At 45.1% G+C, this 71,443-nt stretch overlaps 1 protein-coding gene and 1 non-coding gene across 5 annotated transcripts; both read right to left on the reverse strand.

The window, feature by feature from the left end:
- Positions 1-18,312: 18,312 nt before the first annotated feature.
- PAX6 (paired box 6) lies at positions 18,313-35,410 on the reverse strand. Of its 4 annotated transcripts, none has more exons than XM_023508191.1 (11): positions 35,332-35,410; positions 34,905-34,965; positions 31,300-31,430; positions 30,148-30,363; positions 29,263-29,428; positions 23,448-23,606; positions 22,871-22,953; positions 22,498-22,648; positions 22,281-22,396; positions 19,048-19,198; positions 18,313-18,398 (listed from the first exon to the last, which is right to left on the reverse strand). In XM_023508191.1, exons 2-11 carry the CDS (start codon positions 34,912-34,914, stop codon positions 18,313-18,315), a joined length of 1,269 nt encoding a protein of 422 aa, XP_023363959.1. In that variant the 5' UTR covers positions 34,915-34,965; positions 35,332-35,410. The 4 variants fall into 4 exon arrangements, with proteins under 4 accessions (XP_023363959.1, XP_012658896.1, XP_023363978.1 ...); XM_012803442.1 differs by lacking the exon at positions 35,332-35,410 and adding an exon at positions 30,458-30,499 and having other exon boundaries at positions 34,905-34,914; XM_023508210.1 differs by lacking the exon at positions 35,332-35,410 and having other exon boundaries at positions 30,349-30,363; positions 34,905-34,914.
- A 23,574-nt stretch (positions 35,411-58,984) lies between these two features.
- On the reverse strand, positions 58,985-59,093 carry LOC111724538. The gene has a single exon (XR_002772825.1). It is a non-coding gene; the product is annotated as a U6 spliceosomal RNA (small nuclear RNA).
- Between the last annotated feature and the right edge of the window lie 12,350 nt (positions 59,094-71,443).

A 71,443-nucleotide genomic window follows, 5' to 3' on the forward strand; every position in this document is an offset into this window, starting at 1 on the left:
TCTTAGAATTTATTCCATAAACTGTGTGTCATACAGACCTGTGCCAGTCCCTAAGTTGGGTGGTGGATCTGCTGCAGTTCTAAAATACTCTAGGATTTAGGGATCAACTTTCAGCACACACACACATTTATCTAAGAGTGTACTACGGAGGAGATTTCAGGGTCTAGTAAGGAGCAAACAATAGTTTAAATTCTAGTAGACAAAAACAAAGAGTGTTACCTTTTGCTACCTCCAGAGCAATTTCTATAACATGTGCTTTAGAAGAAAAAAGGGAATCAAAAGGAACTCTGATGTAATTAGTAGTTTGGATTTATTTCTAAAAGTCTTTTTTTTTCAAGCTCAACATTCAGCTCTTTAAAGTTCCTTAAATATCTTAGTATTCTTAAACCACCTGAGCAGTAGTACACAAAATATGCTCCTTTAATGTTTCTCCACGTATCTTGGGCAAAGCAGGTTTAAGGATCCTATCAAAACAACAGTCTGTTCCCAGAAAAATACCAGTCTTCTTCCATTTACTGTGATATCAGCAGGCCCTACATCTCAAGACTCTCTCAGCTCGGCGCTGCTGAAGCTTCATTCAAAGTCTGTACACTCTGGACTTTGTATGGTCCTGCCTGTGTTGTATGTTTCAGAGCCATCCAGACAAGCCTTGGGTTAAGTAAGCAGCAGGTGGAGACCAGCAAAAAGACCAGAGTGAGAAACCTAGCTGCACAGTTAAGGAAAGACGAGTGGCAAACAGTCAGGTGGGGAGATATATAAAGAGTCACTTGGACTGTGTTGCACAGAGATGATAGTAGCCTATGTCACTTATCCATCCCATTCCTTTGTCCCAAAGAAAAGGTTATAGATGGAGGGGGAATGGGGCGGGGGTGGGGGGAGACATCTTTCAGCATTTTTACTATTCAAGTTTAAGTAACAACTTATATTGTATTATTCATCTTTTACCTAAATGAGTTTTTTTCGGTCCTGCTCCTGTTAGAGCATTAACAGGAATAAAAGGTATAAAAGAACAAGGGAGAAACCAAAAGTAAAGAAAAAGATACAGCCTTTAGTTTGTATAGAAAGTGAAACCATTTTAAGCAACATTCTCCAAGAATAATTTGTTCTATGTCTATATATGAAATAAGAAAGGATAAATAACATGACCCTCCCCCCCCATCTTTAAATGTCTGAGAGTTTAGGAACCTTGGGACTGAAGCATGTTGATGTTTAATTTACTAGGTAGTCCAAAAGATTCCTATTCGCATTTTAAGAGAATTGAACTTGCCAAACCATCCCCCATAAACAGTACTGCTAGAGTTTCTCCTTTGTGGACATTTCACACAAGGCTCAACCATTACTCCCCACAGGAGGAGGGGAAGGGGGACTGAGAGACACTCTGGGTTACCTGGTAGGGATTACCTGGTGGCTAGAGTGTTTCTTCTAAATCAGAAGAAAGCAAGATCTAGAAGAGCCAAATATACACTACCATATGCAAAATTCTGTCTTGACTACTCTTGTTTGCCACAACTGTTGTTTTCTATCATTGAAAATGTCCATGCATGACTTTGTAGGAATATGGGTAAAGATGACCATGGTTCATAGAAAGAGATTTACATCACTTCCTTGCTACCCCTTGCCTTTAAGAATTAAGTCCGAGTCACTTAGCACAGTTTACAAGCCCTACGAGATCTGATACATGCTTGCCAAGCCATTCCCCTGCTCGTTGACTGCCCCAGAAAAGCTGACTTTCTCTTCAAACATGCCAAGCTTATTGCCACCTCCAGGCTTTTCCATCTTGTTACCTTTGCCTAGAACTTCTTTCTCTACGTCTTTTAAGTCTCTTCTCTAAGTTTAAGCCTTAGCTCAGATGTACTCTCCAGAATGAACTTTCCCAATTAAAGTAGGTCCCCCAGCCAATGTCGTATCATCCTGTTTTCCTTAAAAGCGCATCATCTGAATGCTTTGTTTGTTCTCCTCTGTGTTGTCATTCTCTCCTCCAGCTATGTAAATGTCTATGCATTGTCCCCTCTAAGGTTGTGAGTTCCACAAAAGCAAGGATCTTGCCTGTCCTGTTCACTGTGTTGTCTCTAGTGCTTAGAAAAGTTCTACCACATTGAGCAGTCAGAGTGTCAACTTTGAAGCCAGGCTGCCTGAGTTCAAAGTCCATTCAAATACACTGGTGTTTCCATGTCACTTCTGCTCTTCTTCCATTATTTCAGAGATGATCACATGGTCCACAACTAGCTACAAGGGAAGTTTGGAAATGAAGTCTTTTTTGAGAATGGCCTTGTGTTCAAGGAAAATGAGGGTATCAATGTTGGAGTATAAGTATTAATCACTGCCAAGCTCACAACCCTTTAGAACCCAAATGTCCTCACACAGCCTTCTTCCCTTATACACTTACCTCCTCTCCAGGGACAAATGAGGAATCCTACTGGCTAGAAACCAAAAAAATTCCCTACCCTGGCAGCAGAAGATTTAAGCCAAGTTTGTCACACCCAGACCTGCTCTCTGGAAGAAACTCCCTTGTCCATTATCTTCTCTGTCCCTTTCATCCATGGCTACATGAAATTATTATTGAAGAGTATGCGCCTTGGTGGCTGCAAGTTAGGAACCTAGGTTGATTGTACCGGCTGAAAATAATAGGTTTTTGGTTTCTTTGGCAATATAATTCTCTTGAAACTTTACAAGGTTCCCAATCTATTTGCTTCCCTTCAGTTCCACATGCAAGGAGTCACAGCCAAAGAGTGTACCTAGACGTAGTACTGGAATTCAGTTGCAAGCAACAGATAACACAGTATGTCATGGAGAAGGAAAGTTTGTAACAGAAAAGTGGGAGTTAGTGAAATAATTGGACAAGCCTGGACTTTGTCGCCAAGCTGTCCCCCAGCAAAGCTGCTGCCATAGAAAGGTGAGGAATTAGGAGACTAGCACTGCAGCTATTAACTAAAGGCACAGACCGCTGGGGCCACAATCTTGGGGTGAGTCCCACTGCCACCACTGCAACTGCTTCTTGATCCCTGTGAAGCAAGCAACTGGATACTGGCAAAATGGTCTGGCCTCTGAACTGCCATGAAACTGTTGACTAGTCACTGGAATCCCAGTGCAAAAAAAAAAAAAAAATTGTCTCTGCAGTAATTCTTGCCAATTGCAATAGTTAAAGCGTCAGGATGTTAGCTCTTGTTCCTCTTCCACCTTCTAAATGTGGCACAAATGGGATAAGCCTAATTCACACCTTTCTAGCTCCTAACATGCAGGAAGGCACACCAGGAGACAAAATGAATGCTGGGTGCATCCTCCCTTCATCCACCATGACTTTATTCCTATTCTTTGCCCTATCTATTCTACCCTTATCCCTCTCCTTCATTTTATTAGTAGCTACCTTGAAACCAGCTAAAGTAACGGACTTGAATGGGAAAACAACACCCTAAATCTAACGTTTTTCTCTGAGCTGGTGCCCATTTTCTGGTCAGCCTCATAACAGAGGTATTTAATAAAGGCTTTGGGGCCCAGACATCTCCTGCAAAAATTGTCTGCCTTAGTGTGCAGGTGCAGAAACAGATGGGTACAGGCAGTCCCCAGATTACAAATAAGAAGGTTCCAAAGGTTTGTTCTCAAGTTCAAGTTGTATGTAAGTTGGAAGAGGTACATTTACCTATTACCTGTAATAGTCTCCATATGTAAGTACAAGTCATACACTGTAATAGCCTCCATTCATAAGTGAGAGTTGTATGTAAATAGGATGTCTGAAACTTGAGGACTGCCCATATTTCCTACCCAACAAGACCCCAAATTACCAAATCCTTAGTCAGTCCAGATTGTGGGCCACAGGCAGAAAACCTCCTTTAACAGAGCTGTAGTCCCTTCTATCTCTTTCTTGCAAAGTCTAGCCTGAGTTCATCTCTCTTTTATAAACCACTTTTCTAAGCAATCAACACACTAGTATTCTGAATTTTTCCAGCATTTCACATAGAGCCACACGATTAGGAGGCATAAGGTTGCCTTCCAGGTTGTCACAGGCATAACAAGGATCAGGAGCTTTCCAGTCTGCAATATTTAATCTTACTTCCCATTTTCTGACCACTAAGCCAACACATATTTAGATCATAAAACTTGAGTGCTCCATTTGTCAGGTACCAAACTCTATATAAACAAGATATAATTTAGGCTGTTGTTACAGAGACCCAAAGATACAGTGGCTTAAATAATCTGAAAGCTCATATATCTCTCACGTAAAAGCCCAGTTGGGTGACCCTGGGCTCTTGTAGGGCCATATGGAATCAGGAGAGCTGACTCATTTTGTCATCTTGCTGTCCCTGCCTCAGCACATACCTTCCATTTCGTGGTCCAGATGGTTGTTTGAGAACCTACCCTCAAGTCCACTCCTCCTCAGGGAGGAAGGGAAAAGGGTTCATCCCTAACATTCACAGAGCCTAGAATGCAAATGAAGAGCCTCAAGATTATGATATGCCTAAAGATTTTTAAATTATCAGGCCAGCAAACCATTAAATATGTTTTATCTTCTTTCCTTCACAAATACACCTTCCTAGAAATCCAAGTTTAAATTTAGAATCGGGGTTCTACTGCAGAACATGGAAAAATAGGAAGAACTGGCCTACATTCCGCCTCCTTTCTCTTCCCACTCTGCCTCCTTCCCACAGTGGAAGGCCACTCACACAGCTACTGGACACCCAGCTTGCACACATAAACTCTGTCCACACTCCCCACAAACAGCCATCTCTTGGCTACTCCTGCACATGGACAACCAGTCCACCCTTGGGGAAAGAACCTGGGGAAGAGAACTGTGCAGGCTTTGTAGCCATTTGGACAGGGAATTCTGAGATCCTAAGTATATTCTGTAAGGAAGGGCACAGGATCTAGATGCATGTCCCCTTAGCCCTGTAATTCCTCACCACATAGGGAGGGGCATGGCTCAAAGGAGGGCCTAATCGCCATACTAAGGGAAAGAGCAAGGAGATGGCATTCCTCCACCTTATCAAACTCACACTAAGGTTAACCATAGCACTTCTCAAGATGAAGTGACCAAAACTTACTCAGCCTCATTTATTGGCAAGGGAAGCTAGGAAATGTGGCTTTTGTTCTGTCAGGCTGCGTGCCCCACTAGTATTCGGAAATTCTTCTACTCACTGAAAGGAGAATAGATACTGGGGGTAAACTAGCAATCTGTGCCACAGACACATGCCTTTTCACAAATCACACTTTTGTTTAGACAAGTGAGTTCTTCACAATCTGCTTTCAGAGAGGTGAACTTGGAGGCAAGACAATACTGTCAGTTATAATTGACGGTCAAAATAACTGCACACCTGAGCTTTTTTTAATGGGCAGCCAATATGGAATGTTGCAGCCCTGAAATTTTGTCTAATTTTCAGATAAGTCAGGAAGAACCCAGTGAATCTTTTTAATTCAAAGGATACAGTATGATTATGATATTCGATAAAGCAATTTTAATCTTAAGCCCTGAGAATGACTTGGACCTTAAACAAAAACTTAAACCTAAAACCTGACCATGCTGAGCAGAATGTTTTCTGGAAATATTCACCCACTACTAAATGTATACTTGCCAAGCCAAAAAAGAATAAAAATTGGGTTTTCACTGGCCTTTTCATATATGAGAATAATGCAGAATTCACCAAAATGTGCACAGGCAGATGCATCTTCCACTTTGCAAAATTGTAACCAAATATATAATATTATACTGTATTATGTAATAATTATAGAGTAATATACATGGAACAGCATAAAAATATGTAATAGCATATAACATTGATTTTTTTTTTACAAGTTGAAACAACACTCCAAATCTTATGAAGAACTAATAGCAATACTGTGATGATAAATATATCAAACCTTCTTCATCTGTCTCCTCCCCCTATACTTCTTCCTGTGCCCCTGAAAGGAGATCTGTCTTTCCACAAAGGAAAGAGAGCTCTCTCTCTGTTAATCCATAAAGCTAGAGGACTCTGCACACATTGCTTTTGTTCCCACGCTCTGGGCTAGCAGGAGCATCAGGTGTGCATTTCCTCAGTCAAAACCAATCACAGGCCCCACGCAGTAAGCTGTGATTCACATACCGAACAAATACTTCTGGCTTTGTAGCATGCTGCTAATTGTCCCCCAATATCCCATTTACTCCTTCCCCTATAGTAATAGACTTGTTAACCAAGTCTTTGGAACACTTCCTAGCCTCCCCTACAGCCAGGTGTGGCCATGTCTAAGTTCTGGACATGAGTGGAAGTGATGTTGCCAACTTCTGGGTCTTGATTTCTTGATCCCTTTCTTCTTCCCAGTAGCTGAGAGCTAGTAAGAGCATCTGCCTTGGAGTCAGAAGTGGAACCTCTTGTTGAGAATGGCAGACCAGTCCTTTCAGCTGAGAATCACCTCCTTCCATATTGTAATGTGGTAGACACATAAACTTCTGTCCTTTGGAAGCCATTTTCTGGAAGGGGCAGGAGTATGTCTGTATTACAGCTACTCGGCCCATAGTCTAGTTCTTTCCCTCCCATTCAGAGAAGTGCGTACCACAGAATGTGGCTACAGGAATTGCAAATCATCCTGCAAGGGAGGCTATCATACAGCTGAAAGTCTGGAATAGAATAGGATGGCACGTCTTTTGTTCATTTGTTTCCTTCCCATTGTATAAAGGGGGTAAATGCTTTTAAGACTCAAGTGCGAGAGCTTCATCTTGTGACATTTCCTTTATTATCAATAGTTAATTTGGCTGGCGTGAAGCTGGAATGAAGACACATGCAAAGGATGGTTTTTAAAAATAAGATGGACCCCAAATTGCCTCCTTCTTGCAGCTGTACATTGTCCACACGTACATACAGACACGCACACGGGCCCAGAAGCCAGGCGTCTGACATGCCCCCTCTTCACTCCTGCCTTCCTTAGCATGAGGGAAATGATTTAGACTTTCTCAGTCTCAGAAGCAGAGACTATGATTAGAGTTTCTTTTCTATTTCTGTATAGAGCTTCATTAGAAAGAAATACATAATAAATACTCAGATGCTGGATAGACTTGAGACCTGGTAGCTAAGTTCCAGGATTCATTTATAACTCTGTGTAGTTCATTATATTTGTAATTCATTTCCTGGCCCTAATAAATTCATTTATACTTATTTTATTTATTTATTTTATTTTCCTGTATGTATTTTTGTGAACCACCACAAATTCTTTTTTGGAGCAAGAAGAGGTACGAATAAGCATAATACTTGATACTTCACAGAACTTGTGTACATCTCATTTGATCCTGACAACAGGCTTGTGAGGGGAGGATTATTCCCCCGTGATACATGAGGACACAGGGGCTTAGACAGGTGAATTGATTCATCTGAGGTCACACTAAGAGTGAGTGACAGAGGCAGGTATCATATTGTCACTCTGCACCTCCATGTCCAGTGCCCCTGTCAACAAGCCCAGGCTACCTGTGTTAAGGGACCAGTGTAGAGCTGATATGTTCTAAGGTGTTTCCAAGCTTTCATTCAAATTTTCCATGGCTTTTTTTTTTTAACAAAAAAAAAATATACTAGAAGTTTTCTGAAGTGACTATTTCTATGATCCTGAGCAATAGAAAGTATGACTTTTCAGGAAATGTCAGAAATTTTTAAGTGAATTAAAACAAATCCTGTACTCCTCTGCTAAGGGTTAGCATGTATAATAATTGTTTTCAGAAAACCAAATAGTGCCTGGTGGTTTGGCCTTGGCAAAATATGAAAAATATAAATTGATTAAACTTACTTTAATGGGTATTTACCTACAATTTGTCTCAAATCCAGGTGTAATCTAGATTCATTATCTTGCCCCTTCTGTCTGGGAACTGTGAATGCTGAGCACAGGTCTGGCAGGCTAGGAGAAAAGGAATTAGGAGGGGAACTATTGAGCCAGGAAATGCAATTCTGCGTGTCTATAGGATCAGTTTAGTCACTGACTCAGAAAGAGCAAAATATAGATAGTGGCCAAGCCCAAAAAAGAGACAGAGAGGTGTGGGGGATAGGGTAGAATCTCAAAGTCTGGTTCTCCTGAGTACCCCCACGGACCCTCAGCAGGTCACTTCTGCTGCTGCTTTCTTACTGGGACCCCGGTCTCCTATGGGCCTCCAGCTACCTTTTGGCAGGAAGCCCCCTAATCGGCCAGAGTGTTTTGCTAGCCTTGCTTTCCCTCCCCACAGGAGAAAGGGGAACCATTAATCCAGTAGGATTCCCAGGTCTGTGCAAGAAATTTGGGAGTGGCCACACCTTTCCCAGATCCCTTTGCCTACATAGAAATTATCATTTTAGACAATGCATTTGGGGGTGGGAGAAGCAGGCAGGCAACCGGCCAGATATTCCTCTGCTGCACCAGCAACACAGGCTCTTCCTCCCAGAATCTCAGAACAGAAAATCAGGTGGAAAAAAAAAAATTCCGCTAGAAGATGTGAGATAATGGTTTTGATTTTGGCCCTTTCCCCAGATCCCCAAGTATAAGATAAGAAAGATGAATGCCTTGATTAGGTTTATACCATTGAAATTAAAATGATTGTCTTAGAGTCTGATTTTTATTTAAACCATTCCTCAGTGAAACCTCAGTGTTTACAAGTTTATATACCCCACAGCCTTGCAGTTTTAGTCTAAAGGAGGTCACCACACTATACAAAGTATCTTGCAGCATGTTTTTTCAGAAGACAGATCTGGGGTACAGCAGCATCTGACCATTTACATGTCAAGTGTGTAAATGCTTTGGAAGCCTCAAAGGAAAAATCCCTGACACACCTGGCAAGCCTGGAACCTGATCTCTCCTTCTTCCTCGCTACTTCACATCGCACTGACATGGTGCACAGGGGGAGGCTCAGAAAGAAAGAAAAAACAAATCCCACTGCTTGAGAATTTAGGCTGCATAGTAAGTTCAAGCAGGAATCAACAAAAGCAGGCAAAATCACATATAGATTCACGTATTTCCAAGAGCTATCCTTGGGCTTTTTCAAAGGCCACATAAAGGAATATACAGCTAGCTTTATAATGTAGCATTTGGTAAAAAGCGGTTAATTATATCACCCAAAATTGTGATGCTCAGAAGTTGCACACAAATGATATTTGACTTTACTTCAAAGCCATCCAACCTGAAAGATTTCCAAGCATGTCACATGTCACATTTAGCTACTTTTGCTATGAAGGGCATTCAGCCAACTGGCTCATGTTCATTGCCTAGAAAAGCAGAGGAAGAGAAATCCTTAGCCAGTCAACAAGCAAATAGGTAACCTCCCAAAATAAATTGTATTATACTAGTTCTGAATAAACTACATAAGTTTACTTATTTAGATTATCAGAGCATTATAAACCTTCAGCTAAATGTAGCCTATAATCTTGAAGATATACTTATTTGTTCTACTGTTAAGCAAATCCCCATTCTACATGTCAGAATCCAATTCATTACTTAAGACCTTGCTCAGATCCCATCTCCATGAACCCTTTTCCTGTTTCCCTTACCTCACCATGATTTCTTTCTTTCTTCCTTCCAACTCCTGAATTCAAGCAATCCTCCTGCCTAAGCCTCCCAGGAGTGCTAGCATTACAGGCATGAACCACCATGCCCAGCTTCCCCCACCATGATTTCTGATTTGTCTCTGCCTTTCTTGTAAACACAACTGAGAGTGTTCACCATGAGAGTTACCTGTGTGCTTATCTTATAGGTGCTACTGAATTGTAAGGTACCAGGAAATGGAAGGTGCTCTGTTCACATAGTTGATTCCCCAAACAGCCCAGTCACCATCTATGACATCATCTGTGAGGTACCACCCAAAAGTTGACACACACACACGCATTTCTGTATGGTAATTTCTTTCAAGTTTCAGATAACTTTCAGATCATACATATATATTCATTTTTCCTTTGCTCATTAGCAATAACTATAAAATCTTAAACATTAAAATTCTAACGTATAATTCGAGCCCTCTTCCTGCTTCCTCCATGGATACTGATGGCATTAACCATACAAAGACATTTGTAACCACAGACTTGAGAGTCATGCCTGCCTTTTAGATTCCTGAGCTTTCATGCTTTCACTTCTGCCTGCAGTCCTTTGGGGAACAAACTAGACTATAAAGAAATGAAAATTGTTTAAAACAAGAAAACAAATATGTCTTTATTTGTGCATTTTTACCCTTCAAAAAATAGACATTTAATTCCTTAATAAGTGATAGGCTGGATGAATAGATGTGTATGAGTGTTACTTTGTGAATATTACAGTACTTTACCTTCTTAACATTTCTGACATCTCCTGTTGGTTGTGCATCTGTATAATAATGTCTTTCATTCTGGGCACATTTGTATTAAAAAAGTACAGGCACACTGAAATCAAAATATAGTCTCACAAATTATTTTAAATGTTTTAGGATATTTTGATCATTTGCACATAGCTTATGTTTACATGACAACAAGCAAGCCTTTTATCAGAAAAGAAACTAGCTGGAACATACGCCTGTGGACTACAACATTTACCAAAAAAAATTCTACTCTTCTTTAATCCTTTTTGAATTTTTCCATATTGATGAGGGTTTTCCAAATGAAGAGTTGCAGCTAGGTTGTCTCCAGGTGAGTTCATCTCTGGAAGGCTCTGGTTAGTCATCGGTGGAGAGCCCCATCATGCCTTCCCTGTCACCCCCCACACCCACGTGGTGCCCACAACAGATATGTTCCTTTAAGTTTGGGTTTCTGTGAAACAAATCATGTGACCTAGGAGCAGTGATAATAAAGGAATTTGGTGGACATCCTTTTGAAAGCAAAAACATTCTTTTGAAATGTGAATATTTTTCCCTCATAATGATAACTTCTATAATTATGGTCAGTTGCTGGGTCTGCTTAAATCAGCCTGTATCTGCAGGAAGATGCAGGGGGGTGAGAGAGGGTTTCAAAGCCACTTTATACTTTATAAAGACCTGTAACAGTTGTTGTAACTGCCTTACCTGGACTTACGGAAAATACTGACCTTTTGATTGGTGTAATTTCTTTATTATGTCAATATTTCTATTGACATAGAAACATTCTAAGCACATTTTCTAGAAAATTCTAAACTCCTAGAAACAGTTAAGTCTTGAAATGGAATCATTAGGTCAATTTATAGACAACAGGAAATAAACATTTGCAAGAAACTATAATTGCTGAAAAGCTACACTTGAGTTTTTAAAATTAAAATTGCATTTTGGAGCCCTGGCAATAAGACACAGCCAAGAAAAAAAAGGGCATTATTTCTGTGACCATTTCTCAATCACGCTTTCATTTGTGCATTCACATGTTTTCATTTCTACCTAAGAAGAAAAAAGTCTTACGATGCTTTGGTTGGGACACTGAAAATGTTCTACCAAGATTCCTGGTATAGTTACAGCAATGGCTATACTTTGTAAAATCCAGTAAGAATAGGAAGTGATTATATTGGGCTTCAGTCTGAAGAATTGTTTTAGCAGGAATTTTATATGCAAGATTAAATGCTGATCAACAGAGCATAATATTATATTCTGAAGTATGCTAGCAACATCAAAATTAATTTTTTCTTCTTCTTTTTTTCCTTCCCCTGAAATCTGCCATAGCGACTGCATTTGCCTCCAGACTTGTCAGACACGGTGAGCCGTTCAAGCAAACAGGATCTGGCAGAATCCGCCAAGCGGCTGGGCTCAGGCTGTGGCATGATGGCCGGAGGCAAGAAGCACCTGGATTTCTAGGGATTCCTCCTTAGTAGTTGCATCAGAATTATATGACACTCTAATTATGATTGCTAATAGCTTATGTAAATATTTTTCTTAACAATTTGACCCTCCAATCCTTGAAAAACACAGGATTGAAAAATGGGGCCACCATTCTTCATTTCTTAAGCCTATTTTTTATACAGAAATAGTACATTAGAAATACTTTTATTTTTAAATTTTGCATTATAGTATATTTAGAGAAAATAATTTTAAGTAAATGCAAGAAAAGGTCAAAATCTCCAGATGCCTTACAGTGGCCGTTACGTGTATTAAGGCATTTAGTATCATGGGTCCATGTTACACTAGGTACCATATGAAGCATTGTGAAATTCAAGAGTGTATATGAGAACATATTTTCTCTTTATTTCAGAAAAGTCACCCAAAAACCGCGAGGGCTTTTTTTAAAAATGAAAATGTGTTTGCTAATATGTGAAATAAATTTGCATTTATGTACACTGTTATTAAATTGATGAAGACAAAAATAATATTTTGGGATTTAGATTTCCTTAAAGATAATTACTCTGCCATAATAGTGAATAAATATAAAGAACTTGAGTGATAGAAGGAATAGAAAAAAGAAGTTGATGGTCTTTGGTTTAATAATCCTAAACAATCGAAGTCAGCACTATGAAATTATGTCAACATACGCAATTCTGGATTGAAATTCAAACTGACAGCTACATTCATGCTATGATACCAGGGGAAAAACATATACTGAAGCTCAGTGAGAGATTTTTACAGAAAATAGGTCTGAGGCAAACTGCAAAAATGAAACTAACTTGGATTTCCATTGTATCATGTAAACATTTTGCTAATTATGAACATTGGCTGGGTATGTAAATTTCTAACCATATATAAACATGTGTTTTGGAGTAAATAGCATATGAGCCAGTTTTCATATGAAACACCAGATTTTTAAATCATAGTCCATATTCTCAAAGTTTTTAACATAAGTAGATAAAAAGCAAAAGTTAAAAAGTAACTTGCATACTTAAGAGTCTCTATTTTTAAAAAGCGTTTAAAACTCCATTGGGAGAAACTGAATTTCCAAAATACATTTTCAAATATATTAGAATATTTTGAAGCAGTTATAACTAGCATTTTTAAGCAGTTTGCTTTCTTTTAATATACCACAAATTATACTTTATTCTTGACAACATTGTAGAAAACAAAGACTAGGTTTTTAAAACTGTCTACCCAATATGATGAATGTCAGTCACTTAAAAAAAACCCACTGTAGCATAAACACATACTGTATACAGCTTTTATTCAGAATTAGAATAATTGAATCAATGACAGTGATTTGCCAGGATGTCAAATCTCTCCATCATATCCTGTCACTACCAGTTTATTTTTTGTGATCAGAATCAAAAAGACAACTATTTTGTCACCCGCTATCTCATTAGTGCTAAAAATCAGGTTTCTTCTTCTATTTTTTTTTTTTTTTTAGAATGTCTGGTTTATTTTTTTCTTTTCTTTTAATTCTAAAGACACAAATTCTTCCCCATTTTCTTTTCAAAATAAAGTTTCAGAATTGATCTGTCAGTTAAAATTAAAGGGCTTTTTTATTAAGCAAAGGTGCTTTTAAAATTTAAAGCAACTTCAAAAAAATCGATGTAGTCCATAGATAATAAATAATATTGTGCAGATTCTCCACAAAAGCTTTGATATGTCCTTTGAAAGCATTATGAACAATCTGAATAAATTCAAATGAATATTTTAGTCAGGTTATTATTTTAATAACTCTAACCTTTTTCTTACCATGTTGTGATTCATTTTATACAAACACAGGACGGAACAATTACATAGCATTTGACTCTGAAAAGGAGATGTAAGGTCATCAGATATGTAAATTGCTTGTCAAAATACTTAATAGGTCATTGATTTACTTCCCTGGCTACCATGTCTATAAAATTAACAGCCAATTACTAGTTAATATATGCTTTGCAAATAGATAAATACTATAAAAATTGAATGTGCATACTTGAACCCTTGTTTTAAATATAAAAGAAACTTTTCAAACTCAGTAAAAGTACATTTTGAATGGTAAGAGTACCTGGGCTTTCCAAAAATCAGATCCAAGTGCTTTGTTTTTCTGATTCACTGACCAGGCTTTGTAAAAAATAAGCTACAGAGAGAGATGTATATTCTATTTTCCTCTGATAACAACCCATTTTTAAAAATGTGGGTTTTTTCCTTCTGAAAGCACTATTTGTTATCCATTATGCTAATGACTTACTGCATAAAAATAATGGTCTTCAATAATGCTACTGTAGGTACAGATACCATTTCAATACATTATGAAATATACACTCTAGTAACAGAGTTTTTTCAATTACCAACTTAACTCAAAGATACAAGTACTTAAAAACAATGCCAAACATAGTATCTGAAATGTCTTTATATCTTTCAAATGTTTCTCATACATGAATTAGAAAACCCTACAGGGCATTCATTTCTTATCCTGGATTTGTCTTTCTTTAACATGAGGTAAATATTTTGACTACTACAGTCTGCTCAGGGTTAGTAGCCATCATACAATGTCCACTTTTCTCTTCCTTCCATTTATTCTGTATTTCTACCTCTAGGATCTGTAAATGCTAATGCTAGACAAAATGAAACTACTTTAAAAGGAAGTGACATCTGCAATCAATTCCCTGTCTATCTTTTAATTCTAACAAATGAGACACACACATACAAAAAGAGAATGGGGGACCCCTCTCCCATTTGTTTAGGCTCATCATTAATGTCATTTCTAAGACATCGTGTTACTGCTTTGCAACGATAGTCACCATCAACAGTATCAAAACGAAGCAATATTAACTCTAAGTACTTACACCTTGAACTTTAAAACTGAGCAATTTAGTCATTCAAGACCAAGGCCCCAAAATAGACAAGGTTTGTTCTTAAGAAACAGAAAAGAATATATTTGGCCTTGGTGATCCAAACTCACATAGCAGAAAAACCTTTTTTTTTTTTAATCTTGTTAATAAGGGCCATAGCAAAAAGAAGTAAGCAGAAGAATACAGACATAAGGTGACAAACATTCACAGAACAAAACTGAATCTTAATACTGTATAAATGAGTCTTAGCAAACCCAGTTAAGATAAAAAGTAGGAAGAAATGGTTATCTGGGCCAAATCAAAAAAGCCAGTTGTTTACCATTTAAGAATTAGGAAGCACAACTTTGGGGGGGAAATATTCTGGAAATTAGTTTCAGTAAAAAGAATTTTTTACTTAGAGTATTTTGAATGTTTACCATTTATACATTCAGCTCTAATTGTGTTCACCTGGTTTCCCTAAAGTCAGTCCAATTTGAAGAATAATTTTAAGTTGTTAATCCAGTGTTTTTACTGAGGACTTCACAAATAGTCTCCATCTTGGAAGATGGCATCAAAATTTCCCTGCAGATTTCTGGTTGATATATATATAAATATACCTATCAGTAAATAAATAAACAAAAATAAATTATTTCAACAATGAGTAAAAGGCCGACTCCCAAGCACTGCTACCACACAGTGCCTGCCATCCTGTGCCTGAGAGAGTGTCTGGAACTCTGTTCAGAAAGACAGCTCGTGTCCCTGGGGGTGTGGGCAGAAGGCGAGGCAGCCGTTCGTGTTTTGCTGGACCGAGGGCTTCTGCATCTGAGCAGCCACTTCTCCAGACTAACCCAGGATGTGCCACTCTGCCCTGGCAATCCTGACCCTCAGAGGACATGTGTACATGCCCAAGTGCGCACGTGCAGACCCTCAGCTCCCATATCACTCCTCCCATTCCCGGCTCTTATACCTAATGTGCCATACCCAGATCTCCAAAGTCTCCACAGTCTACCCAACAGAGTAGGGATGATCCAAGATTGGCTGCCTGACCCAGGCCCAAATCATAACCATCTGGAAAGTGACCCTTCTTGCAGGGAAGAAGCCAGCCAGCCAGCCAGCAGCTGCAGCACACTCCCACAGAGCCCTTCTCTTGACAGTTCCCTCAGTACACATCCCTCAGGGAATGTAGGCCGCAAAATGTCAGGAGGTAGAAATGTCTGTACGGGCAATTGTACCAACTGTGTGTGTATGTGTACACGCGCTTCCCTGCATAAGTATGCCATTGTGCATTGCAAGCTGACAAGGACCAAAACTACATGAACATGTACAAAAACTGCCATCAACTTAGGAAGATATCTTTAAGTATGCAGCAACTCTGATGGAATAAAATTACTGGGATATTGAATTCCAGAATGATAAATCTCAATTATCTGTTTACAGTAATTCCTTAACTGAAAAACAGTAGCTGTTGAACTAGAACATTATGTTTAAATCCTCGGGGGCGGGGGGGGGGTGAGGAAGGAGAGGGGAAGGGGAGGGCAATTGGTGGGATCTCATCTAATGTGCATGATAGGAGGGTGTTCAACACGCCCCCTGGGTAAGGGCTCTTCTACAACTTGAACTTTACCTTGGAAGTAAGACCAATGTAACCTAAAAATTTGTATTCTCAAATCATTTGAAATTTAAAAAAATAAAAAAGTTTAAATCCTCCATTTAATTTCTATATGTCTAATCATTTGCTTTTGGTGATTAAAAAAATTAAAAAGGAGAAATAAGGGCCCAATTCAGTGGAAGTGTGTCTTTGTCCCCAGAGGTTTCTGAATATGCTAGCATTTTAATCCAGACTGTCAGAACCCCCCCGGCTTTTTAACGTTCAGTTTGCAGAAGAAAACTTATCTATATTGACTTATATGTTGCACAGAACAGACAAATAAAAGTCCCAGACAGGCCTTTTTAACCCAACAAAGGCTTATTTTTTTTCCATCCTTTGCTTGCGCTCTGCATCCTGCCCTGCGTGCCGCCACTTTAAACATGATCAGATCTGTGCTTCATTGCAAATAACAACTGACCAACAATGGGCCCTGCTTCATAGATTTGGGAATGTTTGGCTTAAGCTGCCAATGACTGAAGGCCTTTAACTCCCACCGGCCAGTCACAGTCCGCTTTGTTGTTGTCTGTTGATGTGTCTGTGCTCATTATTCCTTGACATGCAACATCCCCCCTTCCACTCTCCAACCATCCACAACCGCACAGAAAGCAAGATTCAAATGGGAACAGCTGTAGTGGTTCAATGGGAAATGATGCCTCTTGTGCAAAGAGGAAGGAGACAGAAAAGGGAGAGGGCCTATTTGAGAAAGGCAACAGCTTTCAGAGAGTCTCGTTTAAGAAATCTACTTTTGAATATATTTCAGTGAAATCACTGTTGAAATAGGCTGACAATGGAAATCTGCCCAGATTGAAAGTGCCAGCTCTAATTCAAAAAACAATTCCTACTTAATAGCTTGTTGCATTTTTAAATTATTTCTGGACTTTGAGCTTTTGAATTAAATGGCTAACTGGAAAATGTTACCATTTTGTATATATAAAAGGACACAGCTCTGCACAGAGCATTAAAGGGAATTTTTTCTAACATTTTGATTTATGATATCTGTAGGAATTACTTCTGTAAAGATCATCAGGATGTAAAATAGAGCATGTATGAAAGTAACCACTGATTTAGAGTGTTAATCTAACATGGAAACAAAATTTTTAACACCACACTATAAGGTTAAAAAGAAAATAGTATAATAAAGGAAATACAAAGGCTTTGGCATGGTTTTTACAATCAACAATGGTTAATTTTGATATGTAGTTGCGAACAACTTCAAAACACTTAAGTTTAAAACTCTTGCAAGCACTTTTAATTGATTAGGAATGAATTCTAGATGCACAAAATGATTGGACTGTGAACAGTAATACAACTATATCTAAGAACAATTAACTTTTGCTGGCCAAAAAGAAACGTATGATTGCATGAAAATGTGTATAAAACATCTATAGAGTATTCTTGTCAAATATAAATGAAATTAACTTTATTATAGAAATCATTCTGAGGATTTCTAGGGAAGACAAATACTTACATTTTGACATAAAACAAATTGGATTATATCGAAGACACACTCTACCTTTTAGCTATCAACTTTTTTCTTCCTTGAATTTATATCTTACCCCTTTTTGCACATAAACTTCATCTGTTAACAACCTTTGGAAAACCAACAGATATTTCTTACATAAATCTAGTGCATGTTGTTCCAGGTTTAATTATATGCAAAGGAATGATACAAACTTGGAACATCAGTCCATAAACTATGAACAGATGGGTAGAAGTATTCGATATATCTTGATAAAACTCTTAAATTCGTGGCAAAGCTTATTGATCATGGTTTCTTTTTTAAAAAACAACTTCATGACCAACATAGATCAAACATCCATCCAGTCTACGTTGTTCTTTTTTTCATTATAACATACAAATGCCCATTTACAAATAATACACCAAAATGAATAAAAGTTTGGATACCAAAATGAAGATTTGTTCCAACTGATATTGTGCCTTCTGTGTACAAAGGTCCTTGTTTCAAGTCCATTCCCCAGTGGTGCAATACAGGACACAGTTGTAGAACTGAAGTGCTTCTAATAGCCATTTTCTTTCCTTCCTGAATGCCCAACTGTTGTGTCCACATAGTCACTGACTGAATTAACACCATATTTCCTTTCCTTTTCTTTTTTTTTTTTCTTTTTTTACTGTAATCTTGGCCAATATTGAGACATATCAGGTTCACTTCCGGGAACTTGAACTGGAACTGACACACCAGGGGAAATGAGTCCTAGAAAGTGGATGAAAGAAATAGCTATGTAGATATTCCCTTCAAGAGATGGGCATGGAATATGAATTCATAAGTCTTTTAAAATCTCTGATACTTTCTAAGTTTTTTAATGTATTAAAAAACATCTTAACTGTTACCAAAAAAAGCAGTTTCAGAAACTAGACAAGTTTATACATACCCCTCACCCAAAATAAAATTTTAAAAACTCTCTATTTGTTTGCATGCTTGGAACTTCAGCAATAAAGCTCTCTCTGGAAAACCAGCTTGGTACTTCTGCAGGTGCAATGGAAGGCATGTAGGGGCTGGGAAGGTGAAATGTCTTTGAAGGAGCACTCACTGCACACCTTAGCCCCCACTGCTGTGCTAATAATCTGCCCTATGAAAACCTACAGTCTCAGGCCTTGTCTACATGCACAGCATTTGTGAACAAATTCAGGAAAAACAACTTTGTTTGTTGTCTGTATGGTGTCAAGTTACTAACTAGCTTAATTGAATTTCCCTTTTCAATTAGTTTTTTCCAGAGATGAGGGCAGCAAAGAGTTAAGCACACCCTGGGTTCCAGGCTAGGAGGTTCCTTTTTGAAGAGAGATCACCTGGCAGAAGAAGCTCTGTGTGTAGCCTGTGTGCAGCCTGCAGAACAGTGGCTCACCTGTTGAAGTGGTGCCCGAGGTGCCCATTGGCTGACTGTTCATGTGTGTCTGCATATGTGGGGGGGTGTAGGTGTCATAACTCCGCCCATTCACCGAAGGGCTGGTGGGCAGCATGCAGGAGTACGATGAGGTCTGGCTGGGGACTGGGGGCTGTGAGGAGAAAGGCAAACCTGTGGTTACTGAGAAGCAAGTCACACAGCCCTATCTCCAAGGCTCCCTCCTCCCCAGGAACTCTACCAATAAGTCTTATCATTAAGAATGCCTTCATGTTAAGTATTGGAATTCCATATGATAAATCTATGATGGGGACTCCAACTTATCCCTTCCATTGGCCATTAGAGCAAACTTGTCAGCACATCAAACTTGTAAGGCACTGTGAATTCAAACAAAAGTTGGCACTATCCATAAAGCTAGAGGACTTTTGTCCATTTTCATCTCTAACCTCTGCTGGCTCTTTAAAGAACCTACAGCATAAGCACCTCCATTAAAGCACACCTCCCCTCCTACAGATCTGGGTCTATCTAGAGCCCTGAGACCCTCCAAATCCCATATTTCAAGGTTTAGGGCAGAGAACAGTGGGTAGAGCTCTCAGTAAATTGTGGTTTAAGGATCTCAGGAACCTTTCACAGCTAGACACCTGAGATTGAAGATACATTGAAGAGGCAGATCCATAATGATCTCAGGTAAAAAATGGCCAGAAGTGTTAGTAACTACAACCCAACCCCATCCTGAGAATTAACTGTGACCTCCTATGAGACCCAAAAACCCAAGCTCGGTTTAACCATAAAATTCTGTTGCTACCCTCTAAGCGTTCAGACCCGTAGAGACAAACCTTTCTCTTAACTAAGAAATATGCAAAGCTGCAACAAAACTTCTCATGAGCTCTCATGGAGCAATACCATGGCAACAAACATGGGATGAATTAACAGAAGCATAAAGTTAGGAGCACCCAAGATCATAGTACAGTGTACTACACTTCTCTGCAAACTGGAGAAATGTTTAACATTCCAAGATCCACATTCTCAGAGAAAGTGACACAGCAGAGAAGATTCAAAGGAAGATATTTACCCTTTATGAGATGGTTTGGGGCCAGTTGCAGTGGCCACACCTGTAATCCTAGCACTCTGGGAGGCCAGGGTAGGTAGATTGCTTGAGCTCATGAGTTCAAGACCAGCCTGAGCTAGAGCGAGACCGCGTCTCTACTAAAAATGGAAAAACTAGCCAGCATTGTGGCTGGTGCCTATAGTTCCAGCTACTCTGGAGGCTGAGGCAAGAAAGATCACTTACGCCCAAGAGTTTGAGGTTGCTGTGAGCTATATGACACCTTGACACTCTACCCAGGGTCAACAGAGTGAGACACTGTCATAAATAAATAAATAAATAGATAAAATGGTTTTGAAGACTGAAGATTTTGTTCAACAGAATGAATAGATGGTCAAATAGACTGGTCCATCTACACCAAAATTCAAAGAGTACTTTCCTCTGAACAGTAAAATTATTAATCATTTTTTTCTTTATGCTTTATTAATGCATATGCTTTTTGAATTATGTAAGACCTGTAATTTTTGGAAGTCTGTGTTTTCCCCAACACCACTGTGTATTTGGAAACAACTCTAACAGAATAGCAGTAACACATTTTGCTGTCTTCTTAAAAACTTGGGTATTGCTGCACTATATGAAACTGAACAAGATACTGTGGCCTTATTAAAGTCAGATGATGACTGCCAACATTAAGTTCAAAGAGGCAAACAAGCCTTGAGGGCCCTGTCAGAATTTCAGCTTGCATTTGTTTCTAATTCCTGCAATCACTTCCTCTAGGCAAACTGACTTCTGGAAAATTCCAAGGCAGTTATAGCAACACCAACTAATGGGCTATTAATCCCTTAATTTACATCAATTGCACTATCGCCATTAATATCCAGATACAATAAAAATAAACATGTGAATAATTCCTCTGAACTTGCTTATCTAGCTGCTCCTATATTAGTCTAAAGACCGAGAAACATTTATTTTGCTGTAATTTGGATTTGAAATCCAGCAAAAGCTGTTCAGTGGAGAATAAACAATCTGTGTAACCCCAGAACTGCTTCCAGCAGAGGCACATGCTGGCCAATCTCACACCATCCGACATCTCTAATTGTTGCACAAACAGGAATCCCAGGAAAACCAATGTGGAAGGCCCATCAGAAGAAGGATTTTTTTTTTTTCCCAACAAGAACTCATCCAGTAACAAAAGGTCTAACACACCCCACCTGCCTTATACCTGCCTTATACATCCTTATATCATAAAGGATGAACCTAACACAGAGCCTTACAATGTAGGGCCTAACAGACATTTCAGACAGAATTAAGAGAAGAGGCAGGTTATTATACCCAGTGAATAACATCAGGCTTCCCAGGCATGGAGAAAGACCACAAACTCATTACACCAGGCGTCCTCCAACTACAGCCCACAGGCCACATGCGGCCCGCCGAGGACATTTATCCGGCCTGCCAGGTGTTTTTGCCACGGCTGCCTGTCTCGCTTAGCAGCCAACTCATCCCAGGGCCGGCAGTCCAACCCTCCAATGGTCTGAGGGACAGTGAACTGGCCCCCTGTTTAAAAAGTTTGAGGACCCTTGCATTACACAATTCACACCAAAGACACACTAAATTTCCAGCAAATTCCTTCTATGCCTTTTGTTATTGTAAGACACAGAGAGAAAACTAGCTTTCCTACTAGACTAAATATATCTTACTATGTAAAAATCCCATATCTGATCCTTTTTTTCTTCCTCATTAGTTTATCATATATACCCTGAATAATTCCCCCAAAGCATATAGATTATTAATTTATTAATATGAACATATTTAATATAAACTCAAATTTAAAAATACTAACTTCTTACCATCTCACAAGGTATCAGCATTATTTCTACTTTCTGGTACAAGTTTCACTGCTCCCCAAAACACAACCCAGCACCACCCAACATGGTCAAGCTAACGTTATGGTAAAAGGCTGATTAACTTGACTGAAGGGGTCAGGATTTTTTTTTTTTTAAGAGTGTGGATGAATGAGTCAATCAATTAAAACACATTTGATTGACTATCTCAGACTTGACTGGTCAGGCCAATCACTACAGTGCAAAAGGCTCCCAAGAGTGCAGAAGTAGCCAGTGAGGTCTGCAGACCCCAACCTATCCCTGGCTTCTTGGGGGCACCGGTTCCGCAGGCAGCCGCCAGCCTCACTTACTTGCATAGGCAGGTTATTTGCCATGGTGAAGCTGGGCATGGGCGGCAGAGCACTGTATGTGTTGGTGAGGGCTGTGTCTGTTCGGCCCAACATGGAGCCAGATGTGAAAGAGGAAACTGGAGAGAAAGAGAAAAATGACGGATAGTCATGGTGAGAGTCAGAGCCCAGAGCAAACAGGTTTAAACAACTTATTAACAGTATTAGTATTTCAGATTACCAGGTGTGGTGGGTTGTGGGATTGGTTGGTAGACACTGGTGCTGAAACTACTGCTGATAGGAATATGACTAGGTGTGTTGCTGGCCTGTCTTCTCTGATTCCTCAGTTTTTCTTCTCTTCTCCATTTGGCCCTTCGATTAGAAAACCATACCTAGGAAGCAGACAGAACAGATTAGCACTATGCCAACCCAAGCCCATCCCCAGCCCAGCTCTTCCATTGCCGCCCTCCCTACCTCCACGGCAGCAGATTACTTAGCAGACTGAACCTGTTACTATTTATATAAAATAATGTTACCCTTTAGAAGCACCTTTGTGTCTTGGAAAGGCAAATGGTATGAACCACAAAGCATGACACCACACAGTCCCTGGGTACCTGTATTCTTGCTTCAGGTAGATCTATTTTGGCTGCTAGTCTTTCTCGGGCAAACACATCTGGATAATGGGTTCTCTCAAACTCTGAAAGAGTAAGTTGATTTCCTATATTGTGAGAAAACTACGCAAAATATATTGACCAAGCTCTGGATCAAGCTGGTTCCCACCTCTCCACTCCCATCACCCCCAATCAATTCCCCTTAAAATCTTTTGGCTATTAGTTTTGACTATACTTGAAAGAACTTTCCCACCAGAACCAAGAACCAAGTTAAATTTTCTCTGGAATGACATTCAATGACCCATCAATGACCTGAAATAGCCAAATCATCATTTTTCTCTTATATGTTAGACTTCTAGTCTTTGAATTACTGGAACATGAAAAGAAGAAAGAAAACACACACACACACACACACACACACACACACTGAAAAGATGCCCAGAGAAAATAAAAAGACAGGAAGAAAAAAGAAACCTTTTCAGTCCTCTATGCAAAGGGCCTGGCTAAATTTAGCTCTTTGTACTAAAGATGTGGCATTTACTTTGATTTACGGCTTCTCTGCTTTAAAAAACTCTATCACCTTTCTCCAGGGCCTCAATTTGCTCTTGGGTAAAGGATGTTCTATTTCTCTGCAGCTTCCGCTTCAGCTGAAGTCGCATTTGAGCCTCATCTGAATCTTCTCCATTGGAGCTGATGGAGTTGGTATTCTCTCCCCCTCCTTCCTGTTGCTGGCAGCCATCTGAAACAAAAAGAATAGGATGGTAAGAGAAGATTTGGAATGACTTGTAGCCTCCAAAAGGGATGTGGTATAGTCTTAAAAACTCCAACAACAGTATATTCTGACAGTTTCACCAAAACATTCTCAAGGTAACTAAGTGTCAATCTTTTTTCAATTAAGAGACATTTATGACATTAGTTATGTGGTCAACATTTTTTTCTCTGTATTTTTATCAAGATGAGTCTTTACAGTACACACACTTTGGCATTTCTTTGACAAAAGAAGCACTGAAGTTTCCAATTAAAATGATCTTCCCTAAGTAACCCTAAAGCCCCCCAAACCCCGCTCAGTTCCCTTTCCCTACAGAACGTATTTACCTATGGCTGTGTTGGGAAAATAGAAGAGTGATGTTCAAGATTTCAGTTGATCTATAATCAGTAATTCCTATCTAATCAATTAGATGTTGATAGGTTTGTAGAAAATGCTATTAAGAAACCAAACCAAGCTTGTAATCTTTTTAAAAAAATATTTATCTAGTTTTTATTTGAATTCTGCACAGTCAATTTCATTTTAAAGGTTGTGAATTTAGAAGTGCTTGCATTGTTCTGCAGTTTTATTCAACTATTGTATGAGTGCGCTTCGCCTTGACACCTATTACGAGCACAGCTGTAATTATATCATCACCAAGAACAGGCTATAATTGCTGAAAATGGAATTTTATATTTAGATAAAAGGACTGTCCATTCTTTGTAATGTGTTGCACCAGAGAAAAGTAAGATTTCTTTTAAATTTTTAACGTGTAATTTTAAAAAAGAAATAGTAGAGAGTTCACTAACTAGCTAAATATGCTATGCTGCAGCTGAATCTTTGGCATATCATTTAAGTGGTACATTTTTAATTAGGGCATTTCCACCACTTTTAATGTAATTTCTATCATTAAACAGGGGAAAGTTTTATTGTTTTCCCTTGCTGCTTGGAGGGCAAGATGTGCTCTTTAGCTAGCTGTCTCTAATCTCTTGCACCTTGCCTATGAGGCCAAAGCCTGTGGGAAGGGAAGGACTCAGGCCCCAACTGGGTGTCCAGGGCTACTGCCGGCTGAGTCCTAGGCCTTCAGTCCTAAGGCTCCCAAGGGATATCAGCAGGGCTGCTGAACTCCTTATCCTGGAAACCTGGCCAGTTGCTGGGGGAGGGGTCACTAAGAATGCCTTGGTGGGAATCGACTTGGCTAGGAATATCATTTATAACCGGGAGACAATAGCCAGTGCCTTCAAAGAGTTCAGGGAATTGTGACAGGATCTAGTGGGATCTTTTCAGGAACTTTGAAATGTTTTAAAACCCCAACTTTCTCCCGCATTTAAACAGGCGGATTCATCGGCACTGGCCACCATATGGGCCCTTGGAGATCTATTGAGATGACCACCAACACTTGAATAGCGAGGGGCTGCTTTTCAGCGCTGCACAATGCCCTGTGAGTAAGGGAAACTATTAAACTCCTGGGGCAGGAGCGTTGGCAAACTTTCGTGGGCAGAATTTTGAGGCTACAATGAGCGCGGACAACAAAAGGATTCTCTTGAGGCGTGCAGCGGGCCACATTGTGTTACAAGAAGCCCAGTCAACAGACTTTTCAGTGAAGTGTGTTAACCCCTCTGCTCTGCTATCATTAATCACTGTCCAAAGAGCAGGCGCCTCAGTGCTATTTAGGGCGCTTGGCTGGGGGGCTGGAGGGTGGATGGGGGGCCAGGGTAGGGGGTAGGGAGGAGGTAGGGAGGGTGGATGGGGATGAGGCCCGGTGTGTATGTGGTGGGGGGAGGCAGGATGGAGACTTGTATTGGGGGTGGGGGAGGGAAATGGGACCAATGATGGGAGGGAGGAGGGAGAAAGTAGGCTCAAAAGAGACAGAGGCCAGGAAGGTGGGGGGTAGGGGAGGGTTACTTTGCTGAGGCAGACACACTCACAACTCAGGACTCACGTGGGCAGGCACAAGTGTCTGTGCTGATTCACTGCTTCAAGTTTCTGAGTGACTTCTCAGAATGTTTTTCAAGGGAAGAAATGAAGGGCTGCCCCCCTCCTTATTTGGGGTTTTGGTGAACCAGGTAGACTAGAAAGGTTGACCATTTTTTGTCAACCAGAAAAGCCAGTGGGTTTTTGCTTTTGGAAAATACAAAACTCTGGGCACCTCAGGAATTTAGGGTGGGGGGGGTCCCTGAGGAAAACACAGTCCCTATCTCCCCAGATCGTCACTCATGCCCCTGCTTTCCAGGAGGTGCCACCCCCAGTCCCTTTTCTGGTTCATTCAGTCTTGCCAATTAAACAAAGCTGCCTAGGTCTCCCTCAAAAGACCCCCTGCAGACAGCATTCTCTGCTCTCCTTTGCCTCTTTTGTCATTTTCCTAATTTTAAAAACACCGGAGATTCATAATCATATTCATTCTCATTCTCTCTCTCTCTCTCTCTCTCTCTCACACACACACACACACACACACACACAGTGTCTTACACATATGCGCATCATTTGATAACGACCCAGAACTGGCATTTAAAAGGAGAAAAGCCAATAGGAAAATTTTTTTTAAGCTTTTAAATCTTAAAAAAAAAAAAATAAGGTGGAATTAGAGACCAGTATGAAGAAACCCATGACTGCAGGACCCCCTCCACTACTTGACCCCTCAGTACAAGCTGCACCCTTGAAAGTTTGCTTAGTACTTTAAAAGTAGCAACAGTTTGCAGCCAGGCGGAGACCAAACGGTCACTCTTAGATTTGGCACTTTTTTTTTTTTTCATTTAGAGGCTTTACCTTAAAGCTTTTAACAAAATAAAACAAGAAGCTGGAACTCAAATTCCCCACATGATAAACCTAAGTGGTAGACAATTAAGATATCTTCTTTAAAAGGCGCCCCCTCAGAGGCTCCCAAAGAAGGTCCCTTCAATGGGTGCCGTCTACCTTCTAGCCTAATCCGTAAGAAGGCGAGTGAAAGCGCCTCCCATTATCCCAACCCCAGGACCATCTGACGCTGGGGATAGGATTTGTTTCCTGGAAGAAGGAGAAGAGAGAGAGAAGAAAAAAAAAAATAAAGACGCTGGGAAATAAAATCATTCCTTAGTTTCTTAGTGTCTTAATCAGTGAGGCGGAAAACAAGCAAGAAAAGATAGCAACCCGGTTGCGGCACCTTTTCAGCTTTGGAGCGCAGATCAAAACATTGTAGCATCTGTTGAAAAAGAGACTGACTAAATCCTATAGAGGGCCCGGGTATTGTGGGGGCTGGGGGTGGGGTGAGGGAAGGAGATAAGAAAAAGTGTCTCCGTGATCCCTAAAACCACCAAATCGCTGGAGAATTGGGTCTGGATAGAGTTGTCTCTTGTTGTTGTCAGCCCACGTCCTCACGATTTTATTCACCGCCGCACGGCGTTGATCAGATGGAAACCATATTTGTCTCCCTCTGAGACCTAACCTCGCCTTATGCTTTTGGAGTAATGGACTTTTTAAAACCCAAGAATGGCTTCTAGGGCTGGGAAAGGGAGCCTGAGCGGGAGGGGGGGGCTCCTCTTAGCGCCAAAACGCCTGAGGATTCCCCGGATCGTGAGCGGAAGCTCGCCGCCACGCCAGGGCAAAGAGAGCTGGGTTTGCGCCACGTGTCCTGGCGACGGGTTGTGCACCTGGGGGAGGACGTGCAAGACTAGGGGGCTTAGAGGGGGAATTGGCAAATGACCCACAATTTTCTAGCAACTATACACGTTAAAGTTAAAAGTTCCTGAACTAGCGCCACCTCTGGCCTCAACCTTCGTTACCCAGCGCCTCGAAGGTTAGACTCTCGCTTCTTGTCCTCAAACTGACTGGGACGAAAATTTGCCCTAATCGGGCGCCACCTCTGGTGGAAGCTGCGGCCCTCCGTTTCTGTCCCCCCTCCAGGATTGGGAGGGGGTGTCCCTCCCCTGCGCCCCCACGCAAACGTGAGCCTCCCACCGAGGAGGTCCGGGGATGGAAGCTCTGGGCTCAGCTCAGTCTCCCTGTCCTCCAGCCCTGGGCCACTATGCCCTGAGTCCCTCCCCAAGACTCACTGGACTAAGACTGCCAGACTCTTGAGGGAGGGGTCACCAAGACTCAAGATTGCTGGGGACGCTCGGGAGTGCGAAGTTCGGTTGTCATTTGGGTGTGTCCAGTGTGTAGCACGTGGGAATCCTACAGTTTCAAAGGTCAGAAAGGGGTAGGGTTGGCTACCCTCAGATGAGTCAGTCGCTAGTCCAGGAGAAGTGGGCGCTGGCCTGGGCCTAGGCGCCGGCTGCGCTCCCGGAGGCCGGGGTTCGGGGCCTTGCGGGCGGGGTCGCTCAGGGGAGCCTGGGCCCTGCGCGGCAGGAGGCCTCGGCCGGCAGAGTGGCCGCGCTGGGAAACAAGAAGCGAGCGCTTTGCTCCCTATCTTCCCAGTGTCCGTCCTATATTGTTTTCTGCTCTTAAAACTGACATGTCTAATTGGCAATTGGTGCCGAATCGTGTCCAGAGGTCTCTTGTGGAACATTTCTACAGCTGTCTCCTTCAACTAGACGCTTATTCATGTCGCCTTAATGAGAAACAAAACGTTCTCTAATGAGCAATTACAGAGCGACAGGATTGTTCCCATAACAAATTCTTGCGAGTGACAGAAGCATCCTTTGTACCAGATATTTCGCATACTGTTACCGATTTTCCCTTCCCTAACCCAACTCCATGGAGGCGCCGGGCATCCGGAGCTGGTCGGAGAGAGCACAGCGCGCGGGCAGCCTCATCGCTGTCCCTGCGCAGCCGCCCCTGGCCTGGAGCCCCCAGGCCTGGTTGTGCACCCGGGAGTGAGAAGCCACGTCCCATTATCCCGCATATTATCTCCTTGTCACGAGGACAACAAATACCGATTAATCTTCGGAGTAAACTGTTTCCTATTCTTGACCAAGCTCGGTGTGCTCGTAGAAGGGGAGCCAACTGACGCCCCCTCCCCCACTTGCTCCTGTTCCTCCATCCCTTTGCAGGGAACCTGGGGGTCCAGGGTCTGTCTTGCCTCCTAACCGCTGAGTCGCCCCCTGCAGTCCTGCTCACAATATCCTCACCCCACCACTTCTACCTAGTCGCCACCCAGGGAGAGTGTAGACTGAGGGCCCAGAGGTGTGAAAGGGGCAAGGAAGGGGCACGGATGGTGGGGTTGTTTTAGTTGGGAGACCACCACTTGCCATACCCCATTCTCCACTGGCATCTGGCTGCTCACCCCCTTGGATGCACCCTACCCTACTCATAGTCACATAATTTGTCATTATTGCAAAAAGCAAAACGATACAATTATGTTTACCTTGCAGTCTGTCAGTGTGTTAACTTGTCACACTTCTACTGCAAGGGGCCTCTCCCTGCATTTTAATGTCAAATTTCAATGGTGCACCGCCAGGCTTGCTCTTACACGTGCACACATCCTGCCCCCTACATACACCAGCCATGTTCATACTACTTTTGGCATGCACAATCCTCACATTCCCGGGTCAACAAGATGGTTCAGCAACACCTACATACAGTGTAAATGATGTGTCCCAGGACCTCAAATGCAGTTTCCCCTACTATATTCCCCAAGCATAGAAAACCAAAGAAAGAAAAGTGTGGGGCAGGAGAGGATAGGCAGGCGGGCTTCCTATAAGAAGAGTTGAGACTGTTGCCACTTGGGTTTTACCTTGCGTAGGTTGCCCTGGTACCGAAGTCCCCGGATACCAACCCGGACGGGTGCCCCAGCTTCCGGTCTGTCCATTCAACATCCTTAGTTTATCATACATGCCGTCTGCGCCCATCTGTTGCTTTTCGCTAGCCAGGTTGCGAAGAACTCTGTTTATTGATGACACCTGCAAATGGAACCAAAATTAAACCAAATGGTAGCGTCTCCGGAAGACACAGTCACCCATCTCAGCTCATCCAATGCCTTAAAAAACAATCCTCACTATATTAAAAAGCTTGGGACAGTGAGTGCATTTGCAGATACACTGTGGAAAAAAATGACAGCCATCACTTTGGGCATGAAAATTGAGCTGGGTAGAGATCTGGGCCAAAGGGAGTCCTTCACTGTTGCTTGGTATCTGTGGTGACCTAACTCACATAGGTGCTTTGCTTTGTTAACTGACTTCCCGAAAAAAGCTTTAGAGGTGGTGTAGAGCTTGCTTTCATTTTTATTTGCTTTATATTACAGCGGAAATGGGTGTGTGACACCTGAAAGAAGATTCAGGCAGGTGGATTTGGAGCAAGTTAGAATCTGGTTTTCATTTTCATTTTCCTTCCTGATTCATGTGCCTTTCCCCAGGTGCCTCTGCCCTCTGTTTTGCAGCATGCAAATGAGGTGAATAACTTCCCACACTTGACTCCCATTTTCCAGACAGTAACAAAAAGAAAAAAAAAAGGTCAGGGCATTCCTCTCAATACCCCCAGGTACAAAGGAGACAAATGAGGAGTAGGCAGGGAACAGAGACAGAGATGCACTTGGAAAGAGCAGAGTGGGAGGAGGTAAAGAAGGTGGTAAAGAGAGCATGGAGCTTAGGGCAGGGAGGGCGAATGTTCTCAATAAACTTACACTTGGTATGTTATCGTTGGTACAGACCCCCTCGGACAGTAATCTGTCTCGGATTTCCCAAGCAAAGATGGACGGGCACTCCCGCTTATACTGGGCTATTTTGCTTACAACTTCTGGAGTCGCTACTCTCGGTTTACTACCACCGATTGCCCTGGGTCTGATGGAGCCAGTCTCGTAATACCTGCCCAGAATTTTACTCACACATCCGTTGGACACCTGCATAGGGGAAGTGGACAAAAAACCACATTATTAATAATTTCAAGACAAAAATAAAATTGTTTAAGTATGCATTAAACAATGACAAGCTTACGTTTTGATTGTCCAGCACTTGGACTTTTGCATCTGCATGGGTCTATAACACAAAAATATACCTTCAATGGTACGAGAACTTACTGTAGAGAGCTTTTTTCTTAAAATTACATTTGTAGCCCTAAAAACTACAAATATGATACTTTCAAACAGTTTGAACTAAAAAAACGAATTTAAAAGCTGTTTTATTTTAAAAAAATACTTTTCCTTAAATACTGCCTGAAGATGCATCAAAACGAAGTCAGATTATTTTTTTTGTGCTGACCTTGCTTAAAGTGGTGTTATGTTTTAAAGAGCAAAGGGGGAAAATAAACTCAATTTTAACTTCTTTTTCCTTAAAAAAGTGCCCAATTGAGTAAATGTGAGTTAGGGAGGGGTAAATAGCAGTTGCCTTTGAAAATCAATATATATTCTTCATGAATATGAAGAACGCAAACAAATATCTAAAAATCTGGGGTAACCATGGGATAGGGGAGAGCAGAATGAAATTGTGACGGTTTATATAACTCAGCTCATTACAGTTCATAAACTATTACCAGAATGTCTTTACCAAATGAAAAGACAACAGTATTTTCAATTCCCTTTTTTTTTTTTTTTTTTTTTTTGCTTAAGCAGATGAGTTATCTTATATAACTGACCCAGGTTGAAACAGATTGGGAAGGGTGGCGGAAGGAAAAGGGAAAGCGGGAAGGCAGGGGAGTAGGGTGGGGATTGGGAACTGAGGACTGGGGTGGGTGAGGGTGGGGGTCCATAATTAGCAGCGTTTACAGTAAGAAATGAAGAGAGGGCGTTGAGAGTGGAGGGCCGCGGGGGCGGCGAGTGGGGCGGCGCCGGGAGGATCACCTGCAGAATTCGGGAAATGTCGCACGGCCGGGCCCCGCTGTGAGCTAGCTCTACAATCTTCTGCCGGGTGGAGTCCGGCAGTGGCCGCCCGTTGACAAAGACACCACCGAGCTGATTCACTCCGCTGTGACCTGAGGAAAGGGAGAGTAGAGGAAAGGAGAGGAGAGCAGAGCAGAGTGAGGAGGGAGAAGAGGAGGAAGAGGAAAGGGAAAGAAGAGGAAGAGGAGGAGGAGACAACCGCAATGCATCCTCAGCCCTCTGCCAACCCATGCCAACCTCGGGGATCAGGTCCCTGCAATCGATCAAAACACGACAATGGGACCACCAGCCACGCAGGGCATCAGGCAGTCCAGCCCCAAACACAGTGGTGCTCCTGCCCTCTGGACTGCAGAAGCACCTTGGAGTCAGACTCCTAACAACCAACAAGCACCACGTCCCTCATTACCACCATCGCCCAAGCAGTGCCCTCCAGCCCGCTGCCCCTCTCCATCAACACTCCAGAACCCACCGAGTGCAAACAACCGGCTCTAAAAACCTCCTCACAAAGATCTCCTTTGAGTGTCACCGAAAACCATGACTTCCACAGAACCCACACTGAGGCTCCAAGGTCTCTGCGGTGTTGCAAGAGTGATAAGCGAATCCTACAGCCCTTTAATGCTCCCTGGACGCTCAAATCAGAAATGTTTGCGTCACAATCCAAACTCTGGCGAAGGCCCCGCACAAACACCAGGTTTGGGTTAGTTTTGTTTTGTTTTAATAGAAGAAAGGAAGGGAAAGGAGTAGAGAAGAACCAGAGCAGCCAATCTGTGGCTAGGGAACCCCAGTCCGGGTTTCCGCACCTCCGCTGTAGAAGTTGAAGAGTCAGCCCCGGCTCGGCTTCAGTCACAGAGGAGTCCGGCTGCCGCAAGGGAGGCCGAGAGCTGGACTCTGTCCGCTCCGGTCACTGCTCGCTTTACTTCCGCCACTGAACTCCGCCCTCCCCTCAACCAAGGACAGATATTAGCAAAAATAAAAAGCAGGAAAGAAAAACAAAAGACCACATTACAGTGTCCCCCATCCCTCCTTTATCTTGGTATCTCACAACCTCATCCCATTGTCCCATCTTAGAGAATAGGGAGAGGGAGTTAGCACCTCTCTGCAGCCCCCTCCCCGAAAACCACAGGCACTCAAATAAAGCCAATCGCCAATTTCCACTTCCTTAAAAATCTCCAACCTGCAGCCCCGACTCTAGAGAGCAGCCCTCCCCGGAGAAGACGTGGCTCCCTGCTCGGCAGTTCACTCCTCTCCTCTCTTCTCCTTGGAGCCTCCTGATAAATTGACTCCAGGAGCCTGAGCTTCTTAGCAATAAATAAGCTCCAAATATAGAAGAGGGGGGAAAATATGATGAGCCTCTCTGACATTTGTCTTTAAAATAAAACTAGCTGCACGTCAAGTTTGAGCTTAATTTCTGGAAATAGGCGGAAGTCGCTCCGGATCATGCATGGAAGGCTAATTGAAAAGATCAGTCGGGGCGCTTGTGGCAGCCTTGTCACTTTGTGACAGTGCTCCGCTCCGGGAAATTGCATCGTCACGACAAACGGGACCGTGATAAAACGACCCTTTCCGTCCCTATTTGTAGATCACTCAGACGAGATGGAACTGCACTCGTTTCCCCTTCTAGGGGAGCCGCGTTTTCAGGGTAGCCGAAGGCTTGAAGGTGGGGGGGCTCACCGAGGAGGGGGCATAGCCTCAACTCGATGAGAAGTGACAGGCGTTTGGGGGATCTGGGCTGTGGCCGGGCCCAGCGCAAGCGGGGACATTGCGGGGACACCACTTCTCCAGCAAAGCAAGGCCGGGCCCGCGCTTCCGGTTTCTCCCAAATTCCCTTTATTGCCTTCCTTTGCCTCCTAAGTTCCATCTAGCGCTCTGGCTACGGAATTTCATCTCTGGGCAAAAAGAGCCTTCCCAGAAAAAGAAAGGCTGTCCCAGAGAGAGACCGAGAGGCACTTTCCAAACTTCACGCACAGTCAGGGCAATTCCCAGTCTACGAATGCCAAGGCGTGTGAGGCCGCCTAAACCTAAACCTCTCTCCTGCCCCTATTGCAAAAAAATAACACCACGACTGCCACCTCCCCAGCTAAGGCTGGCGGGTGCTCGCCCAGGAGACGCCAGGGCCAGGGAGCCTCTGCCAGCATCGAAATGGCAGCGAGGAGACGCAGCTCTAAATTCCCCTTCAGAGGTTAAGCCTCAATCATTGTGTCCCTTCCCTAGGGACGGCTGGCGTTCTCGCCCAGTGGCGATGATTATGCGCCTAGAATTCGACCGCGAAGCCTCTAATAGGAAAACATATGGTGTCAATTTGGATGCTCTGCGCCTCGCGCACACACGGGAGCTGGCGGCACAAAGCCCTGCGGGCCGGCCTGCGACCCCGCGCCCCTCGGGGCCTCCAGCCAGGCCACAGCGGCAAACACTCTGCACTGCGCGCCCTGCCCGGTGCCCACCCGACAGAGCCTGCGGCTGGGGAGTTTGCACTCCAGGGCCCCAGCCGCTGGGGTTGGTTCTGTACAACTACCGCCACAAAGCTCTCCACCTCTGTGCACTTTCGGGAGCTTCGCGCCTGCCAGCCCCAGAGGCGCCAGGGGGCGACCAGCGTTTCCAGAACAGATGGATAAGGCGCTGAGAACCCTCTTAAGTCTTAATGGTTCGGCAAGGGCAGGTTGCCGGAAGACCTAGGCCTTTCCATATACTGAGTACAGTAGAGCACTGAAGCCCTGTGCCTCAACCCAGGCCTAGTTTCACCGGGCCTCCAGGCTTCCAGGCCCGAGCTCTAAACTAGCCCTGCCACATACCAGCACCCACTGGCCAAGCAGGAAGGTAGGAAGGTGGGGGGGGGCCCTAGGGGTCTGGGCAGAGGACAGAAGGGAGACACAGACCCTTGGAATCAAAAACACCTGACCCTGAGGCGACCAGGATCCACGCAGTTGCAGCTGCCAGGGCAGGGTTTTTCCAGTTTCTAAACACGGCCCCCACCCTCTTCCCAGACCAGAAAACCCAACTCTGTAACAGCCCCACGGTGCAAGTTTGTGCCCCCACCCCGCTGCAGGCCTGGGTGCTCTGCTCCCTTTCCTTCTAGGCCAGTAGTAGGGGTGGGCAGGGGAGGAGCTGCCCTGAGACTGACTTGGGGAGGGAAGCCCCCCACCCCGCCCGGTCGGTGGAGACGTGCAGTCTTGGCTAAGCCCAAAGGGGCCTCCTTTTCCTCCCGCAACTAGAAGAAACCTTCGCCCCGCCCTGCTCAGCCCAGCCCCTCTCTCCGGGGTCAGAGCCCGGGCAGGGGCTGGGAGGGGGTGTGAGTTCCAGGATTGGGGAGGAGGGATAGGGCTTCTCTACCGCAGCTTGGAAAACTGCAGCAGGCTATTCCCTGCCCTTCCAGGATCCAGAACAGCAGAGTAAACGCCCTCCCCTCCTGGGCTGTAGTGCGCGGAGCAGGCGCAGCCGCAGGTTCCCCGGCCTCTTCCCTCCGGCAGGCGGCCTGGCCCAGTACAGCGCCGCGAGCCTCTGCGTACTCCTCTGACCCTCGGGTCCGCGCGCCCACAGCCCGAAGTCCAAGAAAGACCAGAGGCACTTACTGTTCTGCATGCTGGCGCTGGCTGGAGGCCGCGGGATCCCACGGGGCTCGAATATGGGGCTCTGTTATCAAGAAAATAGGGTTAATCCTGAGTTGTTGCATCAGGTAGGCCTAAATTCCCAGCCGATGAGGACCTGGGCCAGGACAGGAGAATCTCGCTTCTTTAGGAGTTGATCCACTCAACCACTTGGGGCGATCTGAGGGTCATCCTGCTCTGCCCTCCAGTGCATGCAAAATCTACCCTTTGGGTTTCGGATAAAATACTCCAATATTCCCAGTTTCCTCTAAATCCTTTAGTTTTTAAACCTACTGATGACTCAATTTTGAATTTTTTTTCTTCCATCTGAACTATAATGAAGAAGCATACTGAAATAGTTTGTTTTAACCCTTTCTGGTTTTGAACGAAAAGCAGCCACTGCAGAACTTGCCTGAAATCTGGGATGTCTGTCCACTCTTACAATAAAAGGCCTCACACATCTGCGCGCCCCTAGTTAAAGTCTTCCCCCTAAGACAAAACAGAAGGAGAGAAGGGCATGTCAAACTGTGGCTCAAAAGCATAGGTCCATGGGCTCTCTGGGCCCTGCTCTCAGGGTGAAAAAATCCATCTAGAGCTCGATCAAACTGCCGTAAACTCTAAAACCAGCATTACACCCACATTTCCAGAGAACTGTCCCACAGAAGTTCCCACCCTCTGGAAGAGCCTGCTTTGGTCTGTCTTGGGAGAATTGGTGAGTCTGATGAGTTGGGGAACCACAAGGCAAAAATATCAAGAACCAGGGAAAGGAAAAGGGAGAAATAGTGGAGAAAGGAGTAGAGGCCAAGAGCTGTGGAGAAGAGAGGAGACTTATACCTAAAGTGTGGAGGTGAGGGAAAGGGACCTCTGAATTTCATGGCTCCTAAGGGCACTGAATAGAGCAGTTTGGGAGGGATGGGGGTGCATACATACACCCTCCTTCCTTAAGTAATTTCACCACCTCTGTTGTCCCAAGATCCCCAGAACCCAGCTTTCTGGTTGCCCCTTTATCCTTCATTCCACCCTCCCCCCCCCAAAAAAAAAGAAAAGAAAACTTCCTAGTGGCCCCTTCTCCCTCTATTTCTCAGCTCTTCTGAGACTTTGAAAGTGGCAAGCCCAACTTTTCTCCCCAAACCTCACTTATCATAACTTCTCTTTTGGCTTTTAGATCTTCCCCTCCTTTACTGTACTGTGACACACGCTGTCTACCTCGCCTCACTGCTTTAAAAAGTATGAACAGGAGGGGGTGAGCGTGGTCGACAAAGCCTACAGACAGCAAACAATGGCTTCTATTCTCTGGCTTTCCTTAAATCCAAGGAGCAAACCCGAGTCTCCCTAACCAGCAACACAGTTACCAACCAAATGTACCAACCTCCTCCCAACTCATAAAGGGAACAGGGGGACACTCCTAGCTTCCTAAGTCCTGACCTAGTGCAGGTGTCCAAGGCTCACCCTCCACCTTCCCCTAAAAAGAAGGTTATTAGGAGAGCGGAGAAAATAGAAAAGTAATTTCTTGTTATAAATATCTTGAGATAATTGTGTTACTGGTGTGAGTTGTTAGGGGCTGTAAAAAAGATACAACAGCACGGTGGGGAGCTCAATTGGGAAGAGAGAGTTATAGTAAAGAGCCCATTCAAGAATTTTGTCCCCAAAAAAGGAGGCAAAATAATTACATAGTCACAGCATCATTTCTCCTCTATTTTTTAATGCATTATTTTCCTTGTTTTACCTATAGTGATTATTAATTTTGCCTGCCTGCAAGCAAAGAATTCCAAGAAGCACATTTTACTACTCCAGGCCATCCGTGGTGTAATTTTTAACAATGTGGCCTGGTAAATATTGGCCACATCAGAGGTCTACCTAGTTACCCCAAGCTGGGATAGCTCTCCAACACCTCCCTCCATTTCTCAGTCCCCCCAACCCTCCCTTCTTTCGCTCAGTTCCCTGTATCCACCAAGCCCCAACCAAGGCAGATACCTCAATTCCCTTGCAAAATGCCCCTCCACCAATTGTGGGACTCATAGTAATAGGTGGGGAAAAGGGGAGTAGAATTCCCCTGGGACGGGTAAAACTTCCTGAACTCCTCTCTGTAATCCATACTGTACTTAATCACAACTGAATAGCCCCATTTGTGCTGGTACCTTCTTGATGCCATTTTAAAAAATCCACTAGCTGATTCCAGAGAGGCCTAGCTGATTAATTTTCGAAGCAGCTGGGAAGGTGGTAGCATTTCAAATTCCAGTTCTGCTCCATTCCCACCCCCCTCTCAGCTAAGAAGCTATCTAATTACTTAAGTAATCCTTAACACTTAGTGCAAAAGCAACCCGGGAAGCAGGCATGTAGACACCCGGAAGCAGTCGTGTGGGCACAGAGAGGCCAGACCCCCAGGCCTCAGGCAGGCTGAGCCCCCCAGCTCAGCCTGAGGCTTTGTACAGCCTTGTCAGGCCCACAGACTCACATCCGGAACAGTCTTCAGACATTTTGGAGTCACCCTGGCCTTGGTCCACTAGACCACGGGGCCACTGCCCCTTTCCCTGTCCCCAACACAAGCCTCAGCTTTCAAATGCTGTTGTTATTTTAATTACTGAATTCTCAAAATCTCTCCCAAAACTTCTTAGCTGTGGTAAAGGAGAGAGCTCACTTTCTGTCCTCCCGGGTCCCTAGCCAAAGAGTAATTAGCAATTAAAATGACAAAAGTTTTACTCTTTAGAGCCAAATAAGATAACAACTAATCAAATTGCCTTCAGATGTTTGCAAAGGTCACCGGCTATAAAAAATGTAATGTCAACGGCAACAACTATTATTTCTCCTCAGTAAATTCACCAGCCTTTCAAGCTCTTTGCTTTTCATTTCATTTTCTTCTCCCAGACGCTTCTTAAACCTTACCAAGTTAGAGTTAAACATCTAAAATGGCTTAGGGAACTTGGGAGAGTGAGAGCAAAATAAAAAGAAAGAAAGAAAGAAACCACATTCACTTTGTTTTTAAACTTTCTAGAAATCACCCATGAGTGAAGGGCTGGGTTTTAGCACTAGAAAAAGAAAGCATTTCCACTTGAAATGCAACTCCATTTCCCCCAATTACACTTGCTAACATTCAGGGCTATTATGGCGCAGGGAGACTAAGAAAATCTGCACAAGGCAAGAAGCAACAACTTTATGAACTTTGAAAAGACACTTTTCCTCCTGGAGTCTTAGAATCGAAAGCTCTCAAATTACTCAGACTAATTAGCTGGGAGAGGATGTGATCAGACAACGGGGAAAGCCAATGCTTTCATATCGATTTATTTTTAAGACCTCACAAAGAGAAAAATCAAAGGACTGGGAGTTAAAAAAAAAAAAAAACCAAGAACAAGAACAAAAAACTGCAAACCACCTTTGCACCTAGAAACTTGTTGAAATGGCAACACCTGGTGAGACTTGGTCAGAAAAGACAAGGGAAGACACCCGCCGATCGCTGGGGGCCGAGGACAGGGAAGACCCCCAGCCTTCGTAGGGCTAGGGAGGGGAGGGTTTGGGGAAGCCCGGAGAGCAGAGAGTTTTCAAGTTCCGTGCTCTGCTCTCAAGTTAAGTTGGGGACAAGAGCCTGGGAGCTTGATGGAAGCTGACAGTCCTCCACCTCGGCTCTGCAGTTAGCTCGGAGCGCGCGTCCGACGCCTCGGCCTGGTGGCTTCCTTCCCCGCTCGCGCTCGCTCGCTCTTTCTCCCTGCCTTCAGTGTGTGGCTGCCTTGCCGACTGACTCTGCTCGGGCTGGTGGCGGCCGTGGTGTCCCCCTCGGCGCTCAAGTGCCAGCAGGCTCTTCTGAGCTGGAGCCCAGCGCGGCACAAAGCCCGAGGGCTGGCCGGCGGGCGGCGGCGCGGTGAGCCGGCTCCCTCGGCGCTCCCTCGGCGCGCCCGCTCTCTGGGCCCCGGGCTGGACAAAGCGGCTGGCGGCGGCTGGTCTCTGCGGCCGTTCCGAGGCCTTGGCCACCACAGAGCCTCCTCGTCCTCTCCTGCCGGCCGGCAGCATTTGGCAATGAGGAGCCCCGGAGCCGCGGCTGCAGCCGCGCCTGCAGCCTCGATTCTTCCCGCGAGCTCAGCCCGCGCTGGCGCTGGCGGCCGCCAGCTCCGAGCCCCGCGCGGCTCCCGCTCACCGGCCGTCGCCCTCCGACGCGGGCTTTCGCTGGAGGTAGAAAGTTTGGGCTCCTGCGTGGAAACTTCTCCAGCCCAACTCTCTCCGCGTAGCAGTGGGGGAGGGGACCGACGAGAGGGGAAGAAGGAAGGGGGGAGAAGGGGGAGACCTGCCTGAATATTGCCATAAAAATAAAGCGAGAAGATGCGGACTCACCTTTATGAGGCATCCTCTCTCGTTGTCAAAGCTTCTGTCAAGACTTTTGTTTTGTTTGGGTTTTTTTCTTTCTTTCTTTCTTTCTTTTTTTTGTTTGGCTGCTGTTGTTGCTTAAAGACCACAACGGTTTGAAATGACGGTGTTTTAAAGGAGTTGCTGGTGAGAGTTTTCTCCACGGACGTTGCTGGGTTGGTGTGTGAGAGCAATTCTCAGATCCCTGGGAAGGAGACAGAGATTGACAATAAAATGGGCTGTCAGCGGCTGGAGAGTGAGAGATAAAGAGTGTGGGTGAGGGAAGTGGCTGCAGCCAGCACACCTATGCTGATTGGTGATGGCTCAAGTGTGTTAATGTGTGTGTGCCGGCGCCCGGCCTCGCCTCCACCGCTCCTCACTGGCCCATTAGCGAAGCCTGACCTCTGTCATCATCCTCCAGCAAAACACTTCCTCCTGCGCCTGAACCAGAGCGGGAAATGAGGCCGAGCCACTGTTCGCTTTTCAAACCCACTAATCACTCCGCAACATGCAAATGCACCGCTCGCTCTCACACAAAATATTGCTTTATGCAAAGCAGCGCCGGGGCCTCGCGCCAGCCGATTGGATGCTCCCTCTCCCCGCCTGGTGCAATTGGTCCGTTTGTTTGAATATGAATACACTTGTTTTCGGCTCCGCCGGTGGGTCCCGGCTTCTCTCCTCGGCGCTGGGCCCCCGCGCCCGGGCTCTGGTGCTCGCCGACATCTCCCGGCTCTGCAAGCTCCGGGAGTCAGCGAGGCCCGCACTGCGGCCGCGAACTTGAGCGGTCGAATGAAGGCGTCTGGGCTGGGGGTCGTGCTCCCAAACCTGCGCGCGCCACCCCCCTCCCCAGCTGGGCGCAGGACTCCCAGCCCACGGAAGGAACAAGTTTCAGCGCTGTCCTTTCTTGCCAACTCCAGTGCAGCGTGGCCTGCCGCCCCGCCCACGCCCTCCCTACTCTCCCGCCCCTGCCCCATCTCCGCCTGGGCCCCAGGACTTGGAGCACAGCGGTGGCTGCACACTAGGCCACCTGGACCCTGGGAAGAAGAGGAAAGGGGCAGGAGCGTCACTGGGTCCCAGCAGCTCCACTCCGGCGTCGGAGGCCGCAGCGAAGCCTAGGCCGAGAGGAGGTCGCCGGGCCAAGAACCCGAGGCCAGCGGCCTTCCCAGGCCAGGCCTCCCGGGCCTGTCCATTCCCCCCACCACGCTCCCCCTGGTCCTTTCTTCTTTCCTCTCCTTTCGGAAGCCGCGGTGCGCAGCGGAGCGGAGGCAATGACCGAGCTGGAGAGGCCCGAGTAAACACGCCACTTACTTTGTGTACAGAGGGTTCTTGTGAAAAGCCCTGAAGAGTCCTCACCAAACACTCACCAACTTCTCCCACGTGCCATTTGTTGACTAAGTGCGGCAGCTTTTCCAGGCGCTGGAGAGGAGGGGAAAAGAGGGGGAGATAAGAGGGGCGGGGGAAGCGGTGGGAGGCTGGTGGGGGGAGGTGGCCAGTGCTTCCAGAGCTTCAGTGGTGTGTGCGCGCGTGCGTTTGTGTGTCCGCGCCAATGTCGGTAAGTCCTCCTGCGTCGGTGTGTGCCGCTGGCTATCTGTGTGGTGTGTGTGTCTCCGCACCACGTCTTTCTCTCCTGGGTCTCCTCAGTCCACCAGGCAGCTCCCCTCCAGTTGTTGCCAGAAAACGGGCAGGAAAGTCCGTAAATGGCTTGTGTCTTCTGACCACACACCAGAAGTCCATTTGTTGAATGCCGGACGATTAAGACACACCTCAGTACACTTCAAAGGCGCCCCTCGGAGCCCGCAGTTAAGGTAACAGAGGAGGAGCAGCTTCCTCGTCCTTCGCTGTCCGGAGCTCTCTCGGAGGTTGCGGGGCCAGGAAGGCCTGCGATGTGGGGGACAGACCCCAGGACCCGGCAAGGAGGAAGGAGGTTGTCGAAGCTGAGTAAGGAGGCTGAGATGAAGCCACTGCCGGGTACACTTGACTTTTCTTGACTTATAAACAGTGCTGAAAGTCAGAGCTCATCAATAAAGTCTGCACAGCCTGAACTCGCTGCCGACAGGCCGTGCCCCGCAGCCCTTGGGCCGCCAACCTGAGGTTGGCCTCACACTCTGGTCCCTACCCGGGACCCAGCAACCCCGCGACCAAGAAGCCAGAGCAGAGCTCGAGAGGGAGCAGAGGCCTCTGCAACCCCAGCCAGAGTTGGGGTCGCAAAGCCTGCTCACCTCCCGGGCTTAAGAAGAGCTGCTGGCTTTTCCGCGGCCCAGAAGCACTCAACGCCGGAGGAAACCCAAGCAGGAGGCGAAGGAGGTGGTGCCAGGTGCCCAGGCCCACGGCCTCTGGTGTGAGATTTCATTTCGTTGGACCGCGACTTTCGGCCGATCCCAGGAAGTGGGCAGCGGGCCTAGGTCCCAGACCAGCGAGAGGCTGCGTTCTCTTTTTCTCTCTTTTTACTTCTCAAGCGAGCTTAAAGAAGCTTGAACTCAAGTCTGCAACTGAGCATGAAAGGTGGGGGTAGGGGAGAAGGCCCAATGACTCTGTCCGAACTGGAGGCGAATATCATTTTTACAACCTCTCAATTAGCGACCTAGTGGATTAGCACCTTCTTAAGCTTTGCCTCGGAAAGAAGCAGCCGTAATCTTGTTGCTATTTCCCCCAGGGCACTGGCTCTTTGAATCGGCTACTTCTCACACCCCCCAACCCCCACCTCACCTCGCAGAAAAGTTTTTACAAAAAATCAGAAAAGGCAAAGAGCGAAGAGTGAATGCCACTGACGTCATTGGGTGGGGATGGGGGCTCCGGGAAGGACTCTTGGAAACTCCTCCGCACAAACAAGAAACAAAAAGGACTTGGCTGATTCCCCTGTGTAAATATTTAGAGAGGGGAGCTCAGCCCGGGAGTGAGACAGAGTTTTCAAAAGTTTAAGAAGAGAGGGGTAAGAGTGAGATTTCCTCCAAGGACAGTGGCGATGCTTTCCTGCCTCGAGGGGCGCTTCACTCCCTCTGCCAAGCAGAGGCTCTGGGGGCAACGGGCCCAGGGGTGAGGGCCACGGCCGAGGTGCACAGCTTCACTACCCGAGGTGTGCGCCAAACTGAGACAACTCGCAGGTCGCCATTTTAATTGCGGCTTCCCACCCGCCCGAGGTCCACTTGCAGCCCTCCATCGTACGGGGTCGGGAGGGACTGAGCCTTAGGTTACTGTCACACCTTTCGCGGCCTCTGCCCATTCCCCCCAGCCCCCCTCCGCCCCCTGGCGCCAGAGTTCAATCTCTCTTGGGTCCGCGAGAGAGTTCCTGTAGGGGCCACCCGGGTTGTCCCACCCGGTAGCGGGAGGCTGTCTTTGTCAAGGGAGTCACGCTGGGAATCGCGGCTCACGGGAGAGTGCCCAGAGCTTCTAGCTAGTATTGACCTGTAAGTGTGAGATCAGGCAGCATCTCACCCCCATAAGTCCCTGGCATTTGCCACTGCCCACCCCATCAGGTCTCTGGTCTGGGTGCGGCCTCTGGAGAGGCAAAGAAGTGCCCAGTTCTCCCCAGATATGTTTTCAGGTCCCACCTTCAGAATCAAGAGTCTCCCACCCGGTGTTCTGACACCTCCGAAGTCCCTCTTTTCACTGCCAGGAAGAGGCGCAGTGCTGGTGCGCTGGGAAGGGTGGAAAGTGGCGTTTCTTTGGAGAAGGAAAGTCTCCGCAGACACCTGCGTCACTTTGTAGAACCCCAAACGTCACTGCAGACCCTGGGAAGGTTGCAATAGCACTAAAGGCGAAGGCGCCCACCCCAGCCGCCCTGTCTGGGGTTTCTCCCCCTCTGGGCCTTTGTCCTTCTCCTTTCTCCAGCAATCTGCCGGGTTCCCCTCACCCGGCAGATTTACAGAGCTCAGAGCGTAGGGAAAGAGAAAAGAGCCTAGAGCCAGCTCCGCGGCGCCTCCAGGCTGTGTCCACACTCGGCTAGGGGGAAGCTGTGCTGCCTTCACCCTTGCTCGCCTCCTGCCAAGTGGTTAGTGCGTCCTGGCACTCTCTGGGTTCAGTCTTCTTCCATTCACATTGGGCGACAACTCTCTCTTCCTCTCGCCTCCCCCCAAAGTGCTTTTTTTGTAAAATTAAAAAAAAAATTCAATTAGATCTCCAAGCGAGGAAAATCCTAGCAGCCCGCAGGTCATATTCCCAAAACTGCCTCCTGGCCCCCTACATGCTGCTGTCTAGATAGCAACCCGGTTTTAAACTCCTGATTTGTGGGGCACTTGGAATTAGTGCACTCTCCGATTTTTGCAAATAGAATTCCTAGGAAAGTTTGCTTTCCATTTCGTCACTCGGGATGATCCCCCCCCCCCACTACCCTTTCCCTGTAACCTCCGCCACCAAGAGGCAAGAGTTCAGCTTCCAACGAAAAGAGAGCAAGCCAAGGCCACCCCAGTCCCCCCTCCCTGGAGACCCTTTCTGGAAACAGCTGCCCGTTCTAAAGGCCAGGGACCAAGTCCTTCGATTTGTCCCGTCGCAGAGCTGGAACACGCGGGTGGGAACTTCAGGCTTTGCTGGAGGATTTGAGGCTGGAGTGGGGGAGGGAGCAAATGTCATGGCTGGCTCACTGGAGCAGCCAGGGAACCGGAGTTAAGCGCATCCTGACGGGCTTTTAAAATGACATTGATTAGGACAAGCTGTTCCCAACCCCAGTAAGAGTTAATCTGCCTGTTAATCAAGGCACTAAGGGGCTCAATGCGAGTTTTATTAGCGACTGGAGAACAGAGGCGGCAGCAAGGGATCAAAAGCCGAGATGCTAGATATTTGTCAGCGCTCTCTCTCTCTCTCTCTCTCTAAAAAAAAAAGTATTTTCAATTAAAGAACAATTCGGCGCTTTTCAGCACTTCCTAACTCAGTCTCACAGATGGTGACTTATAAACCTGTCTAGCGGGGAAAACCGCAGCCCCAGGGGCAGCCAGAGAAGAGAAGGGCTGAGGAGCTGCGGTCGGTTCTGCGGAGCTCAGCCCTAGAGATTTTAAGAATCCTCACCCTGGGGCGCTGAAGCCTCTGATTCCTCCTGAGAGGGAAGAGACTGAAAAATGAAGCAACAAATAATACCACCAGTATTGGCAGGCGCCCTTCCCAGTCAGTGCCCCGCTGCCCAGGCCTGGCTCTGCCTCAGAGTAGTATCCAGACCCTGTGCGCCACGGCCCGGCTGGTGGAAAGTTTGTGCAGCCAGAGGGAACCTTTTTCCGCCTCTTCGGTGCTGTCCCCTTCTGCCCCGAGGGGTTTTGGGATTCCCCTTGGTTTTCCTTTCAAATCCTAATATAATTAAATAAACTCCTGGACCCTGGGGAAATTCGAATAATAATTCTTCCAATAATCCAAATTATGTGAGAGGGTCAGAGGGAAAAAAGAAAAGCCACTCATACGCCCTCAGATCTAGGAGGGCACTGGAGTGAGAAGGCGACAGAGGAGGTCCTCGGCTCGCCCTGGGCGCGGGGCGAGGACTCTGGTCAGAGGTAATTATGTCACCGCGTTTTCTCGCCGTGACAGCCGAATAAACACAATCTCCAATAAACATCTCTAATGAGGGAGGAGGCCCGAGGATGGCTGGGTTTGATTTATGACTGGAGGAGAAGGTCCACTTCCCACTGCGAAGCGAGCGACCTGCTCGCGGCTCAGCTCCGGGGAAAGGGACTCTGGAGAAGACCCAGGCCCAGGTAAGTTGTGCGGCCAGACGGCCACTTCACTCGTCCCCCGTTCCCAGGTGAGGTGGTCAAGGGGCGGCCACCGCTCATAGTTAAGTGACAGTCCCAAGCACCTGTCACAAGTGCCTGAGTTCCGAAAGTTCTCCGATGGTCACTGCAGAAGGTCTAGAGAGAGGGCGCCAGGAGCGCTAGTGGGGAGTGATGGGGCTGCACCCGGGCCTGGCCTAGAGGCTGTCCCAACTTCCCAGGCGGGGTGCTCCACTGCCCCACCTAAGCCTGCTTGGGCGTCTCCAGCTGCTTAGGGCTGAATTCCCAGGACTTTCACCTCTTAGAACCTCGAGTTAGTTTGTTTGGGTCGTCCCTTCCCTGATGCACTTTCGGGGAAACTTCCGGTACCCGGCTCGGCTCTCCGGGGGCTGGAGGGTGGCGCGGGCTGCTCTTTCCGGCATTCAGGGGCCGGGCTCCCCTGGCGCCCGGGCGCTTCCCGCCAAGGCAACTAGCGCAGCGCCTGCGGTAACCCGAGCCTGCGTTCTAGCTCAGTGAGAATCGCTAATTATTAGGTCTTCCGAAGTGAAGCTCAAATCACACGCTGCGGGCTTTTCGCGCTGTCCAGCTCTGCGAGCTGCATTCTTTCGTCCTCCGCTCCTTTCGGAGAAACGAACCACATCTCTTAAGACTTTGTTGTGGTCCAACTATCTACACTTTGCAACCGCGGGAAACTTGCTGCACCTCGCGCGACCCGCGGCAGGGCGTCTCCACGCTCTCCAAGCGTGGATGGGGACTTCTCCACACGTAAATGTCGTGAACTGAAAGCTGCATCCCCACCTCCTGCATTTTTCACGGTCGCGAGCGGCTTTAGCCCACAGCATCAGCAGACCCCTGGCCCCCACCCTCAGCTCAGAGCCCGACTAGAAGTCCAGTTTGGGGACTGGAACGTTTGGCTACTTTTGCAGAAAAGCACGATAGACATAAACAAGTCTCCCCCCACCCGCAATCCCGCCCTCAGTAACTCCCTTCCATCTTTGTAAGTCTCCTTTTAAAAGCAAAAATCAAGCCCTGGGGCCACTTAGGGCAGGCTTTGATTTGGTGGCACCCGTCGCGGGCAGCGGAGAGAGGCCGCTTGCCCCAAACTGGGCCAGAGCCCGAGACCCGGCGGTTACCTGGGAGCAGAGGGCGGGGAGGCAGGTGAGCCTGGCGGCGCCGGTTCCCACACTTCTCACCGCCGCTCGGCAGGGGAAGTGGCAGATCTGACAGCCGCGTTCTACGCGAGGACCTGCCCCAGAGTTTAAATGTCAATGATAAGAAAAGAGGGTGCTCAGGCAGGCGCTAACTTTCCTTAATATCCAGGCCAGCGCCGTCCTCATTGGCTGCCCAGCCCGTGTGACGTCATGGCGGCCCGAGTTGGGCTCAGCTCCGCGCAGACCGGCTTCCCGGCCGGGCGGAGGCCCCCCGATCCCCACCCAGGGTCCAGCCGGTTTCGTCCCCTGTTCTGGCCTTCCTTGGCAAGGTCTGTGGCTGTCCCAGCCCAGTCTGGCCCGGCCTGGCCCGCGTCCCTTTCGGGGGTAGTCTACCCCCAGGAAACCAGTCCTTCTCCCCGTGGGGCACGCAGGCCCCGCCGTCTTTGCCCCTCGTCAGGCCAGCCGCCTTTCTGGTTGACCACCCCGTCCCCTGCTCCGATTCCCGAGGAAGTCACTTCATCAGAGAAACACGAAGACCTCCCAGAAGTTGAAAGGGTTCTTCTGGCAGGAAGCATTTTTTGGAGGAGATGGAGGTGGAAGGGGTACCCCAACCTGGTTCTCAAGCCCATAAGTCACTAGCTGGGCACAGACGGAGGCTCTGGGAATAGGACAATCGATCCTTTCCCCCAGGCTGGGCCAAAGGCCTTGCCAGGCCCACCGTGTTCTCATGAGGAAAGCCCCATGTGGGGCCTGCTGGGGCTTCCCTCCTCCCGGGGCTGAAATATTCCAGCCACTTACAAAATGTAAGTGATTGTATTTATCCTTGACTTGGAAGTTATCTGTTGACTTTGTGGCCTAGAGGAGGAACACAAGAAAATCTCAGATTCTAAAGTCAAGATTCCTCTTCCCAGCCCTTCAGAAACAACAGAAAATGGGGCGTGGTCGGCAGGATATTGACGTGTTGGTCAGTGTCCGTTTTCCCATCACACCCCCTGTGGACTGGGAAAATTGGGTATGGTTACTTTGGGATGAAGTCGGAGACCCGCGTTGTTATTCCCGCCCTGTGATCCCCAGGACAGGGGGCTTCTCAACTTCCAATCTCCTTGCCCAGTGCTTCCATCTGGTTCTCGAATTTAGACAGAGGTCTGGCCCGGGAGAGGAGGGGAAGGGGACGCTTGAGGCGTTGGCGGGAGGGGGAGAGGAGGGGCGTGGTATTACCTCTAAGTCAGCTCTGGGAAGACCCAGCCCAAGAGGACCCAGGCATATTTGTCCAAGCGGGGAGGAGGGCCCAGCACCAGTTCCTGCGAACCTTGATAGGCAAAGGGAGAGTAGAGCCCAGATGGCGCGGAGGCGCAAGGTCGAGCGGTTCCCGTTCCCGCCCCTGGCACACCTGGACAGGTGCTGGACTTCGCAACCGCCCAGGAAGCAGCTCCAGGCAGCCCGCCTGCTGCCTCCTTTGGGCCCCGCCACCTCCCAGCTAGACTTGATCTTTTCTTGTCTGGTCCAGCCCGTCGAGGCCGGGAGGGCAAGGTGGGGGTAAGGGGTAGGGAGTGGGGATGGGATGGTAGGAGGGGAGGAAAATGACAACCGTGGTCGAGAGGCCTCAGTAGGATGTTCTGACATTTATGAATATTCTCCACCCTTCCTCTCCATCCTAACTCCCTGGTTGTCCCACATCCGGGCCAAGGAACGTCCACCCCTCACGGGCCGCTCTACTCAGGGCCTAGACCCCACCGTGGTCCTGTCGACAGGCTCAGCTGGGAAGTGGAGCTCAGGGAGGTACTTGGTTTCCCTACTGCCTTCGGCCATCTCCTGTGACCCAGTTTTCTCCGCAAGCCTCTAGCTCCCTCCCCGTTTGGCAGCCCCGGGCCCCAAACGTCCTGAGGTCTCCCTCACTCCACCATCCGCCATGTGTGTGGGCTGCGGGTAGGCCCCGGCCTGGGGAGGCCTCGCCAGACCCCCAGTTTCTGTCTGAGGCTCGCTCCCCACCCACCCCCTATTCCAACCGGAGGTCTCCTGGAGGACTGCTCTGAGCTTGTTTGGAGTCCAGTCCATTAAGTGTGAGCGGATCCCTGCAACCCAGCAGGGTGCTCGAGAGAGACGCTGGAAACGCCATGGCCCCCGCCTGCTTATCTGCCTGTCAATAAAGGGCGCGTTTGGGCTGCGCGCGAGCGCCGGAGATGGGGGCGAGGCCGGACCTAGGCCCTTCGCAGCACCCGGCCAACGCACTAGCTGCTCTCCACTCCACCCCGGCACAGAAGGCAGGGCGGGAAGGAGCCGGCTCCGGGGTCGCCACCGAGGACCGTGCAGGTTTAGCTGCTGCCTAAGTTCGATTCTCTCAGTCGCTCTTGACCTCGGACAGCTCTGGAGCTCTTATCAGAAACCCAGGGAGCAGGCCTTGCCTCAGCGCCTGCCACCAGCCTGGGGGAAGCCCGCCCCGGCCCCGCACGCTGCCCCGCCCGGACTCAGGCGGCCTCTCTAGGCCTCACCAGTCCGCAGTGCAGGCGGAAGGGCGCCAACGGCGGCCCAGGGGCTCCAGCGACGTCTGGCAGCACCTCAAATACCAAGTGCTACCTTAGGCAGGCGGTAGGTGAGTTGCAAAGGGCCAGAAACAAGAAGGAAACCTCTTTTCAGGCTCCGCTTCAGCCCAGGCTTAGCCCAGACTGCAGTTCTCAGACACCCAGAGTCCCAGCCTCTGATTCTCCACAGCAAAAGTGAAAGAGCTAGCAGATGCCCAGGGTGAAGAGGCCAGTCACAGCCCACGACTGCTGCCGGAGCGTCCCCACTAGCCAGCAGAGCTGTGTGGGAAGTGGAGATGAGAGACACAGGCCTTGATGTGGGGGTGCAGGGCCGGAGGCAGAGGAAGATAGATCAAGGTTTGAACTGTGCTGAGATCTATTTTTCTTGTCCAAGGCATGTTTCCTCCACTCTCTTTCATTCTCCATCTCTCTTCCTCTACCCCTGAACTATTTTATGCAAATAAAGTAGCTTTAGATGGTCGGATGCCCTCCCGATGGATCTTTGTTTCTGGGTGAGTGGGAATTGACTTAGTATTTGTTTTTTCATTGGGGGCCGGACATTGAGTCTCCCAACAATCGAAAAATACAGATTTTTCCAGTTAAATACAGTATCTCAATTTTATTTTACTAAGTCTGGATGGAAATGCATCCTGTTAACTTCTATAGAGTTTCCAAAAATAGTATTCCTGGGTAGGTGCTACCTTATGAAGAGGTTTAATAAAGCGTTTCCATGAAAAAAATCAATAGGAGATGAAAAACTCCTCCCAAGTAATTGATTAAAATGCTGTATATATTTGCGTGGCATATAAAATAGTTGTATAATACAGTAATCCATATATCAGCCAAGAAACGTAATTTACTAGATAGGACATGGGGCTCTTGCTTTTCCCTCTTCTCCACTTCTCCCCCTCAAAGAGCCAATTTGTTTTAACAAGATTTTAATTTTAAATAAAAATTGTTAGGAAGCTTTTGTTAATTCAAGCAACAAAAAGGGGGAAGATTTAGCAAAGATAATATTTGCCATCTCTTCTCTCTGGTTGAAAGGACTGTAATGGCATGATCAGATGCACTCCTGTGCTTTTTCTGCTATTCAATTATTTTCTTGCTCTCATTCAAAGAAATTCTTTACTTAGTTTCTTCTCTCTTTCGTCTACTACCCCACATCATGCAAAGTTTTCTTAGAGCCTTTGGGAAATTTTCAATCCTTCCAGTTTTCTTTCTCCCTAAGAAAATTTCTACCACAATCAATTTGAGAAAACTCTGCTTTTCCTTTCCTTTTAAACATTTTCATATTAAGTCAGTTTGTGGCAGCATGTTTGATTTCTTTCTCTCCCTTGTCTGGGTGGAGATGGAGACATTAGCTGAATTCCCTGGGGGTGATTGGATGCAATTCGCTGAAAGTAGACAGGCACGTCCTGGATGTTAGAAATTCACTTTTTCTCAACGTGACAAGGCCGGCTTCGATCTACAATTGTATTTGAATGGGCAATGAGCGGAAAGATCTCTCATCATTAAGCTTGCTTCTACTTTAGCAAAATAAGGAGAGCCTTCATTTGCACACAAATGCTCATAAAACTCTGATTCCCTGCAACCCTTTAAAAAGAAGGATCGCTGCTTAATTTAAATTGGAGGTGAAGGGAAGGCAGAGAAGAGATGGGGGGGGTTTCAACTGCATCCCCTCCCTTCCCCCAAAAGGTCCATGTGATCGAGTTGACTTTTTTACTTTAAATCTTAAATAAGATGTGAGTTGTAACAAGAGGATTGGCACTTACTCCGTGACCCTTATAATTGGATTAAATATAGACTGAGACGTACAAAAACACACCAAGATTGACACCTGCCAACTGGACTTCCTTATGATTGATTGTGATGCTTCGTGCTGGCAACAATAATGAAATAAATTGTACGGATAAAACAGCACATTTGTCATTTCCGTGCCATGAGTGAGGAAGTCAACGAGTTAGGCAAGCTGTTAGCTGACAAGCGCGAGCAGGAGGCAAGCTAAAGAGATAAATAAGGATTCCAGGCATTGACAGGACAAATTATAACTTGTCACAACCTTTTTAAATTCAGAAGTTTTCAATTAACATATATATTGCTGTTACATATAAGATAAGGGGGCACCGACGTAAACACGCACCGGGCGCTGAGATACACCACCACCCCCCCTCAGCACCAAGGGCTTGGGCACAGAGGCCTCTCCTGCTGCGTTGTGGATGAGCACCAACCATAGCAAGCTGGGAGGGCACCCTTGGGCCAGTGTTGTAGGGCCAGCCTGCCGAACACGGCTTGGTAAGGTGAGTGAGAGTGTATTAAGTGGTGGGATGGCTCCCTCTTTGGTTTGGACTAGCAGCCCATGGGTCCAGCACCCTTTATTCATAGAAGCAAAGCTCCTAGCTGGAGGGAGAGCCTGGACAAGGCCTGTGTCCAGGCCTGGCAAGGTAAGCCAGGCTCTCCTTATGCCCCAATTAAGAGAAGGTCCTTGCCCTCTTTCACACTCTGAAGTCTCACCCTCAGGAGAGAATCTGAGCTCCTAGACTGGAAAGGTCAGCAATGACCACATCCCCCTGGGGCAGGCCTAAACTGCTGAAACCCGGTGTGACCTGAGGATGCTCTTGGGCTCTAGGACCCCTCCTCTGATTCCTGGACCCAGCACCACCCTGGAGGAGGCCACAGACAGCTCTTTGTCCCACCTAGGAAGATCTGCTCTTCCCTGTTCAGCTTTTGGCTCTTCAACACAGTTTTAGGGGCTCTTCCTTGGCCCGTAGGTGGGGATGAGCCCATCATGGGTCCCTGGGTAATCTGAGGACATTCACATAGAGTTAGTATGGCTGTAGGAGGAGCAAAACACTGGCCTTACCAGCCGGTGCTACAAGTTAGGGGAAACCATGTAATGTCTAGCAACTCTAGGAGTTGTGGATGAGGCTAGAGACCGCCAGTGTGTACGGGAATGTAAATGCCTTAACTGCCCCCACCCCAAAGAAGGCTGACTTCTTAGTTCTAAAATTATCTCCTCCTATCCCAAACTAGAATCTGCACTTTAAAATGCTTCTCCGAACTCCCGTCCCAGCATCCCGACAAATCGGGCTGCGAGGGAAAGTTTGCGGCAGGAAGAGAGCATCCCCTTGGTCCGAGGCTGCTGGGCCGGAAGCACGGTCTGGAAGGGAGAGAAGAGCTTAGAACCAGGCCTTGTCCTCATCGGACCCGATGGGTCCATGCCGCTGGGAGCCGAGGCCAGCTCCGGAAGGGCAGGAGGCAAAAGGCAGCCGCAGCCGAGCAGGTCCAGTTGCCCAGTGGGCCAGGGAGGCCTGGTCCAGGAGGGCTCAGCGCTTCCTCCAGGTGCTGCCGTCAGTCTCCGCGCCTCAGCCACGATGCCCGGTGCTCCGAGCCCGCACTCTCGTCCTCGTGGGGTAGAAGCCAGCCTTGTTGTCGAGGCTCCGACCTGTGACCACAAATACTCCTAGAAAAAGCACGTCAACCTCAAGTTCCAGAACTTCTAGTCTTAACCTACCGGCACCTGCAACCAAATCAAACACCTCGAAGGCTCTGAATCCTTGCAAAGACCTGGAGCCTGGCAAGAGTGGGAGGGAGGGAAAGGAGGCAAAAAACAAGTTACACAGAATTAGCTGGAAGCGGCAGCATTCCCCAGCGACCGCAGCCATTAACATTATAATCTCAAACGCCATTTTTTATGTAACACTATTGTTAGTAAATCAACTCCTCAGGTCCTCAGAGACGCTGACCCTTGGCAATTCAGTGAAAGTGTAATTATCTCCCTGAATCTTGGACAGATTTAAGAGATTACATTTCAACTAAATCTATATCAATGCTAATTCCCTCCCCCCCCCCCAGCCTGCAGGTGCTGGGCACGGGAAATGGCGTCAGGCCCCAGCAGAACACTTCACAAAGAGGAGAGGGCTTGCTGAGTACAGGGCCAAAAGAAATGAAGCCCCACATAAAATTACACCTTTTTTTCCCTACAAAACCTGGTTCTTATATAGCAAAGTTAAACAAAGCAGCTATGCTAAATTAGCGTTACATAAAGGCGAGTTTAATGCTCGGTTACAGTCAACTGGTGTATCTCTGATGGCTAATTGTCTATCAAAATTAAAGAGAAAAGAACAAATGATTCGTTATAAGAAGGTGTTAAAAGCCTCAACAAAAGGACATTTCACAAATATAATATCGGCAGCTCAGGGATTGCCCGCGGGGTTGTTCAGGCCCCGGCCCTGCGCAGCTATGAGAAGTGGGGTGCGGGGTGCTATTTGCCTGGCAAGAGCTCATTTCCTCCCAAATGAGTATAATGAAAAAGCGAGAGGCGATATTAGTGTAAAGATCTGGATTAGTCCTATTTGGCGCGATGGACCTGGGCTTCAAAGGCCATCCATACTCTCTCTTCCTAGGCTTGGGACAGAGGGCTCTTTACTATCTCCTCAAGGACACTCTGCCCAACTCGCCACTGCCCCCAGGTTTAGGACAGGAAGAAGCGAACACTGGACTGAGGGTAGTTTCAACAAAGAAGAGCGGTCTCCGGCGATTCTGACTCATCCCTGCCTTCTTGGGGCTGAAAGGATACAGTCCAGGCTCACTCAGGGATTCGGAGGCGCGCAAAGTCCAGCACGTGCCTTTCTGACGCACGGTGCTGGCCTCGCCCCAGGCTGAGAAGGACGCAGAATATAATACGACGGCCCCCTTCCCCAAGGCGACACCAGATCCAGAGCTCCAGGCATATTTGTTGTTCAAAGTTAATTAAACCTGAAAGCAACCAAAATGCGCGCGCCATGCTCACAGAGGCGGATTCCCGGCCCGCGTTGCCGGCCCGCAGAGCCCCAGAAGCTGCGAGGCCGCCGGACTCGCCCATTCCGGCGGAGTCTTTAAGAGAATCTGAAGCTGCGAAATAAAAGTCGAAACCAAATCAGGCAGCAAGAGCAACAAACCATCTGGAAAATGGACTCATGGAGCCGCAAGAATGTACTTTTTTTTTTTTTAATCTTTCACAACTTGTGTCCTAAAGAAAGTGTATTGAAGATAATTGAAATGATTACAATTCATTGCTGCCTGACTTTGAATATGAACAGTCACATAATGACATCCCCACTACACAACAACAGTTTAATTTCCATTATCCGACTTCGGGATACTCGAGCCAGCCACCGGGGCAACGCGGCGCTAATGCAGAAATCTTGGCTCTCGCCTGCATTATTCATTTCAAGGGCGTGGGGATGGGATAGGAGTGGAGTATGGGTTTGTTGCCCTCCCCCAGAACTCGTCCTGAAAATCCCTGGGACCAATGGACGGCGTTGAAGCTGGGAGCCCAGAGAATTGCTGTTTGGGGGCCACTTAGCCCACAAGACTTCGGCTACAGCGCTGCCCTGCTGTTCTGTTATCCCCAAAGGGTTCAGACTCGCGAAGTACGGATCCTCTAGCTCCCACCCTAACTGGGTTGGTCCAAGGGTGATTTAGGCCAGGATCGCCTCCCCAGGTTGCCCTTTTGCGAGATAGGCCCCTTTCTCTCGGTCTTTCTCCGTCCTTCTAGTCCTCGAGTCCTGTCCTTCTGCTTCAGGGCTCCCAGGCTCGCACACGCCGCAGTATGCACCCACCTCTGGGGAGCCGCTTCGCAGATTTGAAAGCTGCCTCGTCCTTTATCTTGTCCTAGCCTCCTCGTGGCCACCCCACATCCCGCAACCCCCGGGGGGGAAACGCAGAAAACCAGAGTCTCTTTGCAGGGCTGAGTCCGCTGGCGCTCACCTCTGGGCGCGGCCTTGGCGGAGACTCAGGGCCAGAGGTGGGGTGGAGTGGGGTAGGGTGGGTACCTAGGGTTCTAATGGGGCAGAGGCCTCCACAGTGCGCAGGCGCTGTTCTGGACTGCCGCCCCCTCCCAAGGCTCGAGGTCCCGCGGACAGACCCCGCGCCCCTCTCTGCGCAACTACAGCCTCTAAAAAAAAAAGACCATCTGGTAATTGTCTTTCTTTAGATCTTCCCTTAATTATGCTTTTAATTAAAGATGGTTCAAGGCACCGGACCACATGAAGGGCAGTAATTACAAATTACATTACAAACCCGACAGATGTAGCAGGATCTGCTGGGAAAAAGGTACTGGAATAAAAATTTGACTAAACTTTGGGATAAATTAATCGGTGGCCTGGAGAACAGAAGCACAGTTCTGATTATGTAGGCTCCAGCCAGGATTTAAGTTTTGTGTCATGATTGTTTTCATATTTCTTTGACGTCTATTGATTTGGAGGCAGCTGCAAGCCTTTGTCACAGGAGAGAAGAGCAGTCACAATATATTAGCTTGATGGCATAACTCGAACTGGAGAAGCGAGGGGAGCTGGAGTGACGGGGGCGCACGTGACCCCCTGCCCGGGGGCCTCCCAGCCCAACCCTTACTTTTAACTTGTTCTAACAGGAATAATGGAATATTACCATTAATGCGTGGTCAGAAGGTGCTTTTCTGTCCAGGACACATGCAGTGGGAGTTGTGCCGCGGCGGCTCGGGAGACCCAAATGTCTCCATGCCCTATGCCCCGCATCCTTTGCCTGGTTACCGACCACAGCCCTGCGGCCAGGGAGTCCAGGCACAGCACACACGTCGAGGGGCGCTGAGTAGAGAGAAGTTACAAGAGTCCTGGACTAGGCCCAGAGGTCCCAGGAGAGGCCCCACCCTGGCCTCTCTTGGGGGGCTTTTCGCGGGTAGCCCAGAGACTGGAGGACCTGGGGCCGGGAAGGAGACTGGAGGCGGGTGCCCAGTCTGACGTGGCGTTCGCCGCCGCCAGCTTGCGGGTTTGGACTGGGAGCGTGCAGGAGCGTGACGCAGATTGTGAAAACAGAAGGGAGGAGCTGGGTCATTTCCTTTGCTAATCATCACCCCCGCCTGCTCCTCCTCTCTCCCCCATCCCACCCTTTCGCGGTAGCTCAGCCTCGAACAGGCTCCCACGCCAACCAGCGGCTGCATTTTACGGAAAAATATATACGTGCCCATTACTTACCCATCAAGTATTTCCAGCGTCCATGCATGGATAATTAAACACACCCACCTCCAGCAGGATGATGATATTTTCTATTAACCACATGTGTTCAGAAGTTGATACAACCCTAATTTTGACGCAAAATGCGGCTCGTGCATCGTGGTATAGATGAACGCGGGAAAGGCGTGTGATTCCTGCTTAATCTAAACTAAGAGAACAGGACGGTCTTTGCAAGGAGACTCAGTGGCCTGACATCTTTTCTTAGTACGGGAAGAAAAGTTTTTCTTTTGATTCGTCCACTCACTACTTTTCTCTTTTTCTTTGCGTTACAGTTTCTGAGAGGAATGTAAATATTTTGACTAGACCTCTGCAGGGGCCTTTCAGACACCAGGCACAATCATCTGTGGAATACCACCGTTCATAGTTTCAAAACTTGGGTGTTGGGCGTCTGGCTGGCTGGGGGTACCCTGGGATTAATGGAGACCACTCAACTCCACTATGTGTACAATGAAGTGAAGAATTCCAAGTGACTGTCCAAATTTTAAGACATTTTTTTTGTCACTGCCACTTCCCACTTGTTTGCAGAGAAGGAAAATCAGTGGAACAGACCTTTGGTGGAGAGATGGACCTTTGGTGGCAAGATCCAACTTCACCATGCTTCTTGCTTACCTCTTCTACCCTTCCTACTGTGGGGTGTGTGCATGAAGTCTTCAAAACTTTTCTAGCAAGAAGATTTGAAAAACCTTGTTTAGCTCTTTTTTAATATTGGAAGTAGAGATTTCTTTCTTTTCCTGCATTTAATACAAAGCAGATAGGTTGAAATAGAATGCATAGCTCAGAGAAACTGGCATTAGGTGGTGAACAGTGCTAAGGTTTCCTTAGTTTCTGTATATAATACAAACAATAAAACGTCTTTTCATCCAAAAGGAAGCAAAAATTGCCAGGAGGCACACAGCGTCACTGAATGTGTATGTGTTTAAAATGACATCAAATAGAGAGGTATCATGGTTTTATAGTCTGACAATATTTCTAAACACAGATGTGGTATAAAAACATTGTTTCCAAGTCTGCCTTTGTTATTAAAGTGGCACCACAGTACTCTTGATTTTTATTTATTTTGTATGTCTTTTTTTCTAATGTATATATTCTTTTTTCCCCCATTCATTATTTTTTATTGAATCATAAACACATAGATCATGTATACATTAATGCATTTATGTGGTACAATGTGTATAAATGCATGAAGATATACATGAATAATGAAGTAAACGAGATGAAGTATATATTAACCAGTGTCATGTAAGTATTCCTAAGTCCTTTCTTAAAAATCACATACTCTTTATTTGTGATAAAGCAGGCTGAAAATTTGTGTTTTGTGTATAACATTGCATTTTACTAAATAAAACATAATACTGAGGTTTTACCATAATCCTATATAATACTAACAACAGTGCTTCAGAGTAGGAAAAAATATCATTAAAACTATCTGCAATATTCCTTGTGATCTTAATTTCTTTTCTAATGTAAGGAATTTGAATTTTTCCGCTACTACTATTCTGTTTTCTCATCCTACATTTCTATTAGAATGCTCACCTCTGCTCTGTCTTCCTTTGCTGTCTTCCCAAGCTTATATGAGCAATATGAATTTCAATAAATATAAATTACTGCTTAAAAGAGAAAAGAATGTCTGCTTCATGTTTCACTGTTCTCTCCTTACTCCTTACAATCTGCCCAAAATCTTTTTTCTTTTTCTTTTACAAATCCTCTTGTAGCTATTTCCCTCAATTCCATGATGAAACAGAATGGCAAATGCCATTCAATTTAGAGGAACTCAAGCACAGAGAATATAAAGATTTTGTTCAAAGCCTCCCTCAATCTACTTTTGGACGTGGAAACAGAACTAGACTGGAGGCCACATCAGTACCTATCTCTGGCTCCATATGAGATTACTTGAAGAGGTGGCTTTGGGGTTTGCGTTGGAAACAAGACATACTTGGAAGTCTGTGTTCCTTAGAGATTTAATAGGCAACAGCACAGCTCAGGAGAAATAAAACAACTTATGCTCCTAACCGCCTCTGATTTGTGGACAAGGAAGAGTTTCCTCTCATTTTCTTGCTTGCAAAAGCGTGCAAACATACCTTTTCTGTGTTTGGCAGCTAAACCAGAGAGCAGCCTGCAAGATCTTGCCTTTGGGGATTTCTGTGGCTTTGCTACATTCCCTGGAGAAACTCAAAAGTCCTGGAGCCCATGGAGGGATTAAGGAGAGCCACAAACATTATTCTCCCTCTAATCCATCTGGGGCAGATGCAGTATTGATAACAACCTTTCTGTTACTTGACAGTTTCAGGCCATTCAAATGAGAACAAATAATTGGAATTTGGTAGAGGAGGTGGAGAATCTAGGCATATAGCCTTCTGAGTTAAAGGAATTGGTTGCTATGCCAGAATTACAGAACCGAGTACAAAATTAAACACTTCCCAATCAATTCTTCTGAAGTGGTTTCTTCTCTCTTTGGTTATGGTAGTGCATTTGGATTAAGGAATTGACACATTTATTTACCAAAGAAATCTTACTTTGTCCTTAGGACAAGACAGTGCTCAGTTGCTTGGATTGTGCAGCTTCAGTTTGCTTGGCTCTCCCAGCTTGAAGCTATTATGTTAAGTAATAAGGAAGCTTATTTGCATTAGATAATAAGAACTGGGCACAAGACAGACACGATGATGATTAAACAGGGGCTTATATCCCACTTGGGGAGCTTTCTGATAACTAGAGTCATAATCACATGGGTAGGTCAAGCAAAGATCTGAAGATAAAATCAGTGTCCAGTGTTCTACCTTGGTGACAGACAGTGACCCACCAGCATCATATCCAGGAAATCTTGTTATCAAGCACCACACTTGATGAATTCATTTATGCTATGGTTAAATATTGGGTTAAATATTGCCTCCACCTCCATGATGGTGCTTATAGCTTTCCTCCCTTTGACATACACGTGCACAGAACAATATGCTAACAATTACACTGTCCAACAATGGCTTTGTGACGTAAAGTAGAAGGCGTTGTATGTTCCTGTGGAGTCAGGACTGTGGTAAAGGCTAAGCCTGCAAGGACGGGCAGTTAGGAAAGTTGACCCACTCCCCACACTCCTGATCAGGGCCAGCTGTAACAGGATTAGTCCAGAAATATTTATTTTACCTATTGCTTAATTTCTTAAATGATTTTAACATGATTACATCTTGAATATGATTGCCCATTCTTTATTTTTAATTTTTAAAATTTTTGAGTATTAGGCAATACACATGTTTTGTTTACGTACTTCATTTTTGGACAGATTGAGTCAAAGTGTGCACTTCACCTAGATGGTGTGCACTGTACCTAATAAGTGTGAATTTCCCATCCCCTCTTCCCAAAATTATGGAATGCTTCATGAGTTTGTGTGTGTCAACTTTTCACAGAGGCCATGCGAATCTTCTCTATATTATTCCAATTTTAGTATATGTGCTGCTGAAGTAAGCACATGATTAGCCGTTCTTATGGCTCAGAATGCTAATGGTCAAAAATATTTTGGAAAAATACTCCTTACTGTTCTGTCATTCAGTCACCCACTTCTTACTCAAGGAAAGCAATCAATGTTATCAGTTTCTTGTATATAAGAGAGATTTAAGGCCAGGTGCAGCGGCTCATTCCTAAAATCCTAACACTTTGGAGGCTGAGGCTGGTAAACTGCTTGAGCTCTAGAGTTGGAGACCCTGTCTGTGCTAAAATAGAAAAGCTAGGTGGGCATAGTGGTGAGTGCCTGTAGTCCTAGCTACTGGGGAGGCTGAGGCAAGAGGATTGCTCAAGTCTAGGAGTTTGAGGTTGCTGTTAACTATGATGATGCCAGGCATGGCACTCTACCCAGGGTAACAGAGTGAGGCTCTGTCTCACACACACACACACACAAAAAAAAGAGAAAGAGAGAGAGAGAGGTTTAAAAATATGAAAGCCCAAGCCCTACTTAATGAGACATTTTAGGGAAAAATGCTTTGCTATCTGTGTTTTAAAAAATCTTTCCAGATAATTTTACCAGGTTGGACACTTAAATGACTTCTAGACTTCCTTCAAACACAGAGATTCTATGGAAAACTGCAATGCCATAGTATTTCTCCTATGTGTTCCTATAGGATGTGTAAAATACTTTCCAAAGTAATATGTATTTTAATTCTCTTTGCAACCCTGTAAAACAGATATTATTTTTCTGTCTCCTCTCCGTTTTATGAACAATGGAAACTGAGTTTAAGCTCTTGCCTGGGGTAACTCATTTAGTAAAGAGAAGAGTCAGGTGGCATCATTTAAGGCCACCCTGGGACCTAAGCACTTTTACTTCGAGATCCTACCCCACATAATATCAAATGACAAATTGTACCCATACTTCAATAATTATTTGCTACGAACTATTTTAAAATAATTTTGAATTTTATTAGGAATGAATTATTCATTTAATTTTTATGATTAAAATTTATTTATATATAAGTCAACTTGCAGCTAGCAGGTTCACATAACATGAACATTTTTAGTCACGTAAACATTTATTAATACTGACTTCACAGTTTTTGTTTGTTTTTTTTCCCCATAGTTTGGAGCTAATGAATTTTAGAAGGGCAGGGTCCAGAATTTAAACATCTTTTCAAGCTTTTGAAGAGCTTGTAGCTTTTAGGTTCTATGTCTATAAGCTCTTGTTTTAATTAGGGTAAGGCTAAGTTTCTATGGCATGTAGTCTCTGGAACAACAGTTCAGGGAACTAAGGGTAATGGGGATAGAAGTTGATTCTTTCATCTATCAGTGTGAGGTATGTGTTTCAAGACAGCAGACAGCTCTGCCTTATGTAATTTTTCAGACATTTGGGAGCCTCTATCCTCAGGCCATTGTATTTGTGTAAGATACAGGTTCCTCTAGGTTTTGACTCCTAGGAAGTGGAAAGAGACTGTCGGAGGTGTGTTCATAATCTTTAGGTTCCCTTGGAACTGGCACACATCCCTTCTGCTCACATCCTTTTGTCCAGAACTTAGTCACATGTCCACTGAAAACTGCAAGTAGAATTGATCGATTCTTATCAACCCACTTTCAAAGGAAGGAAAGGATAATGGATTGTGGTAGACAACAGGCAGCATCCACAATGCATAATGCAGTTAGGAGACTGTCATCCAGGGAAAAGCTTGTCACAGAGGGAGTCATGAGAAGTGGTTGGATTCTGGCTATAGTTGAAAGAATTTTCTATGTATTGGATAGGATTATGAGAGAAAGAGGACTCAAGGATGGTTTCAAGGTTTTGGCCTGAGAAACTAGAGGAATGGATTTGCCATTTATACAAATTAAAGAAGACTAAGAAGGAGGTTTACAGGGAAAAATATAGAATTTAGTATTGAGTATATTGAATTTCAGGTGCCTATTTGCTATTAAAGTGGAAATGTCATATGAATTGAATATATGAATCTGGAGTTTTAAAACTATGAGACTATGTAAAATCAATAAGGAAGTCAGTGTAATCAGAAGTCTCAGGGTCTTGAGCTTTGGGACATGTCAATGTTTAAAGTTCTGGGAGATGAGAAGTCAGGAAAGGAGGTAGAATGGAGCATCTGGTGAGGCAGGAGGGTCACCAAGAAAGGGTGGTACACAGAAGGCCTAGGAGAAAGTATTTTAGGAAGGAGAAAGTGCTCAACTACTAATCAACTATGTGTCAAATGCTGTAAGTAGGTCAGTTGGATGAGAACTGAGAATTGACTGTTGGATTTATCAATATGTCATGAATTGTTGGGTGAAGTGACTAATAGAGATAAAATGAAATGAGACTGAAACACTGGAAGGTGAGAAATGTGAGGGGATACAAGTACATATCACTATTCCAGTGATTTTTTGTTGCAGAGGGGAGCAGAAAAATGGGGCAGTAGGTAGAGGTCAAGGTTTGTTTTTAAGGCTGGAAGAAAAAAAAATCAATATGTTTATATTCTGATGGGAAACACTGCATTGGAGAAGGAAAAACTGATGCAAAGAGAGGGAAGAGGATTGTGCTATTGGTGTCCATGAGAAGACAAGAAGAATTAAGATCTGGTACACAAATGGAGGTGTTGGCCTAGTTGGTAGTGTGCATGATCCATCTACAAGAATACAGAAAAGTAGAGCTGATGAGCTTGGACATGGTGTGGAGGTATGTGGTGGAGATGAAGCTTGTCTTCTTCTGATTTTCTCAGTGAAATAGGGAATCAAGTTACCATTATAGAGTTGAGATGGAAGAGGAGGCATTGTAAGTTTGAATTGAGGGGTGCATGAATGACTGGAGGCTTGCAAAAGGTTTCCCAGCATCTTCTGGGACCCAGAGTCAGCCTCACTGATATGCACTTTATCTAGTCACAACCAGTTCAGGTGCAGAGTAATCAGCAAGTTGGATTTGGCTAGGGTTGGGTTTTTGCAAGGACTATATAATGAAGGGAGAGAGAAAGAGAGAGGCAAGGGAGCTACTTGTGTGTGCAAGGGAGTGATTCCATGGAATCTAAACTGGTTTAAAAAGGAAACGAAGGGATGAAGGCCAGTGAAATGGTGGTAGGATTAAAGAATTTTAGATTTCAGTGGGTCAATGAATTGTTGAAGTGAGGGACTGAGCTGAAAAGACAGGAAGTAGTAGCTGGAGAATGGAATGAAATAAAGATGATGGAGAGGTGAAATTAATGCCACTATCTAGATTGAGTCCATGGGAGTGCACGGCAGCTGGAGTAAAGAAGTGAAGGAACTGAAAACCAGAGCACTGGAAGAATCCTGGATATTCACATTCCCCAGATTTAGGGCAGGGGCTGTGCTGGAAAGAGGGCTGGTGAGATAGGAGCCGAAGTCTTCAAAGCCGGGGAGGGAAAGCCCTGGGAGTCTAGAGACCTCAGTCACCAGTTTGGGATAGTTGGTCCTGTAGCCTGATGGCATGAAAGTCAAAACAGGAGGATTTTAGCCAGGAAGGAGGGATGGGTGTGAAAGTGTAAGAGAAGACAGGCCCTGTGATGTGAAGGCCGTGGAGAGAGGACGCTACCACTTGAAGGGGGCTCAGAGGAAGAGCCAGCTGTCAACCGAGGAGAGAGTAAAGGGGTCCCCTCAAAGAAGAGGATGTAAGTGATTGTGTGGAGGGCAGCCCTGAGAGCACAGTGGAAGGATACAGGGGCCGATTAGGGAGCTCACTGAATCATGAGATCCTGAACCCCCCATATCCTAGTCCTTCTGTGAATGTTGATGTCAAATGACTTTGAATTTACTTCCTCCCTCTGGGCTCCCCTCTCTCATTTCTGCAGGACTATCCTCTCTGGTCATTCAAATTCCTTCCCTTTCGCCTCTGCTGTGTTCTCATTCATCTTTCAGGTTTTCTACTTATTCTCCTCCTTCCCTCCCACATTTCTTCCTTCCTTCCTTCCTTTTTTTTTTTCTTTTGTTCTTCTTTCTTACTTAGATAACGGGGTGTAAAATAACAGAGAGAGGACAGAGGGAAAAATGACAAGTGACTCCATTGGTGTTAACACCTGGCAGACACAGCGAGTGGTGTCCCTGAGGAGGAAATGAGGCTCTGATGCCTCCTGCCGTGCTCATCACTCTCCTGGACAGAACTAGAAGAGGGGAGAGTTAAGGCTCTCTTAGGAAAGACTTACACACAAATATTGACAGCCAAGTTTTGTCTAGTAAGTTCAGCACTTTGAGACAATCCTATCCTCACAGGGCACAGGAGAAAGTTCCCAGAGGCCATATAGAAGAAGCAGTAAGTATACTCTTGTTTCATAAGAAGACAGAGGAGAACAGCCTTCAGTGGGTCAATGGGAGGGTGTAATGCTGTCTGATCAGGGCATAATCCCTACAGTAATCACACGTGATTCCAAAAACATGTTCAAAGAGCCCACATTACAGCCCTGTCATTGAGTCAAGGGGAGGTCACTCATAATTGCTTACTTAAGGAGAGTTTTTAGGCTTATGGGTTTATCAGTCTTTGTTTATATAGATCATAATTATTGAAGATTAGACTTACAAGAGATTTTGAGAGCATCTTCATAAAATGTACTCTTCAAATAGGTACCACATCATTTTGGAGTAATTTTTACAGCTGAGAGAAAGGGCATCCAGAGAGAAAATGAGGGAACTGGCTTCAAGGGCTTCTAACACCGCATTCCCCTACCTCAGGCCACCTCCCCTAAGCGCAGGAAACTGTAGGAACCAATCAGATGAATTAAGAAATTTGCTCAGGCCCCACAGCTAGACAGACATGGAGCCATTTCCTGAGCCAATTATCTTCCCTGCCCTCTGAGCTCTTCCCCAGGTACGAACTGGCTCTGCTGAAACGCAGGCCACTTGGTCTTCATCTGCAGGCTCAGCCCAAACCCCACTTAGTGTCCAATCAGGCTCAGAGGCAGAGGAAGTATAATGTTGCTGGGACCCAGGATTCATGGCTCAGTATCAGTCTAACATTAACTGTTGATCCTGGTCTCAGATCAAGATTAGTACAAGAGGCTGCTTACCTTGCTGCCTTATCACTAACCCTCTGCCTCAAAGGTCAGTTTGACCATTAGTGCCTGAGGTGCCATCCTCTTCTTTCTAGAACTAAGGTTTCTGGGCTGGGACGAACTAAGGTCACACAGAATTTGTGTCATCTTGAACAGAACTTCAGCATGCACTGCAGAGTGGACAAAAATAGGTTTTATTCCTTAGATTAAGAATTAACAGTAAACAGGCTGGGCATGGTGGCTCACACCCATAATCCTAGCACTTTGGGAGTCCAAGGGGGGAGAATTGCCTGACTTTCAGAGTTTAAGACCAGACTGAGAAAGAGTGACACTCGTCTCTACAAAAAGTAGAAAAATTAGCTGGGCATGGTGGCAGGTGCCTGTAATCCCCACCTCCTCTAGAGGTTGAGGCTAGAGGATCCTCAAGGAGGATCACTTGAGTCCCTGGCAACAGAGTGAGACTCTGTCTCAAAAAAGAAAGAAAGGAAGGAAGGAAGGAAGGAAGGGAGGGAGGGAGGGAGGGAAACTAACAGCAAATATACACAATAAGGAAAAATTTCAAATTTAAACAATGCAGAAACTTATTAGGTAGGAAGTATGTGTCCTTTTCTTTCATTTCAGTCCTAACCACACGCACCTCCCTTTTGTTTTTTAGAAGAATCCACATTAATTGTTTAGTATATAACCTTCCAAATTCTTTTCAATGCTAACTAGACTTCCATACTCACTGTTTATACATAAAATCATTTATGGAATAAAGGTTTCTTTTGATTTGGGGGAATAGAGGGGTCAGTTCATTGTCATAGTATTTCTTTTTCCTTTTTTTTTCTTTTAAATTTTAGAGATGTGACCTCACTCTGTTGCCCAGTGATCATAGCTCAGAGCAGCCTTAAATTCCTAGGTAGCTGGGAGTACAGGCAGAAGCCACTGTGCTTAGCTAGTATTTCATTTTTAATGACCGTATAGTATGTAATTGAATAGATACAACATAATTCATTTAAATGATCCCATAGTAATGTACATTTAGGTTGTCTGGAACTTTTTCTATATGAATAAAGCTGTAATATACTTTCCTGTACACTTATCCTTGTGCTAGAATTTTGGAGGCTAGACATCTACAAATAAAGTTGCTGTGCTACCCTGAATGTGCATTTTAAATTGTCCCCCTCTCCAAACCATGAATCCATTTACAGTCCCACCAGCAGTGTGTGAGGGTGGCTCTTTCCCCATACTCTACCCAGTAATTTACATCCTTCTACAAAGAAGCAATCTGTCAGTGGAAGAGACAAATGAAAATCTGTGTATGTTAATACACCTGACACCTTGTTGAATCCCAGGGCCGGTTCTGCTGATTTGGCTGCCTGAAGAGTGGGGTCCCTCCTCTCTCTGAGCTCCATGGGGGTCCCAGCTGAGGAATGGTTGATGAGTGGCAGTGGGGTGCTCTTCTTCACTTTGATTTAAAGCCTGCTTCTCAGTCCACTGCTACTCAGGGACAACACACTCTGATGGCTGATAATATGCTCTGTTTGTATTCTAGTTGGATACAGGTTTAGAGCCAAGTGTTCGTTCATTTCCATCAAGGAAAGTCTTCAGGCTTATCTTGATCTGTAATTGTAATCACAGAATCAAAGCTCTGCTGTCATCTTCAAGGCTCAATCAGGTTTCTAAACTTTAGAAGGCCTATTGGCCTTTATCCCAAATGTGCAGGGCAGTGGAAGCTTCCATTACAGGGCTCCATCGCCATTGCCTGTCCCCCTGATTTAAAATAAAGTGCAAAGGAAGAGAAAGCCATGCTCACTGAGGCTCAGGAGCTTTTAAAGCACCAATAATTTGCATGAACAATGATGGCCACTTTTGTTTTTAAGACCACTTAATAGACTTCATTTCTTAAACCAAAACCACAGATTAATCTTTCCTCACTGAGTCCTTGGAAGAGAACTGCCACAAATTTATTCAGAAGGCTTCAAGCAGTAAAAATAATGTGCAGTTTATTTTAATGGGTAGTAAAATCCCCCAGGAAAAATGAGTCTGTCTATGTAGAGAGTAGATGCTTTTCAAAGGAGACTCACCTACCTCCTTACTTTTTTATAAAAAAAAGAAGTGCTCAGCTTGGCACCCGTAGCACAGTGTTGTAGTACCAGCCACATGCACCAAAGCCAGCGGGTTTGAGCCCAGCCCAGGACTGCTAAACAACAATGGCAACTGCAACAAAAAAATAGCCAGGCGTTGTGGCAGGTGCCTATAGTCCCAGGTACTTGGGAGGCCCAAGCAAGAGACTTGCTTAAACCCAAGAGTTTGAGGTTGCTGTGAGCTGTGACCCCACAGCACTCTACCAAGGGCAACATAGTGAGATTCTGTCTCAAAAATAAAAAAATAAAAAAGAAGAGCTCTTTTATTTTTGTAAAATTAACAAGTTTATAATTAAAAAGTGAAAAAATGCAGAAATACGTAATGAAGAAAGTTTAAAAAATAATAACACAAAATCCTACAACCCAGAAAAAAAATTTGCATTAACAGTTTGATTGGACACATTTCTAGAAATATTCTGTACATTTATACATAAATATGGACCATATTATCTTGTAAATTGCTTCATTTATGCTCAAAAATATGCAATTACCATTTTCTCATATAAATACTTTAGCATTGGCAAGCACTTTATTGTGTGAATGCCTCGTAATTTACTAAGCTAGCTTTCTAATGATGGACCATTAGGATATTTCTAATATTTTTTACAACTACAAACAATATTGCTATGGCCATCCTTAGAGCTAACTTTGCACATATCTTTATATACTTTCATGTAATATATTCCAGAATCTAAAATGATGAATTGAGGGAATTTTATTTTTTAAAGTATTCTAGAAATGTATAGAAATATAATTCCACAAAAAATTGTGAGTGCTATTTCCCCATTGGTAACATACATTGAATAGTAACGTTAATGTTTACCTCTGCCAATTTGATAGGTAAAACAACACTGACTGAAATTTGCATTTTTTATCAGGGATGTTTGACACTTTTTCATTATTTAATGGCCAGTTTGTATTCTTTTCTCATTAAAAAATGGAATATTTATTTAAAATAACAACCATTTGTCAATCAGCTCCGTGTTGCATATATTTTCCCAGTTAATTTTCACATTTTGTTTCTATTTTAAGTAAACTTAACCAATCATTATTTTTGCATTGCCCTTTAAAATGTGAAACATGTGCTTTTAAAGGGGAATTGATGTACTTGTCATGGTGATACTAAGAACTTTGACTGGAGGAAACTTGGGGACAGGGAGCAAAGTGGCACAGGTACATTCTTGGTTAAGGTGTACTGAATCAGTGTAACCTAATGCTTTGTGCCCTCAATGAATCACAAAGAATAAAAATAAATAAATAAAATAGGTAGAATAAAAACTATAAATTAAAAAAAAAAGGTATACTTGGTAGTTACTTGGCCAGAGTTACTTAAAGAGTTTCTAATACACTATTTACTTATGTATTATTTCCAAAAGTGAGGGCAGGAAAAAGCCCAATTGGAGGGGGTGGCACCTGTGGCTCAGTGAGCAGGGCACCAGCCCCAAATACTGATGGTGGTGGGTTTAAACCCAGCCCCAGTCAAACTGCAATAAGAAAATAGCCAAGAGCTGGAGGTTGCTGTGAGCTGTGATGCCACAGCACTCTACCAAGGGTGACAAAGTGAGACTCTGTCTCTTAAAAAAAAAAAAAAAAAAAAGCCCCGTTGGAAATATTTTAGCCTAACATAGACTTCTTTTCCCATTGCTTTCCCCAAAATTTTGTGAATTACTCAGGCTACTGAAGATTGGGGTTGCTTTGTGGGAGAGTTTGGGTGATTCCAACGCCATGGTCACTGGTAAACTATAATTGGACAGATCCTCTTTTATTATAATTTGATTCTTTCCCCTCCCCCCCCCAGAGGTTTCATGCCTACACTCTGCCTAAAGATCAAATGTGTGGTCCTTTGCCTAAGGGATTGACCTAGATTGAGCTTTACTTAATAATTAGAGGTTAAAGGCAAGAAGCCAAACTAAAAAATAAAGCATTAAAAAACATTATTCTTGATTTCAATGTCCTTGTTTTATTGGTACTTTAACAAATGATGGTAGCTGAATAGGAAATCTTTATTCATTTGTGCTCAAATGGCTTTCAAAATTATAGGAGAGACAGGTAGCATACTCAAAAAAATGCTCTACTTTCAAGAACCTTAGAAATTTTATTTTGTAGAAGCAAAAATAATTCTATAAAGTTGGAGGGGCATTTGCTATGGGCCAGGAATTGTTCTTAATGCTTTATACAACATACATACATCTCTATCTGTATCCGTGCTTAATCTGCCCAGTGTGCCACTACACTCCCCCAAACCTTGAAAGAAGAAACTGAGAAGGCCTTAGAGTGGCTCAGGAGTTTCATGTCAGTAAAGATACAGTCTTTCGCATAAAGACTATGAATTCTTCTTTGGAGGGTTGGAATGAACCATGTGAATATAAGGTATGGGTCACCTTAACTATATGTGGGGTCATGATAGGGACTTATCCTTCAGTCAATATTAAAGCAGAATTTTATTCATAATTCTCAACCTTACCCTTTTAAGAAAAAAAACCCTAGGCTTTAAAAAAGTTATTATTTGTGTTTTTTAATAAGTAATTGATGCACCTGGTAGAAAATATATAATGAACCAAATAGTGTACACTGGAAGATAAGTCTCCTTCCCCTTCCTGTACCACCTAGTTCTTGGCAACCACTATTATCATGTATATGCTTCTAGAAATATTCTATGTCATAAGATTATGCATAAACACACACACACACACACACACATTCTCTCTGAACCACCTTCTCATAGAAATGGAACACTGTCTTGCTTTTTTAAATTAATGCTGTATCTTAGGGCTGCAGTAGTCTATTCTACTATATTAAAATTTTATTTAATCAGTTAGAAATAGTTTTTTGGTTATTGCCAATCAAAATGTCAATGAATGTTCTTAAACATATGTCATTTTACATAAGTGTGGGTGTGTTTGTTGGACAAATTATCAAGAAGTGGAATTGATGGGTCACAGGGCTCATGCATTTTAATTTTCATAGACAATCAGGCTGTGTGATTAAGCAGAACTATTTAGCAGTTCTTATTTAATAAGACCTTCCTGTGAAATAAATTAGCAGTGTCTAGGTCAGAAAGGAATTCAAAGGTCCTTTCTAGAAATGTCTCAATGCAGTAGAAACAACAAATCTCTGGAATATATAAAAAAAGATATCAGACTCAGAAATGTGGGGCTGACCTGTCAAAAGCAACACCAAGGCAGGCCCACAGAACCCTATGGATCTTGACGAGCAACAGTAAGCGACCTCAGAAGCTTTGGAATATGACCTACTAGGGGTGCCAGTGTTACTCATGATAGGTGATGCTGCTTGCTATTAATTAGGCTAAATAGATATTGAAGACATTAGACCATTTTTTACCTATGAAAATTAGTAATTTTTTGACTTGTGGGATAAAACATTAAAAAAAAGCAAAAAGGAAAAAATAGCAATTTTTCATTTGAATTTTATCAGTAGCTAAATGAATATATTTTTTCTTTTTCTTCTTTTTTAATTTTTTTAAATTTCAAGTTCACATGAAGGTACAAACAACCAAACCACAATAGTTGACTTTGTTCGGTAGAGTCCCTCTTGTAGCTATATCCTCCACCCGAAGGTGTGTCATACACTCCTACATTGTGCCCATTCAGTGGGAGCACCCCCAAGCTCCCTCTATGCCCTCTTTCCCCCTCTCTGTTCCCCCTCTCTTCAACTTGAATTGAAATGAGTTTTTATCTTATGTCAGTGCAAATTAGATTGTGTACTGACTTCACATTAGTATTGAGTATATTGAATATTTGCTTTTCTATTCTTGTAATATTTTACTGAGAAGAATGTGTTTCAACTTGATCCAGGTTACTACAAAAGATGTAAAGTCTCCATCTTTTTAGTGGCTGAATAGTATTCCATGGTATGCATATACCACAGTTGGTTAATCCATTCCTGAATTGATGGGCATTTAGGTTGTTTCCACATCGTGGTGATTGTAAATTGAGCTGTGATAAACAATCTAGTGCAAATGTCCTTACCATAAAATGATTTTTTTTCTTCTAGGTAGATGCCTAGTAGTGGGTTTGCAGGGTCAAATGGAAGTTAATTTGAGTTATCTGAGGGTTCTCCATACTTCTTTTCAAAGAGGCTGTATAGTTTGCTGTCCCAGCTAAACTAATATTAAGTTTATTTTTTGGAATCTTTGTGAGAATTCCTTAGAAAATTGGGGAAGGTTTCATAGGGAAGGTAGATTTTAGAACCTGGGAAGGAGAAAGATAGGAGCAAAGTCAGGAAGTTAGATAAGAACATGGCAAGTTGAGGGCACCGGAGACCACTGGGAATGAGCTTGCGTAGAAGGTCAAAGTGTGACTCAAAGAAATGATGTCTCATTTCTACAAATTTTCATGAACTGAAGTGGATCATCCCTCTCCCTGTGTGAAGCAGTAAACCGTGGGGCAGCAAGAATAATCAGGTCAGGGAAGTCATGGTGCCCATCCCCAAATATAGAGGGTGCCGAAAATGTATACACATTTTAAGGAAGGAAAAAAACTGTATAAAATTTGTAATGTTGCAGTCTCATTTGACTTCTACAATTGCAAGAGGTGCTCAATGTTACTCATTGTCGGTACATATTGGCTTGGGGTTTGTACCTAAAACAGAAGCTGATGGGGATTGGAATTTTGGTACATTCGGGGACTTCGTATTGAAAACTTCAGTTGAATATTGGGGTCAAAATGTGCCCTGTGAGCATAGATTCAAAAGTATCCCCCAATTCATTATCTTAAATGGTTTTTGAGGGATTTTCCCAGACTTGGAGAAGAATCATCCTGAAGCACCGGGATAAATATAAGGTGAGAGAAAGTGTGTTTCCTTTTAAAATTAGAGATACAATATAATAAATAACATTAGAGGGGATTTAGAAATAGAGGGGAAATATCACCTATAATCACCATACTAACAAAAGGGCTCTGAATGTTTACATAATCGTCTACTCCTTGGCAACTTCCTTTCATATTTTTATACCATTACAATCATAAGCTTTTCCCATTTTGCATCTCAGTTTGTTTTTCTAGTTATCACTTTAAATGGCTGCATACTAGTCCCTTACGTGGTTATAATGTAATTTTCCTACTTATTTTCTCATTCTCAGACACTACAAGTTACTTCCAATTTCTTACTATCAGAAAAGAAAAAAAAAAAAACTTAAAAGAAAAAACTTTCTTAAAAGAAAAAAAAAGAAAAGCTTTCTTTTTAACCTCTAGGCCTGAAAAGGGGTTTCCATCCAC

Source organism: Otolemur garnettii, unplaced genomic scaffold, assembly GCF_000181295.1.
Source record: "Otolemur garnettii isolate 467f Iridium unplaced genomic scaffold, OtoGar3 scaffold00001, whole genome shotgun sequence".
NCBI classification, from domain to species: domain Eukaryota; kingdom Metazoa; phylum Chordata; class Mammalia; order Primates; family Galagidae; genus Otolemur; species Otolemur garnettii.

What these genes read in the sequence shown, in the direction of transcription:
- PAX6 (XM_012803442.1), bottom strand. An exon ending in AAGTGCTGGACAATCAAAAC is followed by an intron (nt 30,364 to 30,457) that starts GTAAGCTTGTCA and finishes TCCCCTATGCAG; the next exon opens with GTGTCCAACGGATGTGTGAG. An exon ending in CAAATAACCTGCCTATGCAA is followed by an intron (nt 19,199 to 22,280) that starts GTAAGTGAGGCT and finishes TTCTCCTCACAG; the next exon opens with CCCCCAGTCCCCAGCCAGAC.